The sequence below is a fragment of the Apodemus sylvaticus genome, chromosome 1 (assembly GCF_947179515.1).
Source record: "Apodemus sylvaticus chromosome 1, mApoSyl1.1, whole genome shotgun sequence".
Classification (NCBI taxonomy): Eukaryota; Metazoa; Chordata; class Mammalia; order Rodentia; family Muridae; genus Apodemus; species Apodemus sylvaticus.
The window spans coordinates 64,794,599-64,866,687 of NC_067472.1; the positions used below are offsets into that span (position 1 = coordinate 64,794,599).

General features: G+C 41.2%; 4 protein-coding genes across 4 annotated transcripts; 2 read left to right on the forward strand and 2 right to left on the reverse strand.

The window, feature by feature from the left end:
* The first annotated feature begins 15,286 nt into the window (after positions 1–15,286).
* On the forward strand, positions 15,287–16,210 carry LOC127678783 (olfactory receptor 13A1-like). Its single transcript, XM_052173958.1, has one exon. The coding sequence runs from the start codon at positions 15,287–15,289 to the stop codon at positions 16,208–16,210; it is 924 nt and encodes a 307-aa protein (XP_052029918.1).
* Positions 16,211–23,969: 7,759 nt separating this feature from the next.
* Positions 23,970–24,920, reverse strand: LOC127678789 (olfactory receptor 13A1-like). Its single transcript, XM_052173972.1, has one exon. It carries the CDS (start codon positions 24,906–24,908, stop codon positions 23,970–23,972), a length of 939 nt encoding a protein of 312 aa, XP_052029932.1. The 5' UTR covers positions 24,909–24,920.
* A 25,637-nt stretch (positions 24,921–50,557) lies between these two features.
* On the reverse strand, positions 50,558–51,520 carry LOC127678790 (olfactory receptor 13G1-like). Its single transcript, XM_052173988.1, has one exon. The coding sequence runs from the start codon at positions 51,518–51,520 to the stop codon at positions 50,558–50,560; it is 963 nt and encodes a 320-aa protein (XP_052029948.1).
* Positions 51,521–70,301: 18,781 nt separating this feature from the next.
* On the forward strand, positions 70,302–71,231 carry LOC127678791 (olfactory receptor 13A1-like). Its single transcript, XM_052174004.1, has one exon. It carries the CDS (start codon positions 70,302–70,304, stop codon positions 71,229–71,231), a length of 930 nt encoding a protein of 309 aa, XP_052029964.1.
* The last annotated feature ends 858 nt before the right edge of the window (positions 71,232–72,089 follow it).

Here is a 72,089-nt window from a genome sequence, read left to right on the forward strand (position 1 = left end):
GAGGGTGTGGAGAAAGAGGAACACTCCTCCACTGCTGGTGGGGTTGCAAATTGGTACAACCACTCTGGAAAGCAGTCTGGCGGTTCCTCCGAAAACTGGGCACCTCACTTCCAGAAGATCCTGCTATACCACTCCTGGGCATATACACAGAGGATTCCCCATCATGTAATAAGGATACATGCTCTACTATGTTCATAGCAGCCCTATTTATAATTGCCAGATGCTGGAAAGAACCCAGGTATCCCTCAACAGAAGAGTGGATGCAAAAAATGTGGTATATCTACACAATGGAGTACTATTCAGCCATTAGAAACAATGAATTCATGAAATTCTTAGGCAAATGGATGGAGCTAGAGAACATCATACTAAGTGAGGTAACCCAGACTCCAAAGGTGAATCATGGTATGCACTCACTAATAAGTGGTTATTAACCTAGAAAACTGGAATACCCAAAACATAATCCACACATCAAATGAGGTAGAAGAAGAAAAGGAGGAGTGGCCCCTGGTTCTGGAAAGACTCAGTGAAACAGTATTCGGCAAAACCAGAATGGGGAAGTGGGAAGGGGTGGGTGGGAGGACAGGGGAAGAGAAGGGGGCTTACGGGACTTTCGGGGAGTGGGGGGGCTAGAAAAGGGGAAATCATTTGAAATGTAAATAAATTATATCCATGAAAAAAATTTAAAAAAAATAAAAGAAATAAAGCAACACACACAAAAAAAAAAGTTTAACAAGAAAACAGACAACTCATTTTACCTGAGGAAAAGATCTATTCAGAATTTTCAAAAGATGAAACCCAAATTGATGAAAACAAATTTAAAATGTACAATATCTATAGATGAGGAATGCAAATTAAAATCCTTTTGAGATTAAGTTTTACTCCAGTTAGACTGCCCCCCCCCCACAAATCCAAAACCCCTTCATGTTAAAAGTCTTAGAGAAATCAGGGATACAAGGCACATCCTTAAGCAGAATAAAAGCAACATGAAGCAAGCTAATAGCCACCATCAAATTAGATGGAGAGAAACTTAAAGCAATTCCACTAAAATCAGGGGCAAGGCAAGGCTGTCCACTCTCTCTGTAGCCCTTCAATGTTGCACTTGAAGTTCTAGCTAGAGCAATAAGACAACTAAAGGAGATCAAGGCAATACAAATTGGGAAGGAAGACGTCAAAGTATCACTCTTCGTGGATGATATGATAGTATATACAAGGGACAATCAAAGTTCTACCAGAGAACTGCTACAGCTGATTAACTTTCAGAAAAGTGGCTGGCTACAAAATTAACTCAAAGAGATCAGTGCGTCTCTTTTGTTAACTACAAATGTTAGATGAGCTGAGAAAGAAGTTAGGGAAATAACAAGTGTTATAATAGCAACAAATAATATAAAATACCTTGGTGTAACTCTAACCAAGCAAGTGAAAGAACTGTATGACAAGAACTTCAAGTATCTGAAGAAAAATTGAAGAAGAGATCAGAAGTCTGGTATCTATAGATTCAATGCAATTCCCATCAAAATTCCAACACAATTCTGTTTTTTATTAGACATTTGTTTTACTTACATTTTGAATGTTAACCCCTTTCCAGGTTGCCCCACTGAAAACCCACTATCCCATCCCCCCTCCCTGTGCTTATCCCCACCCACCCCTTGCATTCCCCTATTCTGGGGAATCAAGCCTTCACAAGACCAATGGCCTATCCTCTCATTGATGTCTGAAATGATCATATTCTGCTACATATGTAACTGGAGCTGTGGGACCCTCCATGTGTACTCTTTGGTTGGTGGTTTAGTCCCTGGGAGCTCCGGGTCTACTGGTTGGTACATATTATTGTTTCTCTAGTGGAGCTGCTAACCTCTTCAGCTCCTTGGATCCCCTCTCTAGCTGCTCCATTAGGGACCCTTTACTCATTCTATTGGTTGGCTGTAAGCCATGGGTGTTTTGATCCACTTTCCAATAAGGATCAAAGTATCCACTTTGGTCTTCCTTCATCTTGAGCTTCATGTGGTCTGTGAGTTGTATCTTGGGTATTCCAAGCTTTTGGGCTAATATCCACTAATCAGCAATTGCATACTGTGTGTATTCTTTTGTGATTGGGTTACCTTACTCAGGATGATATTTCCTAGCTCCATTCATTTGCCTAATAAATTCATGAATTCATTGTTTTTAATAGCTGAGTAGTAGTCCATTGTGTAACTGTACCACATTTTCTGTATCCATTCCTCTGCTGAGGGATATCTGGGTTCTTTCCAGCTTCTGGCTATTATAAATAAATAAGGCTGCTACGAACATAGTGGAGCATGTGTCCTTCTTACATGTTGGAGCATCTTCTGGGTATATGCTCAGGATTGTTGTAGCTGGGTCTTCAGGTAGTGCTATGTCCAATTTTCTGAGGAACCGCCAAACTGATTTCTGAGTGGTTTGACCAGCTTGCAATCACACCAGAAATGGAGGAGTGTTCCTCTTTCTCCACATCCTCTCCAGCATTTGCTGTCCCCTCAGCTTTTGATCTTTCCCATTCTGACTGGTATGAGGTGGAATCTCATGGTTGTTTTGATTTGCATTTTCCTAATGATTAAGGATGTTGAACATTTCTTTATGTGTTTCTCAGCCATCTGGTATTCCTCAGTTGAGAATTCTTTGTTTAGCTCTGTACTCCATTTTTAATAGGGTTGTTTGGTTTTCTGGATTCTAACTTCTTGAGTTCTTTGTATATATTGGATATTAGTTCTCGATCAGATATAGGGTTGGTAAAGATCTTTTTCTAATTTGTTGGTTGCCGTTTTGTTCTATTGACAGTGTCCTTTGCCTTACAGAAGCATTGCAATTTTATGAGGTTCCATTTGTCAATTCTTGATCTTAGCACATAAGCTATTGGTGTTCTATTCAGGAAAATTTCCCCTGTGCCCGTGCGCTGCAGGTTTTTCCCCAATTTCTCTTCTATTAGATTAAGTGTATCTGGTTTTATGTGAAGGTCCTTGATCCACTTAGACTTGAGCTTTGCACAGGGAGATAAGAATGGATCAATTTGTATCCTTCTACATGTTGACTGCCAGTTGATCCAGCACCACTTATTAAAAATGTTCCTTTTTCCGCTGGATGGCTTTTAGCCCCTTTGGTAAAGATCAAATGACCATAGGTGTGAGGGTTCATTTTTGGGTCTTCAATTCTATTCCATTGATCTACATGCTTGTACCTGTATCAATACCATGCAGTTTTTATCATTGTTGCTCTGTAGTATAGCATGAGGTCAGGGATAGTAATTCTGCCAGAAGTTCTTTTATTGTAGAAAATATTTTTTGCTATCCTGTGTTTTTCTTTATTCCAGATAAATTTGTAAATTTCTCTTTCTAACTCTATGAAGAATTGAGTTGGAAATTTGATGAATATTGCATTGAATCTGTAGATTGCTTTAGGCAAGATGGCCATTTTCACTATATTAGCCCTGCCAGTCCATGAACATGAGACATTTTTCCATCTTCTGAGATCTTCAGTTTCTTTCATCAGAGATTGAAGTTCTTGCCACACAGACTTTTCACTTGCTTGGTTAAAGTAACACCAAGGTATTTTATATTATTTGTGGCTATTGTGAAGGGTGCCATTTGCCTAATTTCTTTCTCAGCCTCTTTATCCTTTGAGTATAGGAAGGTTACTGATGAGTTCCAGGACAGCCAAGGCTACACAGAGAAACCCTGTCTTCAAAAACCAAACCAAAAAATAAATAAATAAAAATAGAAGGCTACTGATTTGTTTGAGTTCATTTTATATCCAGTCACTTTGATGAAGTTGTTTATCAGGTTCAGCAGTTCTCTGGTGGAATTTTTGGGGTTACTTATGTATACTATCATATCATCTCCAAATAGTGATACTTTGACTTCTTCCTTTACAATTTGAATCCCTTTGACCTCCTTTTGTTATCTAATTGCTCTGGCTAGGACTGAGTACTATATTAAACAGGTAGGGAGAAAGTGGACAGCCTTGTCTAAGCCCTGGTTTCAGTGGGATTGCTTCACGTTTCTCTCCATTTAGTTTGATGTTGGCTACTGGTATGCTGTTTATTGCTTTTACTATATTTGGGTATGGGCCTTGAATTCCTGATCTTTCCAACTCTTTCATCCTGAAGAGATGTTGGATTTTGTCAAATGCTTTCTCACTTTCACATAATGAAGTGATTATGTGCTTTTTTTCTTTGTTTGTGTAGTGGATTAAATTGATGCATATTCTGTATATTGAACCATCCCTGTATCCCTGGGATGAAGCCTACTTGGTCATGGTGGATGATCATTTTGATATGTTCTTGGATTCGTTTGGCAAGAATTTTATTGGGTATTTTTGCTTCTATATTCATAAGGAAAGTTGGTCTAAAGTTCTCTTTCTTTGTTGGGTCTTTGTGTGGTTTAGGTATCAGTGTAATTGGCTTCATAAAACTAATTTGGTAGTGTTCCATCTGTTTCTATTTTGTGGAATAATTTGAAGAGTATTGGTATTAGGTCTTCTTTGAAGGTCTGATAGAACTCTGCATTGAACCCATCTGGTCCTGGGCTTTTTTTTTTTTTTTTTTTTTTTTTGGTTGGTAGATTATTAATTACTGTTATTTCTTTAGGGGTTATGGGATTGCTTAGATCATTTATCTGATCCTGATTTAACTTTGGTACCTGGTATCTATCTAGAAAATTGCCCATTTCCTCTAGATTTTCCAATTTGCTGAGTATAGGCTTTTGTAGTAGGATCTGATAATTTTTTGGATTTCCTCAATATCTGTTGTTATGCCTCTCTTTTCATTTCTGATTTTGCTGATTTGGATACTGTGTCTGTATCCTCTGGTTAGTGTGGCTAAGGGTTTATCTATCTTGTTGGTTTTTTCAAAGAACCAGCCCCTGGTTTGGTTGATTCTTTGTATAGTTCTTTTTGTTTCTATTTGGTTGATTTAAGCCCTGAGTTTGACTATTTCCTGCTATCTACTCCTCTTGGGTGTATTTGCTTCCTTTTATTCTAGAGCCTTTAGCTGTGTTGTTAAGCTGTTAGTGTATGGTCTTTCCAGTTTCTTTTGGGAGGCACTCAGAGCTCAGAGTTTTCCTCTTAGCACTGCTTTTATTGCGTCCCATAAGTTTGAGTATGTTGTGCCTTCATTTTCATTAAAGTCTAAAACTTCTTTAATTTCTGTCTTTATTTCTTCCTTGAAGAAGTTATCCTTGAGTAGAGTGTTTGTTGTTCAGTTTCCATGTGTATGTGGGCTTTCTATTGTTTTGGTTGTTATTGAAGACCACCCTTAGTCTGTGGTGTTCTGATAGGGTTCATAGAATTATTTCAATCTTCTTATATCTGCTGAGGTCTGTTTTGTGACCGAGTATACGCTCAATTTTTCCTCAAAAAGGAACCGTGAGGTGCTGAGAAGAATGTATATTCTCTTGTTTTAGGATAAAAATGTTCTATAGATACCTGTTAAATCCATTTGGTTCATAATTTCTGTTAGTTTCACTGTTTCTCTATTTAATTTGTGTTTCCCTGATCTGTGTATTGATGAGAGTGGGGTGTTGAAGGCTTCTAGTGTTATTGTGTGGGGTGCAATATGTGCTTTGAGCTTTATTAAAGTTTCTTATATGAATATTGGTGTCCTTGCATTTGGAGAATATATGTTCAGAATTCAGAGTTCATTTTGGTAGGCTTTTCCTTTGCTGAGTCTGAAGTGTCTTTCTTTATCTTTTTTGATTACTTTAAATTGAAAGTCAATTTTATACAATATTAGGATGGCTACACCAACTTGTTTCTTGGGACCATTTGCTTGGAAAATTGCTTTCCAGCCTTTTATTCTGAGGTAGCGTCTGTCTTTGTACCTGAGGTGGGTTTCCTGTATGCAGCAAAATGTTGGGTCCTGCTTATGTATCCAGTCTATTAGTCTATATCTTTTTAATGGAGAATTGAGTCCATTGATATTAAGAGATATTAAGGAGAAGTGATTGCTGCTTTCTGTTATTTTTGTTATTAGAGGTGGAGTCATGTTTGTGTGGCTCTCTTCTTTTTCTTTGCTAAAAGAATATTTTCTTGCTTTTTCTACTGTGTACTTTCTCTCCTTTTGTTGGTGTTTTCTATTCATTATCCTTTGAAGGGCTCGATTTGTAGAAAGATATTGTGTAAATTTGTTTTTGTCATGGAATACCTTGGTTTCTCCATCTATGGTTATTGAGAAATTTGCTGGGTATAGCAGTCTGTGTTGGCATTTGTGTTACCTTAGGGTCTGTATGACATTTGCCCAGGCTCTTTTGGCTTTCATAGTCTCTGGTGAGAAGTCTAGTATAATTCTCATAGCTCTACCTTTATATGTTACTTGACCTTTTTCCCTTACTGCTTTTAATATTCTTTCTATGTTTAGTACATTTGGTGTTTTAATTATTATGTGACGGGAGGAATTTCTTTTCTGGTCAAATCTATTTGGAGTTCTGTAGGCTTCTTGTATGTTTATGGGAATTTCTTTCTTTATGTTAGGGATGTTTTCTTCTATAATTTTGTTGAAGACATTTACTGGCTCTTTAAGTTGGAAATCTTCATTCTCTTCTCTACCTATAATCCTTTGGTTTGGTCTTCTCATTTTGTCCTGGATTTCCTGGATGTTTTGGGTCAGGAGCTTTTTGTCTTTTGCATTTTCTTTGACTGTTGTATCCATGCTTTCTATGGTATCTTTTGCATCTGAGATTCTCTCTTCTATCTCTTGTATTCTGTTGTTGATGGTTGTATCCATGACTCCTGACTTCTTTCCTAGGTTTTCTATGTCCAGAGTTGTTTCCCTTTGTGATTTATTCATTGTTTCTACCTCTATTTTTAGATCCTGGATGTTTTTTTCTATTCTTTCACCTGCTTGCTTGTGCTTTCCTGCAGTTCTTTAAGAGCTTCTACCTGTGTTCTCCTGTATTTCTTTAAGGGAGTATTTGTGTCCTATCAGCATCACGAACTGTGATTTTAAATCCATATCTTGCTTTTCTGGTGTGTTGGAGTATCCAGGACTTGCTGATGTGGGAGAATTGGTTTCAGATGGTGCCATGTTGCCTTGATTTCTGTTGGTAATGCTCCTATGTTTGCCTTTTGCCATCTGGTTATCTCTGGTATTAGTTGGTCCTGCTGTCTCTGGCTGGTGCATGTCCTTCCTGTGGGCTTTCAAGCCTATCTCAGCACCCTTGGGTGATTGGCTCTCTCCTGGCACAGAGTGCTATGGCACTGCCCAACTCCTGGGTGCAGGTGGGGCCCTGGCATGCAGTGTCCCAGCTGTTCTGACACTTGGGTGTTCCCTGAGTTCCTGGCTGTACCTGCCTGTTCAGTCACAGGAGCAAAGATCGATTTCCTCACCTCTAAACTCAGGACTCCCTCAACACAATTCTTTACAGGGCTTGAGAGAACAATTCTCAACTTTATATGCAAAAGCAAAAAACCCAGGATAGCTAAAGCAATCCTGAACAATAAAAGAACTGGAGGAAGCATCACTAACCCTGCAGAAAAATACTATCTAGAATATATGAAAAATGTTATATTCAGAAGCTAGACACCAACAACACAAGTAACCCAATTTAAAAAATGGGGCACAGGGCTAAACAGAGAATTCTTAACAGAAGAATATCAAAGGGCCTAGAAGCACTTAAAATAATGTTCAATATCATTAATAATCAAGGAAATACAAATCAAAACAACTATGAGCTTCCATCTTACACTCTTCAGAATGGCTGTGATCAAAAACTGAAGGGACAGCAAATGCTGGCAAGGATGTATTACAAGAACCCTCCTCCATTGCTGGTGGGATTGCAGACATATATAACCACTCTGGAAAACAATTTGACAGTTTCTCAGAAAAAAATGGGAATAGTTCTATCTCAAGTTCTATGTCCAGCTATACCACTCCTGGGCATATAAGCAAAAGGATACCACAAGGATACCTGCGGTAACCCAGACCCCAAAGGACATGCATCATATGTACTCACTGATAAGTGGATATTAGCCACAAAAGTATAGAATGCTCATGATACACCCCACAGACCCAAAGAAGTTAAATGAGAAGGAAGAAGGCTCAGTTGAAGATGCTTGAATCCTACTTAGAAGGGAGAATACAATAATCATGGGAGGCAGATGGAAGGGGGGATCTGTGTGGGAGGGGAGGACTAGGGGGCAGGATCTGTTATGGGGAGCAGCAGCAGAGAGGCACTGAAGGTCACGAGAATGATTGGAAATATGCAGCTGCTGAGGATAATGGGTTCAAGGGTGGGAGAATTTCTGTAGTAAGTCCCAGAGACCTGAGATAGGAGAGTCTCCCAGGAGTCAATATGGGTGACCTTTGTTGAAAAGCCCAAAAATGTGGTTATGGAACCTAAAGATATCATATCTAGAAGCCAGATAGTACCCCCAGTGGAGGAGTTGGTACACTAACCCACCCACAAAACTTTCCACCCCTAATTGATCTTGTCTAAAAGAATTGCAGGGACAAAGATGGAGCATAGACTGAAGGAATAGCTAACCAATGACTGGCCCAACTTAAGATCCATCCCATAGGAAGACACCAATCCCTGACACTATTAGTGATGCTATGTGGTGCTTGCAGACAGGAGCCTAGCATACCTGTCCTTTGAGAGGCTCTGAACAAGTCAGAGCAGGTGACTGAGACAGATGCAGGTACCCACAGCCAAACATTGAATGGAGGTTAGGGACCCCTATGGAATAGTTAGGGGAAGGATTGAAGGCCCTGAAGATCATGGCAACCTCACAGGAAGATCAACAGAGTCAACAAATCTGGACTCCTGAGAACCACCAGAGACTGAGCTACCAACCAAACAGTACACACGGCATGAACCGTGCCCCACCCCCGTACATATGTAGCAGAGGACTTGTCTGGCCTCAGTGGGAGAATATGTTCCTAATCCTGTAGAAACTTGATGCATTGGGGCTGGGGTGGGGGACCCTCTCAGTGGTGAAGGGGTAGGAGGATTGAGTGAGGAACCCTATGAGGGGGAACCAAAAGGGAGGTGAAGCATTGGGATCCAAATAAATATGTAAAGCAAAAAAATTGCGAGGGAAAAGGGCAAATAAATTTAAAGGCAGACCTGTCAGAATTACACCTGACTTCTCAACAGAGACTCTAAAAGCAGAAGAGCTGGGTAAATGTCTTGAAGTCCCTAAGAGACAACAGAAATCAGCCTAGGCTACTGTTCCCTTGCAATTTTCAACCTTCTTTTATTTTTCCTGTATGTTTAGTGTTTTATTATCATGTGTCATGGAGAATTTCTTTTTTTATTATTTTTAAATACCATGCATTTTTAAAAATTAATTATTTATTTTTTATAGTCCATATTATATTCCTCCCCGCCCCACTCCATTCTGTTCCTGCCTATTTAGTGTTTGCTTTTGTTGAAAATACTTTTATCACTTTGCCCCTGGGTTTTTTACCTTCCTTTGTCCCTAGTATTCAAAGGCTTAGTCTTTTTATAGCATCCCAGAATTCCTGAATGTTTTGTTCCTTAATTTCTTTAATATTAGCATTTTTTTTTTGCCTGGGGTATTCATTCTTGTATCTTATCTTCAGTGTTTGATAATTTCCCTTCCAAGCCTTGTGGTCAATTGACCGGGCTCACTTCTGAGGGGTTTGTTTGTTTATTTGCTTGCTTGATTGGTTGTTTCACTTCCTTAACTTTTTAGTTCCATTTTCATCTTGGTTTAGGATTCCTTTAGTAACTCTGTTTTTATTGTTGTTAAATACTTTTTTCATGAATCATCATTTTGTTCTTTCTATTGTTTGTGTTTTTATATTTCATTAAGGAATTTATTCATATTTTATGTAAGGTCTTTGAATATACTCATAATTGCTGTTTTTCAGTCCTGTTTTGTGCTTCAGCTATATTACATGACTTAGGGCTTGTGGTAGTTAAGTTACTTGGTTCTGGTAAAGGCATGCTGTCTTGATGTTTAGTATCTATGTTTTTTGTGCTGGTGTCTAGCCATCAGGAGTGAAATGACTGAGCTGATTCTAGTTCTTGATAACTGGCCTTGTCTTTGTTGGGTGAGTATTCCATTCCATGGTTTCTGTACACTCTGGATATTAGGAAAGTATTGTAGCAGAGTGCTTGTTGTGCAGGTCAGTGGATACAGGGCTGGGGGAGGGGGAGAGAAAAAGAGGGGTGGGTCAGGGGATCCTGTTGACACCCAAGATTGGGGTGAACAGGCAGCTGTAGGTGTGGTGGAAGGAGGAATCCTGGAAGTAGGTTACTATAAAACAAAGAATTATCTGGACAGGGATGAAAATTATAGGGGACTCTGTGTATGAACCAAGACTTAGAGTCTCTAGTTCTGAGACTAGATGTAGTTGAAGGGAGAGTCATGAGGCTTATAAACAGGTTCTAACAGAGTGTGGTTGAGAAGGGAGAGATCAAAGGAGAGCAGGAAGTATAGTGCAATTCACTTACCAGAGTCCTTAGCAAGCATGACACTGAGGGGGAAAGCATTTCTGGGTACTAGGACTTGTCAGGAAGGAATGAGGATTAATTAGTTGGGAAGGGAGGAAACTGAGGTCCTACAGGAAGAACATAGGGGTGCACTGTAAGCTTTGTTAGCGGTCCCCAGGATTGGATTGTAATTAGAGGACAGGTCCCTTCACCCAGGCTGCTACAGGGCTGGGGTTGAGAATGGAGAGTCTGTAGTGGGGAACACAAGTAGGAGTAAGAATCACCTATCTCAGTCCCAGTCTGGTGTGGCCCCTGGGGATTCCAGATAGAGGGTGTTTATAGGTGACTGTGGCTGACACACAGGGCTGGGAAGAGGCTGGATGAAGGGTGGGAGAACCCTGTAGTATTTTTCAACTCCTCTATAAGTCTAGAATTCTTTCAAAATGTTCCTGACAACAAAAATTTTAGGCTATGATGATGGGTAATGCCTAACAGTGGGAAGAACAAATAGAATAAAAGGAGAAATTACTTTCCTAAAAGCTCTGTGTGTGTGTGTGTGTGTGTGTGTGTGTGTGTGTGTGTGTGTGAATATGCACAAGTCTGTCTGTCTGTCTCTGGACTATAAATATTAGCAAGTAAAGATCTTAAAAGTTAAAGTACAAATGCTTACGTTGCTTCTGAATTTTAAATTTTTTTGTGCTCAATATTTTTTATTCATATATTTTTTATTTACATTTCAAATGATTTCCCCTCTTCTAGTCCCCACTCCCTGAAAGTCACATAAGCCTCCTTCCCTCCCCCTGTTCTCCCACCCACCCCTTTCCACTTCCCTGTTCTGGTTTTGCCTTATATTGCTACACTGAGTCTTTCCAGAATCAGGGGCCACTCCTCCGTTCTTCTTGTACCTCATTTGATGTGTGGATTATGTTTTGGATATTCCAGTTTTCCAGGCTAATATCCACTAATATTAGTGAGTGCATACCATGATTGATCTTTTTTTTTATTATTCGATATAATTTATTTACATTTCATGATTGATCTTTTGAGACTGGGTTACCTCACCTAGTATGATGTTCTCCAGCTCCATCCATTTGCCTAAGAATTTCATGAATTCATTGTTTCTAATGGCTGAATAGTACTCCATTGTGTATATATACCACATTTTTTTGCATCCATTCTTCTGTTGAGGGATACCTGGGTTCTTTCCAGCTTCTGGCTATTATAAATAGGGCTGCTATGAACATAGTGGAGCATATATCCTTATTACATGCTGGGGAATCCTCTGGGTATATGTCCAGGAGTGGTATAGCAGGATCTTCTGGAAGTGAGGTGCCCAGTTTTCTGAGGAACCGCCAGACTGATTTCCAGAGTGGTTGTACCAATTTGCAACCCCACCAGCAGTGGAGGAGTGTTCCTCTTTCTCCACATCCTTGCCAACACCTGCTGTCTCCTGAGTTTTTAGAAAATAAAGTACTTCCTAAACTAAGGATGTCATTTTGAACTATATTCTGTTTGTGTATCCATTAAAACTGAAGGCACTTAACATCCCAAAACTTTTGTCTTGGGAAAGAAGTGCAAGAATGTAGACTGAAGCACTTGAGGGCCCATGGCAGACACGATTTTGAGGAGCAAGTCTTTCATAACAACAGTTGGACAAGTGTGCAACATCCTAGAGCACCTGAGGCGCTGAGACATGCAACAAAACAGCCTAGGATCCTGGTCTCCTGCCTTGTCCAGCTCACAGTATGACTCAACGCTGTGTGCTAAGGTCAGGGGGTCTCTTGCTCACACAAACTTTGTCATCACAGCCTCAAATGCAGGCAGTGATCACCCCCTGATGGTGGAGAAATCTGAGATCCTTTTCTGGAGAAGTTAGCCAGCGAACACCTGCCCCTGCATGCTCCTTGTTGTGTTTTCAACAGTGACTTGAATGAGAAGTGAGCTGCAGCTGAGGAAGCACCAGAGTTCCTGCCACAGCCAGCAGGAGCAGTGCACTTCCCACCTGCCCCTGGGGCCAGGCCCCTCTCCGCCTTCACTTTCCACTTGACAAATAGTTACAAGGCCACCTTGGCCAAAGTTCTGAGACAGGCCTCCCATGGGGCCATTGGGTTGCATCATACAGCCAGAGCTATCTAGACTTAAGCCAGGATTACCTGAAGCAAACAGACACCTCTGTATTCCTCAGGACCAAGGCATCCCTGCAGCCCAAATGGTGTGGTGAGGACATGACCTAGCTGCCCCTCCTTTGTAGGGTGCAGATGCATCTCTCTAGGCAGGAGTCGCCAACTCTATGTCAAAGTCCTGGGGACTCTCATCTGGCAAAGATCCTTAATTTCAAAAACCCTTAATGTGTATTGCTGCTTAAGTTGTCTGTTGCTTCTTTCCTTTCAGCTGTTCATGTTTATAAACTTATCTTCTGATTGACATTACTGGGGTGTTTTATGACCCACAACATCTCTGATGGCAGAAGAGCATATGCGTGTTTCTGTCGATGTTTCTGATAACCAGAGAGGAAAATCAACAGGTCTAAGAATTATCGTAGAGAAGTGAGATAAGGCCTAAAGAAATGGGTACTAGGACATTTAAAGTCTCTCTCTTCCCTCCTTCTCTCTCTCTCTCCTCTCATCTCAGGTTTTCACATACTTTGTTGGACACCCAGCCACACGTCCATGGACATACAGGTAGGTTTCACACTCATGTATCTTGTCCAGACTTTAGGAAGTGGAGACACTTTCTTCTTAGGTAGATTTCACGTGGCTTGCTCACAGCTACACAAAGACATGGTAGAAATGTGCTAGCTGTGACTTTAGGGAAAGTAGGGGTCAATCCCTCTGACAGGAAGTAAGCACTGATAGGTGGTTTGTTTGGGGTAAAGCCCAGCAAGAGCTCCTTCACTCAGCTCCTTTACCTCTCTGGAGCATCTGTTACCATGAACATTTCACCTTCATCCCAATGGGGACAGACTACTGAGGTTGAATCACTTTCTCTAGGATACAGAATGGTCCTCCTGGACTTCACTCTTTTCTTATCTTGTCAGGCTGTCTAGATAGCACAGACAGCAACTTGTTCTCTGCAAGGCCACTGTAGGGCATCTATTAGAGGTAAGTGTGAGAGGCAGGGAGCATATTCTCATGTTGTTTGACATGGTGATTCACCTCTCAGATACATGAATATGAGTGTAGGGTCATCCTTAATTGCTGCTGGACTCTTAGACACATAAGGAGAGGGATGTATGAACTTGGGTGAACTGCAGTGGCCGGAAAAAATATGAAAGTTAAGATCAATCTTCATTTTAGATCAGCAACAAATACTATTTAGAGTCAGAATTTCCAAGGCAGGATTTGAGACAAGTTTTTTTTAAAAGCGTGCTTCTGTTTATCTCAGCTTCCTGTATTTTGTCTGCTAAATTAGGCAATGGGATCTGTTATTATTGGTGTTCAAGGATACCATGGGCATACCCTAGCCACTTCCCAGTGACTAGTGGAACTCTTTGTCAAATGGAAGGACTACTGGTTGTGTGCAGTCTGTTCTGAGGCCCTTTGGAAACAATGAAGTTTGACCTCAGGAGAAGTTTCCCAGGACTGCCAGCCCAGGCTATGCCATCATTACTTTGAGCTTGGTTTGCTGGAAGAAAGGTAGGAACAGAGCCAGCACAGCATAGTCACCCACACGCCTCTCTCTGCAAACTTTTCTAGAGCACATCTGGTGCACAGTGTGTTGGGAGCTTCAGTAAATGAAGGTCCTGGACTATTTTCAGTTTTAGAATATTTTGTTCTGGAAATATGTGAAATCCTTTAGTGTGAAACCAAAGATGCCATTTCATGCTAGATTTGATAGCTAGATATGAGAAGCCTGATCATAACCTACTCTCCATGTGACAGGCCACAATGGAAAGTTCTGTCACCTATCACTGTCAGCCTGTCACCTTTACACTGGTACTCTAAACTCAGCACTCAAGAATTTATCCTTCTATATACTCTGATTGACAAGATTCTGGAGTGGGAAGTGACAAGAGCCCAGTACACACATAATCCATGACCTCAATCCTGGTGACCTCAGCTCTCCTATCAACAGGAGGCTGCTTCCTTAGTATTTGGGGCCTGTGTATTTCAGATACATAATGGACAGTGTCAGGCAATGTGAAATCCTACAGGGATTATTTGATTTGTTTAGTTGGCTTTCAGGGCAATCTTACAGGAGCTGGGTTTGGGACCAGCTGAGTTCCTTTAGCTCAAGGGGTTGAGAGACACCCTAGGATTCATAGCATACCTACATATTATCCACATATTCGGTATGATTGCTGAATGTTATCCTCTAACTTCATGTGCTAGTAGAATAGAGTTCCAAGATAAGAAGTTCTGGGTTCATTGCTCTCATCTTGAGGAGAAGCCAAATTGTCATAATGACCACACTTGGTTCTGTCTCCAGAGAGACATTCTATTAATATTCTATTATTCCCCCATACTCTGGGACAAGCAGCCAGCATTAGGGTAAACACTTCTCACTGCCCCTTCACCCTTACTCAGCTTTTTCATAATTACTCTTGTCTTCTCTACAGCCACACAGCACTCTTCAGGAACTATGTCCTGGTTGGCTCACACAAGCACGACAATCTCTCCCATCTTGATAGATTAGCTGCAGAATGTATGAAGGGATTTGCTCAGAAACCTTCCTTCAGGGTCCACTCACGTTCACAGACTGAGTCTGTGTAGTGTATGTCTTTGACCTGCTATTTTCATTAGCCTGTGAGCCATGAGAATAAAACTAAACCATTTTTTTCTTACCAGAACAGGTTCCTCATTACACAGAATTGGTTGTTTCCAGAGCTTTAAAAGGCATTTTGAGCAATTCCCGTCCTGAGACTAGAGTTGCTTCCCATGGCTCCTGGGAACCAGTCAGCTATAACCATGTTCATCCTGCAAAGGTTTGTTGATGACCCCTGGATCCAGGATATCCTCTTCTGCCTCTTCTTTGCCTTGTTCATGGCAGCCATAGCTGGCAATGGCCTGATTATCATGACCATCCACAGCAGTCCAAACCTCCACACTCCCATGTACTTCTTCCTAGTCAATCTTGCCCTGATGGATGTGATCTGCACTGTGACTGTCTTGCCCAAAGTCCTGCAGAGCCTGGCGGCAGAGAACAGCATATCTTATGGGGGATGTCTTACACAGATGTTCATCTTCTCCTGGGTCCTGGGCTCTGAACTTCTGCTTTTCTCTGCCATGGCCTATGACCGCTACCTTGCAATCTGCCGGCCATTGCACTATGGTACCCTCATGAGTGGCAGGGTCTGCATTGCCCTTGCATCCTTTGTGTGGTTTATTGGAGCTCTCAATTCCTTGGTGCTCACTTGCCTTGTGTTGCCACTGTCCTTCTGTGGTTCCAATCTCATCACACACTTCTTCTGTGAAATCCCTTCTGTGTTGATGCTGTCTTGCAGCCCCACTTTTATCAACAACGTCATGACTGTCATTGCAGACATGTTCCTGACAGGCCTGAACTTCCTATTGACCATGACATCCTATGGCTTCATCATCACCAGCATCCTGCGCATCCGCTCTGCTGAGGGCAAGAAGCGTGCCTTCTCCACCTGCTCTGCCCACCTCGTTGTGGTCACCCTTTATTACTCTACTGCTCTATATACTTATGTCCGGCCAGCCCTAGGAACTGCTGGGCTCCTGGACAAGTTGATTGCTGTTCCATATACCACTGTGACTCCATCTCTGAACCCTCTCATCTATACCCTAAGAAACAAGGAATTCAAAACATCCTTTAAAAAACTTTTATTTCCCCGTTGATGACTTTGAGCTTGGAGAAGAACTCTAAGAACTCTTGGAGAAGAGCTGGCAAGGAGCTAAAATGATAAGTCAAAACTTCTTGTCTGTATCATCTGACTCAGGAAGGCACAGGCTAAGTTATAGCCTGGGACATCTGCTCAAAGTTTGTATACAGAAAATCATGCTGTCTATAACATAATACTGATTACCACTCTTCTAATGTTTTAGTAAGTTTTAGCCATTTCTGCTTCATATATAAAAGTGTGTGCTTGTAAGTTCAATGCTCTTAAATGTTAAGATATTTCTATAACTGAATCAGATGTAGTCAAATATTGAACTTTTAATGTCCTATTGAAATTTTCCTGATCATCTGTGGAAATGGCTACAAGTGAAAGCTTAAAGAGATAAGGAAACATAGCCCCCCACCTTTCCCTCCGACCACACACACCTGCTCTTGGCATTCGCTGGCCCGATTTAACCATTTTTGTCTTTCTTATTCTTATCTCACAGTTGAGACTGGTGCTTGGATCATTTAACATTTGAAGGAAGAAAACTCTCATAAACAACTTGAGTTAGAACTGGGTGTGGGAGCCTAGGATCCCTATGGAAATGTGTCTGATCTCAGGATACAAAGATGTCAGATTGGAGTCAGACACTGGCATGGTGGCCTGTTCTCAGATCTAATGTCATTGCAATGATTTGCTAAGTCATAACTAATTTGTACCTCAGCATTTCTCCTGCTGGATGAGTTTTGTGTGACATGACCATTCTTCACAGGTTATTATTATTCAGCACTGCATGTTGTATGTAATGTTCACCTGACAGTAACTCTGTTTTACTGAAAGAGGAGCTTAGAAATAAATAGTTCTCAGATGGGTTCAAGTTGGTGTGAGCATTTTGAGCATTTAACCCATGTGGTGTTTGTCTATATGTTATAGAGAGTTGTGCAACTAACAAAGAAGAGATGGCAACAAACACCAAACAACAACAACAACAACCACATACATGATTAAGAGATGTGGAAAGCAGGATGGGGGAAATAACAGGAAAAACAAAACCATGTCAGTGAACTATGGCTCTGATGATTAATATATTCATAGTTATTTGACCAGACTAATCTCTAAATATATTGATGGGAGACCCTCTATGAATATCTGTAAATGTTTTCTGAAAAGGATTCACTGAGCAGCTGTACCCCATCTCCAGTGCGGTTAGTACCTTGACATGCACAGTGGACAGGCAAGAATGAGAAGAGGTGGAAAAGAGAAACTAGCTTAAATTCCTCCTTTCCATGTCTTCTCAATGACTGCAGAGTCAAGGCAAAAATAAGGAAATAACTTAAAGACTTCAAAATTATGAGACACAACGAAAGCAATGCTAAGAGGAACATACATGGCACTACATAGCTAAGTAAAAAGTTGGAGAAATCTCCTACAAGTTAACAACAGAACTGAAAGCCCTAGGAAACTACAGGACTAGGTGTATCCATTCCCACTGAGGCCAGACAAGGCAGCCTAATTAGGGGAACAATATTCAAATGCAGGTAACAGATTTAGGGACAGCTCCTGCTCTAGTTGTTGGGACTAGACACCTCCCCCTCCCCCTCCCAACCCCCAGATGAAAACTGAACTGAACATCTGCTACATATGTGTTGGGGGTGAGGTTTGGGGAGAGGAGACATCCCATGGTGGTTCAATATCTGGGAGACACTAAAGGTTCAGGCCAGTTGATTCTGTTGGTTTTCCTGTGGGGTTCCTGTCCCATTTGAGTCCCTCAATCCTTACTCCAATTCTTTCACAAGACTCCTTGAGCTTGGGTCTCTGCATCTCTTTCAGTGAGCTTCTAGCTGTAGCCTCTTAGAGGACAGATATACCAAGCTCTCATCTGTAAGCATAATAGAGTATCAGTAGTAGTGTCAGGGACTGGTTCTTGCCCATGGGATGTTATTGTTGGGCCGGTCATTGGTTGGCCATTCCCTCAGTCCCTGCTCCATCTTTAACCCTGCATTTCTTATAGGTAGGAGAAATTTTGGGTCAAAGATTTTATGGGTTCATTGATGTCTTTATCCCTCCACTGGGGTTCTGCCTGGCTACAGGATGTGGCCACTTCAGGTTCCATATCCCCCATTGCTATGAGTCTTAGCTAGAGTCACTCCCATAGACTCCTGACAACGTTGCCCATCCCAGGTCTCTGGCATGTTCTAGAGATGCCCCCCATCCCTGCCAGCTGTAGATTTCCATTCATTCCCCTGGCCTGCTCTCCTAGTCTCTCCCCACATCCGATTTTGATTCCCCTTTCCCCATTCCCATGTCATACAGTTCCCTCTCTCCATCTGTCTCCAATGACTATTTTATTTTCCATTCTGAGTGAGACTTAAGCATCCTGGCTTGGGTCATCCTTTTTATTTAGCTTGTTTAGGCTGTGGATTTAAGCATGGGTATCCTATCCTTTATGGATAATAACCACTTATAAATGAGTATGTACAATGCATGACGTTTTGGGTCCGGGTTACCTCACTCAGGATATTTTCTCTACCTGCAAATTGTTTTTAATAGCTGAGTAGTATTCCATTGTGTAAATGAACCACATTTTCTGTATCCATTCTTTGGTTGAAGGTCACCTAGATCGTTTGGTTTCTGGCTATTATGAATAAAGTGGCTATGAAAATACTGGAGCCTGTGGAATATATTTTGGGTGTATGCCCAGGAGTGGTAAAGCTGGGTTCTGAGGTAGAGTTATTCCTATTTTTCTGAAAAACTGACAGATTGATTTCCAGAGTGGTTGTACGAGCTTGCAATTCCACCAACAATGGAGGAATGTTCTTTCTCCACATCCTTGCCAGCATGTGCTGTCTGAGTTTTTGATCTTAGCCCATTCTGATTGGTGTCAGGTGGAATCTCAGGGTTGTTTTGATTTGCATTTCCCTAATGACTAAGGACATTGAACACACATCTATTCAAGATTTTTGTTGATAATTCTCTGTTTAGCCCTGTACCCCATTTTTTGATTGGGTTATTTGGTTTGTTGGTGTCTGCTTCCTTGAGTTCCTTATATATTTTGCATATTAGCCTTCTTTTGTATGTAAGGTTGGTGAAGATCTTTTCCCTTTCTGCAGGATTCTAATTTGTCCAATTGATGGTGTCCTTTAACTTACAGAAGCTTTTCAATTTCATGAGGCCCCATTTTTTTTTTTATTTTATTCGATATATTTTTTATTTACATTTCAAATGATTTCCCCTTTTCTGGTCCCCCACTCCCCGAAAGTCACATAAACCCCCTTCCCTCCCCCTGTTCTCCCACCCACCCCTTCCCACTTCCCTGTTCTAGTTTTGCCTTATACTGCTACACTGAGTCTTTCCAGAACCAGGAGGCCCCATTTATTAATTGTTGAGCTTGGCGCCTGAGTCATTGACGTTCTTTTCAGGAAGTTGTCTCTTGGTTTCTTTTCCAGTCTGTCTATAGGTTAAAGTCATGAAACTAAGAAGAAATGGCACAAAACATGACTTAACAATGAAATAAATAGTGTCAAAGAAACCAACAGGTGAAAGGACCCAGGTAAATGACTCAAAAATATTATTCTTTATTGTCACCATAGCTGAATTAAAAATCACCTAAGAGATCAGAGAGACATGCAATGTAAGAGGGTTTTTAGAAAGGATTCACTGAAACAGGTGATCCACTGTATGAAGGCAGTACCACCCCAAGGACTAGGAACTAGAAAGCAGGTAATCAAGGATTGACTAAAGGGAAAAGGAGAAAGTCAGTTGAGCACAGATGTCTTCCTCTTCTATATGTCCTGGGCTGCTGCAGTGGGAGGAAGCTTTTTTAACACATACCCCTACTGTCATAAAGCCTTGCTTCATTATAGGCCAAAACAAATAGTTACATGGCTATGAAATGGTGCATCTAAAACCAAGATACCGAGAAAATGTTTTGAAAAGATATTTTGGTCCTAAGGATGAAAAGCATACATTATTTGATTAACAAGACCTGGTGTGGCACAACATTTAAGAATAATAAGGAAGTAAGGTGATGAAGAATGGGTTTAGTATGAAAAAGATACAGAATCTTTTTGGCAGCACTTGCTAGAAATTCTGCCTTTTCACTGTGTGCTTCTCTTTCTACCAATATCTTAGCAGAGGCTGCATGTTGGATTCCATAGCTGCCTGCAGCTATTACAAAGTAGGTTGCTGGAACAGAAGCTGAGGGATGGATAGGGGAGGGGCAAAAAGAAAAAGGGCTAAGACAATATTCACTGATCAAAGCTGGAAACTTTAATGGCGCCAGACCTTTTAACAGTTTGGGCAAACCCTTCCCCCCAGACTCCAGGCTGAGTTCCAGTGGAAGTTGTCTAGCTTCTCTTGGAGGTCCTCGTCTTGACTGCTCCGGCAGCTGGGTGGGTCACCTGCTTAATTCAGGAATTCCTAGACCTGGAGGAACAATGAACTTAACCTTTACTTTGAGCACTCCACCCTAGGTGGAGCAGGATCCTGGATATCTGGGAGAAGTTAACATTGACCATAGGCAAGTACACTCTTAGCACTCCACCCAAGGATAAAAATTCCTGCTTTAACCTACTTCCCTATTATGTCCTAAAGGCAGATTCCTGCCTGAAGCCAGTGATTGTCCTTGACCAAAGTCAAACTAAAACCATGTGCATGACTGCCCCAATATGGCTCTGTACAGCTGCAGATACACTTCCCCTTCCTCTTTATGTCTTCTCTATTTTATTTCTGTTCTCAGAGACTTTTAAGAGTCTACCCAAAAGTAATTTGCCAATACAAAATGGACGCCATTGTATGTGTATGTGTGATTTTTTTTATTTGTTTTTGGTTTATTCTTTTGGTCTTTATTGGCTTGGGTTTCTTGTACTTTTTGTACTTTGTTTGAGAGAAAGAAAGAGAGAGAGAGTGGGAAAGAGAGAGAGAGAGAAAGAGAGAGAGAGAGAAAGAGAGAGAGAGAGAGAGAGAGAGAGAGAGGCACAAAGAGACATAGAGACAGAGGCACAAAGAGACATAGAGACAGAGGCACAAAGAGAGAGACTCAGATTGGGTGGGTAGGTAAATAAATAGGTAAGCTCTGGGAAGAGTTGTGTGGAAGAAGAAAGAATGTGATGTATGAATATAATGTACCCCAGCATTTTTTGTCTATTTTCTCTTTTTTGATGTTTTTTATTTATAATGTGAGGTAAGACTTCCATTTTGCCCTTGACAAGTCAACATTTCCCAGGAGCCATCTAGGAGTGAGGTTGTGTGTTTTTGCCTCACTACCTGAGTGTCAGGACACTGGTTGGGAGGTAAAGCCCCGCTGAAGATAGGGGCCCCAGCCCATGTTTCTCTGGGTGAGAAACAGCATGAGCTATGGCAGAGATTGAGGCTGTGGTTCTTGAACTCCTGGGCATCCAGGTACTACTGGGAACCTTGAAGAACTGAGAAGGGTGACAGGTCTGAGATGAGCCCAGTTAGGCGGGGTTACAAAGTTTGGTTTAGTCAGGGTGAGTGCCAGGGTGCAGAGGGGCCTTCTGTGGGAGACTTAGGTATGGCTTTATATGATGAAGGCTGCCCCCACCAGCAGTCCTTGATAAAGGAAATAGTCCTGGCTTGCCAATCTGGTTTTTTCCCTTTGGTTTTTGAGACAGGGTTTCTCTGTGTAGCTCTGGCTGTCCTGGAATTCACTCTGTAGACCAGGCTGGCCTCAAACTCAGAAATCTGCCTACCTCTGCCTCCCAAGTGCTGGGATTAAGGGTGTGCGCCACCCTTTTTGCAGGAAGGAATTTCTGGGAAGGGAAGCTTATTGGATGAACCCACAGGGCCAATCTATATACCTTGTTTGCATGGAGAACTCTGGGTTTCTATGCTACTTGACCAGTTATTATGGTCCTTTTAGTGGGGTGTCATGGTCACATACCCCAAGACAGGAACCTAGTTGGGAGTAGATTCAAATTCCTACTGTTCTCAGTTAGAGAATTGCTGGTGCTCCTTAATCTGCTCCACCTTACCAGTTTTTCTGTCTGGTGACATGGTTCCACTTGGCCCATATAGGAGAAGCTAAAAACTAGTAGGTGATCTCCCTGAAATGGTTCTACCATGGGTTCTAAAGTTATGAATTCGCTTCTTTAGGCAGGCTGAGAAGATTACATTTGAGGAAAGATTCTTGCTATTAATATGTTTTTCCTGTTATTATTAAATGTATATAATAATCACTAGGTATTAGCCGACCCTTTTGAGCAGGTTTCTGCAGAACAACAAAGATGTACTGTCTTGTAGTGATGCTATATAAACAAATAGATGATTTCTTAATTCTTAATGATGATCCTATAAATTCCTAAAATTATGTTAGTAATTATTAAGATCTTTTATAATAAGACTGCTCTGAAGTCTTTTTGATGTCAAACATTCAATGAGAACTCTCAGTCTTCAAGGGTCATGAGTTATTTGCTTCTGAGATAGAAAGCAGGCATTTACAACTTAGAGCACATTCCAAGAGGTTGTAAAACCATCAACCAAAGGTCATAAAAAGGGAACTAACAATTTACTCTAGGTACAAGGAGAGAAGATAAGAAATTAATTAGGTTTATCTATACAAAACTTCAATAATAACTTAGTCACAAAATTATGGTTTTTAACTTTCAATGAACCTGTTGAGCTTGTGACAGATAATAAATGTTTAGTCAGACACTTACTCTTAATGGGTATGCATGTAAACAGTCTTTGTGTGTAAACACTCACTTGTGGTGAACTTTTTACCATGTCATCTTGTATTCTGAAAGATGTACAAGTGCTGAGGAAAAAGAGAGGGAGAACATTTTTTGGAGATCCTCTCTTAGAGAAGAGTTGTGAGAGACTTTTTAGATACAGAACTCAGAAATAAAGTGTCCCTCTTTCTTCCTGGGACTTCATCTAGCAGGCTGGGAGTTAAGCCCAAGCAGCTCCTGTGGAGATAGGACAAAGGCTACTTTACTTAATCCTCCTATTCCCCTATCCCCACTGCCATTAAGCTACAGACATCAATCACCTAAGCAGGCACTTTCAACCCTCAAAATGAGCAAGAAAATTTTTATGACTTTTTAGAAGTTATCATCAAGCATTCAGTATAGTTAGAGAATTAGAACAGCCGGATCTTGGGTCCAACTCTATCCCACTTCAACTGATTCCAAGCTAAACATTCATTTAGTTTTCTCAAAGCTATTTGTTGGAAATAATTAATCTTTCCCATATTTGATAATCATCATTTTCTTAGGTAAGTTGGATTCAAATATGTGAGTTCATCTTTGTAACATAAACTCTATCTCTGATACATGACTTTGACTTCCACAGTTTAGTAGGAGGCTATGGAATGAAGAACCCGAGTCTCTCAGCTTTAGACTTCTCTGGATTCTGTGTCCATTCTACATCAACAATTTCTTTATAAAGTATGTATTCATTAACATAGTCCTAGAATAAAGTCCTGTGCTGATTACATGGTGGCACTGGTTAAAAATGTTTTATTTTATATGAATCAATATTGTTACCCACTTAAAAAAAAATCTAATTTCCATTTAGAAAAAACTTTACTTTTGAAATGGTTTCTACTGGTCAGAAAAGAAATCCTTGTAGGTTTTTATATATTTTACATCTGAAGAATTTTTTTGTTTTGGTGGTTGCAGTAAGTGAAATTGTCCAGTCCTTGAATCAGAAAATGGTTTTCTAAAGCAGCAATAGGTACACTGCCTTCCATATGGCTGCTTTCAGGAAAGCATTTTTAGGAACAGCCCAGGCCAGAACACCATATACATCTCCACTTAATGGGAAAAAGATGGCAAGCATCTGCCCAGGGCTAGCTTGACATCCTTGTTCCTCAGTGTGTAGATGAGGGGGTTCAGGGTTGGGCTGAGGACTGAGTACAGCACTGAGGAAACTTTGCTTCTCTCTGGGCTGTAGCTGGAAGCAGGACTGACATAGGCACAGAACACAGATGAATAGTACACAGAGACCACAATGAGGTGGGATGAGCATGTAGAAAAGGCCTTCTTCTTGCCCTCAGCAGAACGCATGCGCAGGATACTGACAATGATGTAGCCATAAGATAACAGGGTTAGCATGAAGTTGATGCCTCCATAAAAGGCGTCTGCCACAAGAGTCATAATGCTGTTAATGTATGTGGGGCTACAGGAAAGCAGGAGGAGTGGGGGAATCTCACAGAAGAAGTGGGTGATGACCTTGGGTCCACAGAATGATAGCCGTGTCATCAGACCAGTGTTGATAGATGCATTTAGTGCACAGATGGACCATACACTCATGGCCAGTACCCCACATAGCTGTGGACTCATCCTAGAGCTGTAGTGCAGGGGACAGCAGATGGCCACATAGCGGTCATAGGCCATGACCGTGAGCAGCAGCAGCTCAGAAGATGCAGACCACACAAGAAAGAAGAGCTGGGCCATGCATCCTTTGAAGGAGATGATATTTTCCTCAGACACTAGGCCAATCAGGGCCTTGGGAATCACAGAGGAGGTGCACACAATGTCCATGGTGGCCAGATTGCACAGGAAAAAGTACATGGGACTGTGGAGCCCAGTGCTGGAGGTGACCAAAGCAATGATCAAAATGTTGCCCATTAGAGCCACTGTGTAGAGGGACAGGAAGCAGCCTGCCAGAAACATTCTTAGACTAGGGTGCTCTGAGAACCCTTGCAACACAAACTCTGTCACAACTGTCTGGTTAGGACTCACCATCATCATGGAAAGTATTGGGTCCACTGGTGTATCTGTCAGCTTCTGAGAAAATATCACAGTTTACCACTTCAAAGTCTGGTTTCCAAATGTTATCATCTCAAACTTCTCTGTTGCTGGAAAGAGAAGAAATGGATGTATTTCCTTCATGGAATCCCATTTTTTATTATGTATATTACGTATCTGAAAACACATATTTTATTTAATTTTGGTTGCCCACCTAGCAACTTTCACCCTGTAGATTTGAGTCAAGAGCGACATCTGCTCCTTCTCATCTTCTTGAACTTGTAGAATACGTGCAGCATCCCTTCCTTGGGACCTACTTCTTTATAACCTGAAAACATTGTGCTCTGTTGGCAGTGCTGGAATCCGAGTTGTATCTCTACACAATAACAGCAGGTATTTTCCATTTGGTGGCAGTTTTGAGTGGACAGACACTCTTGTGCTTTCCTTCCCACCTGGCCTACTGGCTTCTCAATGACTTTTTTCCTCTCCTATTTAGAGCAGGGACTCTTCCATCCATTTCTACCTGGTAATTGCCATCTCTATGACCAAGCAGGCATGCATTTTCTGCATTTTACTCACTCTATAATCCTGTGAATTCTCCTGTGAAACTGTCCAGACTCTAATGCACTTCAAGTATATCAACCCAGAGAGCATTTCTCAAAACCTCAGTGTATACACAGAATGTACCTCTGTGCCTTTTTATCTCAACAAACCATAACAACATCAAAGTCTACACACCCTCAACTGAAATCATTGCCATTGTCTACAGATGTTCCTGTGTGCAGAAGAATGCGAATTGATCCATCCTTGTCTCCTTGTACTAAGCTCAAATCCAAATGGATCAAGGACCTCCACAAAGAGCCAGACACTCTGAAGCTAATAGAAAAGAAACAGGGAAAGACCCTTGAGGACATCGGTACAGGGAGAAAGTTTCTGAACAGAACACCAATAGCATATACTCTAAGATCAAGAATTGACAAATGGGACCTCATAAAATTACAAAGTTTCTGTACGGTAAAGGACAGCATCAAAAGGACAAATTGGCAACCAACAAATTGGGAAAAGATCTTCACCAATCCTACATCAGATAGAGGGTTAATATCCAATATATATAAAGAACTCAAGAAGTTATACTCCAGAAAACCAAACAACCCTATTAAAAATGGGGTACAGAGTTAAACAAAGAATTCTCACCTGAAGAACTTCGGATGGCGGAGAAACACCTTAAAAAATGCTCAACTTCATTAGTCATTAGGGAAATGCAAATCAAAACAACCCTGAGATTTCACCTTACACCAGTCAGAATGGCTAAGATTAAAAATTCAGGAGACAGCAGGTGTTGGAGAGGGTGTGGAGAAAGAGGAACATTCCTCCACTGCTGGTGGGGTTGCAAATTGGTACAATCACTCTGGAAATCAGTCTGGCAGTTCCTCTGAAAACTGGGCACCTCACTTCCAGAAGATCCTGCTATACTGCTCCTGGGCATATACCCAGAAGATTCCCCACCATGTAATAAGGATATATGTTCCACTATGTTCATAGCAGCCCTATATATAATTGCCAGAAGCTGGAAAGAACCCAGGTATCCCTCAACAGAAGAGTGGATGCAAAAATGTGGTATATATACACAATGGAGTACTATTCAGCCATTAGAAACAATGAATTCACGAAATTCTTAGGCAAATGGATGGAGCTGGAGAACATCATACTAATAAGTGGATATTAACCTAGAAAACTGGAATACCCAAAACATAATCCACACAGCAAATGAGGTACAAGAAGAACGGAGAAGTGGCCCCTTGTTCTGGAAAGACTCAGTGAAGCAGTATAGAGCAAAATCAGAACTGGGAATTGGGAAGGGTTAGGTGGGAAAACAGGGGGAGGGAAGGGGACTGATGGGACTTTCAGGGAGTGGGGGTCCAGAAAAGGGGAAATCATTTGAAATGTAAATAAATATATCAATAAATTAAAAAAAAAGAAAGGAAATGGAAGACCTCAGAAAATGAAAAAACCTTCCATGCTCATGGATTGGCAGGATTAATATAGTAAAAATGCCCATCTTGCCAAAAGCAATATACAGATTCAGTGCAATCCCCATCAAAATCCCAACTCAGTTCTTCATAGAGTTAGAAAGAGCAATTCTCAAGTTCATCTGGATTAACAAAAAAACAGGATAGCTAAAACTATTCTCAACAGTAAGAGAACTCCTGGGGGAATCAGTATCCCAGACCTCAAGCAGTACTACAGAGCAATAGTGTTAAAAACTGCATCGTATTGGTACAGTGAGCATGTAGATTAATGGGATAAAATCGAAGACCCAGAAATGAACCCACACACCTATGGTCACTTGATCTTCAACAAAGGAGCTACAACCATCCAGTGGAAAAAAGATAGACTTTTCAACAAATGGTGCTGGTCCAACTGGAGGTCAGCATGCAGAAGAATGCAAATTGATCCATTCTTATCTCCTTGTACTAAGTTCAACTCCAGGTGGATCAAGGACCTCCAAATAAAACCTGACACACTGAAACTAGTAGAAAAGAAACTGGGGAAGACCCTTGAGGACATGGGCACGGGGGAAAGTTCCTGAATAGAACACCAATAGCTTACATTCTAAGATCAAGAATTGACAAATGGGACCTCATAAAATTACAGTTTCTGTAAGGCAAAGGACACTGTCAAAAGGACAAAATGTCAACAAACAGATTGGGAAAGGATCTTCACCAACTCTAAATATGACAGAGGGTTTATATCTAATATATACAAAGAACTCCAGATGGTAGACCCCAGAGAACGTAATAACCCTATTAAAAAGTGGGGTACAGAGCTAAACAAAGAATTTTCACATGAAGAACTTTGGATGGCTGAGAAGCACCTTAAGAAGTGTTGAACATCATTAGTCATTAGGGAAATGCAAATCAAAACAACCCTGAGATTTCACCTCACACCAGTCAGAATGGCTAAGGTTAAAAACTCAGGAGACAGTAGATGTTGGGGAGGATGTGTAGAAAGAGGAACATTCCTCCATGGCTGGTGGTATTGTAAGCTGGTACAACCACTCTGGAAATCAGTCTGGCAGTTCCTCAGAAAACTGGGCATGACACTTCCAGAGGACCCTGCTATACCACTCCTGGGCATATACCCAGAGGATTCCCCTGCATGCAATAAGGACACATGCTCCACTCTGTTCACAGCAGCCTTATTTATAATAGCCAGAAGCTGGAAAGAACCCAGATATCCCTCAATGTAGGAATGGATACAGAAAATATGGTATATTTACACAATGGAATACCACTCAGCAATTAAAAACAATGAATTCATGAAATTCTTAGGCAAATGGTTGGAACTGGAAAATATCATCCTAAGTGAGGTAACTCATTCACAAAAGAACACACATGGAATGCAGTCACTGATAAGTGAATATTAGCCCAGAGGCTCTGAATACCCAAGACATAACTCACATATCAAATCATTCCTAAGAAGAAGGAAGGAGAGGGCCCTGGTCCTGGAAAGGCTTGATGCAGCATTGTAGGGGACTGCCAGGACAGAGAAGTGGGAGGGGTTGATTGGGGAATGGGCTGAGGGAAGAGGGCTTGTGGGACTTATGGGGAGTCGGGAACTGGGAAATGGAAAATCATTTCAAATGCAAACAAAGAATATAGGCAATAATTAAAAAAAGAAAAAAAGAAAAAAAACAAATGACAGAAGGTTAATATCTAGAATATAGAAATAATTTTAAAATTAAACTTGAGAAGAAAAATTCCATCACTCTCACCGTGCTCAGAATAATATGAGCTACAACTACAACCTGCTTGACAAGCTATGGCCATTGATGTAGTAGTAGCTCAAATGCTTTGGGGCAACCAACCATTTTCTGACATAATATAATAAAAGTCTCACATCCCTATCTGGATCCCATACCTGGAACTCTTTACAAGGCCAAGAATATGTGTCTAGATAGATCATAACTCATGATGAGAACCTACTACTTTTTCTACTAAATAGACATAACAATAACATGACACCTAATCATTTATTGCTACACCCATAGATCAGTGCATCATTCAAATTTCATCCGAGAAGCTTCTTACTGTCATATATGACAGTTATCCCAAGGCTCTACATGTGGTCAATGTGAACAGAATAAAAAACTTTGTAGTGTGTAGATCTAAATGTGAAACCGCACACCTTTCCTCAAGAACAAGGGTTCTTTATGGAGGAGAGAGAGAAATAAAGATTGTAGGAGCCAGAGGTGTCATATGACTTCCAAAAGAGAATGTTCGGAGCAGATACACATATGAACTCACAACTATTTGTTGTGTTCAATAGAGCAGATACACATGAGAACTCACAACTATTTGTTGTGTTCAATAGAGCAGATACACATATGAACTCACAACTATTTGTTGTGTTCAATAGAGCAGATACACATATGAACTCACAACTATTTTACAGGATACACAAAATCTGTGCAAGCCAAACAAAATCCCAGCATTGAGGAGGAGGTGGGCACATAGTCCTGCTCTTGGCTGAGGAGCTGTTTGTATTTGACAGCTTCTGGGGAAAGGCAGAGTCAGTTTTATTTAATGATATGATCTCTCTGTAGAGACCACACTCCAAAGTTAGACCACATACTTAAGAGTAGGTCACCAATAAAATTGTATACAGTGAGTTTTAAAAGAGATAGAGAGTAAAATAAATTGGAGAGAGGAGGGACATGGGGTGTTTCTAAGAGAAGAAAAATGAACCCGACCAAAATATAGTGTATGGAATTTTTAAAGAATTAGTAAAAATATTGTTTAAAATTACATTATTTAAAATGTTGGTTATGCTGGCAATATACCTTTAATTCTAACTGTTCGGAAGATGAGGCAACTCAAAGCCAGGCTGGTATAAAAATGAGTTCCAAATTGTCCAAAGCTACATAGTAAGACACTGTTTCAAAATGCAGAAAATATTTCCCAAGGAAATAATAACAGCATATCAGGGAGATTCAAACACTCCCTTGTGGAGAAGTGATCACACTGGCAAATAAATGGAACAAGCCTAGGCGTCGGTCTTTGGAAGAGGAGATGAAGAACAGATATCATATATGCTCCAAATAATGTTATTCACCCATTGAAAAAGCTTTGATGTACAGTACGATGGATAGAAATGGAGAATAATATGTGAAGAAAAAGAAGCTAGGCACAGAAAGATAGTTACCACATTTGTCTCTCACATGTAGAAGTTAGAAGACTCAATCGTAGTAGCTAATGAGCAATAGACAGGATAAATGACAAAGATGGGAAAGTGTTAAGCAAGATAGGAAAATGAGAAGCAAGTACATTTAGACAGAAAAATAAGTTCTCAGGTTCTCCATGTGAAGTGACAACAGTCTGCAATCATCTCTTAAATAAATAAGAAGAAGAGAGGAGCTCAACGCTTGAAAAATCAGAAATGACAGTCATAAAATCATTTACTTAGAATATATAAACATTGAAATATCAACCTATGTTCCATCAACATATGCAATGACTTTCCATTACAACTAATAGCAATGACTGACACCATTCATTGCTGCTATTGGTGCTCATAGTATGAATTCAGAAAAATATAGAACAGAAAAGACAGACATAGACAGCAGAGGAACAGAGCCTAAAGTTTAAGATGTGCAAAATAACTGTTAACTATGAAGTTATATGTGTTCATGCAGAGGGAAATGCTCTTAAACGCTGTTTTGTAGAAGAAGATGAACATCTGTGCTAACTTTTAATTACTGTGACCTGAACAGGAGGGTGTATGGTACTTTTAGGATTATGAAGATGTGCTACATCTCCATGGAGTTGGGCTACATGAAAGAAAGCATTCCATAAAACACAAAATGGTTTTTAAAATGCAAACCTATGGGGAAAAAAGATTACTTTCACTTTTAAAGTTTCCTTTAACCAAAGCCTTGCCATGTATCTTGAAAATGTTTTAAGTGTGTTAGAACAAAACCAATATATATTCAGAGTAATGGGAGCTCATGGAATATATATTCAAGTAATGGGAGCACACACTTTTAGGTGGAGAAAGGAGACCCCAGTGAGAAAGCAGAGAGAGTGAATGTGACCTCTGTGAAGTAGAATTACTACTGGAGAGGTTAGATGGAGTCATGTCTTTTGAACAGTGGAACACAATGCCTTTGCCACATAAGTGATCCAGTGGCAGCATGCACACTCCTGAATTCACTTTACAATAGTGAGGGAAGGGATGTGAGTGTGTGCACAGCACCAGACAGAACTGAACACAAGAAAACATCAATGATGCCATAGCAGGTATACCACTATTTCTGATCATATTTATGGCAATCACTTTGAAAAATACCATGTTCCACGTGAATCCACTGAGAACACTCAGAAGCAAGAACAGATCAGTTACAACACATCTGTAGCCTGATAAGCATGATCAGTAAAGAGACTGAGAGTGTGTTCAGAGCCTCAGAATTGACAATATAAGAGACAACCTGTAAGATCCTGTAGTACCAATATCACTAATGGGCACCTGCCCTAGGAGACAGAGACACCATTAGAATTCTTGTCTATGAATTCTGAAGCTCTTGGAACTGGAAAAGATAATGAAATCAGACAGGAGTCAAATTCTGGGATTTCTAAGCAAAGCTGACACTGGCTAGGAAACTGGAGAGGAGCTATGTTCTTGAAGAACAAACAATATGTGGGGAGATTAGAAAACCATAACCATGAATCTGTAGTGGGCAAAATCTGGATTAGACAAATAGTCTTAGATCCCTCCAGAGTATTTGTTGGCTTCACAGGAAAAGTATTAACTTTAATTTGTGCACCTCAAGAAGTGGCATCCATTCCTACTTTTTGTCTGGATCAAACTAGGCATCCACTGAAGACTATCATGGAGGACTATTGGTACTTATACTGTCATAGAAGATAAACTCCAGAGAGATGTTGGTGGGGGATCACTTGGTGGTCAGTTACTGGTCCCATTTTGCCCAGCTTGGCCATCTGTGGCATGCCATATACTGTTATGCACAGCTTTCTTTGTGTGTGTGTGTGGGGGGGTATTTTGCATGTAAAATAGAGGGAAGACTATAACTTTTGATAAACCATAATTCAATACTTACTCTGTTAATGCACACTGTGCTTAGCGAGCTATATTTTGATGCCTGACATTCCTGTTGGCCCAGCAGACAGTATTATCTTAGATGTGATGGTGCTATACAGATAGAAAAATTAATGTTTCCCAAATGCTCAGCTATAAACATTGAAGCAGAGATATGAACTGTGCCTACCCAAAATCTCTTTCCATAATTCCTGGTCTTTTGTGAATTTAGCTTTGTTTGTTTGTGTGACCATTTGTGCCTAAGTAGACATGGGAGACTCTAATATCCAAGCGGGGAGTTTGTGGGAGCAAATTCACAGCAGCCTCTCATGGCAACGTGTAAGCCAGAGCTCAGCAAGGCTGACTTGAAATCCTTCAGAAGCTGAGCCTCAACCGGGAGCAGAGCAGCTGCGGATCCTTACCAGGGTCATGAACTGTAATGTCTGCAGATAACATGGTCTGTTCAGAAAAAAAAATGGTAGAAGAAGAAAAATATGCATGTCCAGCCATGTTAGCAGAGTCCTCCCTGCCTTTATTTGGCTACTTCCCTGATACTTCAGGTCAGACAACAGAAGTTGTTTTCTTAGGTAAGTCCTAGTCATGAGTCCTGCCAGCCCTGATCTATGGCAGACAGGGCATGGCTAACAACAGTAGGCCTGGGCTGGTGTTTTTAACTCCATGGACAGTGCAGGTAATTTTTCCATATTTCAACAGTGGACTCTGGACAACAGGATATGAAAGTCTCTCTGTGGCATTTTCTCACTCTCCTCTGTGGGTTCCATGTTGAATCATGACAACATGTAATTTCTAGCTAGTCATCAATATAGATAAAAGATTAATCTAAATCTGTTGGTTTCATTTTAAAATTATGAGTACTGTGTGATGATATTTTGATATAAGGAAAATCATACATAATAAACTGTGTGATTAGAAGCTAGACATTTTGCTGTTTATACAATGGAACTCAACCTTTCCATCATAATCTGGTCTCTGACCCATCGCTCTTCCTCAAACTCAGATCTCCTCTCATTGAGAAAAGAATTGTGCTATTTCTATCTCTTTGGTGACATTCAAATACTTGCACAAATGCCACTTTTATAGTGACACTTTTGCTTTGGATCTCCAGTGTTAGCCAGAAAAGTTACATAATGGAAGATTAGCATTCACTCACCTTTCCATATCACAGAGAAGATAGGTGACAGGTGGCTTCCACAAAAGTGTGAACTGTGCTGCCCAGTTCCTGCAAGCAGCTAGTCTTTAGTGTTCCTCTGAAGCTCTGTCTTTCTTTGTATAGAGGTCACTGACCTTAAGAAACACTTGTCATTTCTGAGACCAGGAGCAGGCGCTTGTCCTGGTGCCTCCTGGGATAGAAACTCAAGGAGAAAGCTCTTAGGATCAATTAAAGGGGACTCCTGGCTGAATGACCTGAGCTCCCTATTGGCTGGTAAGGAGGACTATGGTCAGGGTAGTCACATATTGTGGGCAGGAGCATTTACTTCTCAATGTCCTCCCTCTGCAAATCCTGTGCATATATATCCCAGAATGACTTTGGGATGTGTGGATGATCTCACTATGGTATAAATTGATTCCTCCGTATTCTGCTGAGATAATTCATCTGAATTGGACCTGCACACAATAGATTTATTCTAAGAATCTTGTACTGTTCACCTCTCCCTACACTCCAGCTTTTCTGTGTATTGTTAAAAAGTAATGTTCCTTCAGCACTTCTATTTTGTTTACTACTTTTTAAGCATTTAAAATATTTATTCAGCCCTGTATCATTATACAGACTTAAAGGGTTATATTTAAGAACACACACACACACACACACACACACACACACACACACACACGAATTTGGAATAGACTAGATTGGAGGGGGGGGATATGAGAAAGGAAGGGATGAAATGCAATCAAATTATAACCTCAAAAATTTAAAGATAAAATGTCACTCAAAATTTTATGTAACACCAAGTCCATCATAAATGAAAACATAAATAAAAACATTATTTTAAAATTTTTTAATTGTAAAAATATTTACACAATATATTCTGATCACTATTTCTCCTCTCCCAACTACTTCCAGTTCCTCCTCTCCTCAAGTGACCCAATTCCAATGGCCTTTCTTTCTCTAAAAGTTAACAGGTAAACAAATAAATTAACCCAAACAAGGCATAAGAAGAAGAAGAAGGAGGAGGAGGAGAAGGAGGAGGAGGAAGGAGGAGGAGGAGGAGAACCACAAGAACACACACACACACACACACACACATACACACACACACACACACACACAATTAAAGAACAAGAAACCATAGCATACAAGCAAAATGTCATTAAGAAAAAAGTCTCGAGTCAGGAGAGGAGCATCCATCTTGGTTCCGTACTCCAGGAATCGGACAGACTGAGACACAATCTGGGGCAAGGCCTCAGGCAGAAGCCCTTAGCTCTACTCTCTCCGCTTCCGGATCCAGATCAGTCTGGGCGGCAGCATTACATCTCCAAGTCCTGCAAGTGGCTAGCTGGGCTTCCGGGCGGCCAGCTGGGAGAAGTCAGTGTGCTCCAGTGAATCCAGCGGGCCCCAGCGGGAGCCTTCGGGTGCCTGCTTTGGGATCTGAACAGCCTGGGCAGCAGCACACTGTCTACAAGCAGTGCAGGAGGTAAGCTGTGCACCAGAGGCCAACTGGGAAGGGGCAGCTTGCACTGGTGAGTCCAGCACTGACAAGATAAACTAACACCAGTGAGATCTAGATGGCAAAAGGCAAACGCAGGAACGTCACTAACAGAAATCAAGGCAATATGGCAACATCTGAACCCAATTCTCCTCTACCAACATGTCCTGGATACCCCAGCACACCAGTAAAACAAGATTTGGATTTAAAATCACTGGTCATGATGCTGGTACAGGAACACATGAAGGTCATACATAAAGAAATTCAGGAGACAATGGATCAAAAGTTAGAAGCCCTTGCAAGGGAAACACAAAAATCATTGAAAGAAATCCAGGAGAATACAAAAGCCAACAAGGAGGAAATGCAAAAAACACTTAAAGAAATACAGGAGAACTTTGCTCAACAGGCTGAGGTCATGAAAGACGAAACACAAAAATCTCTTAAAGAAATACAGGAGAACTTTGGTCAACAGGCTGAGCTCATGAAAGAGAAAACACAAAAATCTCTTAAAGAATTACAGGAAAACACAAACATGCAAGTGAAGGAGCTAAGCAAAACCATCCAGGATCTAAAATCAGAAGTAGAAACAACTAAGAAAACTCAAAGGGAGACAACTTTGGAGATAGAAAGCCTTGGGAAGAAATCAGGGGACAGAGATACAAATATCAACAACAGAATACAAGAGATAGAAGAAAGAATCTCAGATGCTGAAGATTCCATAGAAACCATGGACTCAACAGTTAAAGAAAATGCAAAATGCAAAAAGCTTGTAACCCAAAATATCCAGGAAATCCAGGACACAATGAGAAGACCAAACCTAAGGATTATAGGCATAGAGGAGAGTGAAGATTTACAACTTAAAGGGCCAGCAAATATCTTCAATAAAATTATGGAAGAAAACTTCCCTAACCTAAAGAGAGAGATGCCCATGAATATACAAGAAGCCTACAGAACTCCAAACAGACTGGACCAGAACAGAAATACGTCCCGTCACATAATAATCAAAACACCAAATGTTCTAAACAAAGAAAGAATACTAAAGGCAGTAAGAGAAAAAGGCCAAGTAACATATAAAGGAAGACCTATCAGAATCACAGCAGACTTTTCACCTGAGACTATGAAGGCTAGAAGGTCCTGGGCAGATCTCATGCAGACTCTAAGAGAACACAAATGCCAACCAAAACTACTATATCCAGCAAAACTCTCAATCACCATAGATGGAGAAACTAAGATATTTCATGACAAAACCAAGTTTACCCAATATCTATCCACAAACCCGGCCCTAAAAAGGATAATAGGAGGACAACACCAATACAAGGAGGGAAACTTCACCCTGGAAAAAGCAAGATAGTAACCTTTCATCAAACCCAAAAGAAGTTAAGCATTCAAATTTAAAAAATAACGTCAAAAATGATAGGAAGTAACAATCACTATTCCTTAATATCTCTTAACATCAATGGACTTAATGCCCCAATAAAAAGACACAGACTAACTGAATGGATACGTAAACAGGACCCTACATTTTGCTGCTTACAGGAAACACACCTCAGGGTCAAAGACAAACACTACCTTAGAGTAAAAGGCTGGAAGACAATTTTACAAGCAAATGGTCTCAGGAAACAAGCTGGAGTAGCCATTTTAATATCAGATAAAATTGACTTTCAACCCAAAGTCATCAAAAGAGACCCTGAGGGACACTTCTTGCTGGTCAAAGGAAAAATACAAAAAGAAGAACTGTCAATCCTGAACATCTATGCCCCAAATGCAAGGGCACCCTCTTTTGTAAAAGAAACTTTATTAAAACTAAAAGCACACATTGCACCTAACACAATAATTGTGGGTGACTTCAACACTGCACTTTCCTCAATGGACCGATCAGGAAAACAGAAACTAAACAGGGACACAATGAAACTAATTGAAGCTTTGGACCAATTAGATTTAACAGATATATATAGAACATTCTATCCTAAAACAAAAGAATATACCTTTTTCTCAGCACCTCATGGTACCTTCTCCAAAATCGACCATATAATTGGTCACAAGACAGACCTCAACAAATATAAGAAGATCGAACTAATCCCATGCCTCCTATCTGATCACTATGGAGTAAAAGTGGTCTTCAATAGCAACAGAAACAACAGAAAGCCCACATACACGTGGAAACTGAACAATACTCTACTCAATGATACCTTGGTCAAGGAAGAAATAAAGAAAGAAATTAAAGACTTTTTAGAACACAATGAAAATGAAAACACAACATACCCAAATCTATGGGACACAATGAAAGCAGTGCTAAGAGGAAAACTCATAGCCCTGAGTGCCTCCAAAGAGAAAATGGAGAGAGCATACATTACCAGCTTAATGACACACCTGAAAGCCCTGGAACAAAAAGAAGCTATTTCGCCCAGGAGGAGTAGAAGGCAGGAAATCATCAAACTCAGGGCCGAAATCAATCAAGTAGAAACAAAGAGAACCATACAAAAAATCAACAATACGAGGAGCTGGTTCTTTGAGAAAATCAACAAGATAGATAAACCCTTAGCCAGAATGACCAAAGGGCACAGAGAAAGCATCCAAATTAACAAACTTAGAAATGAAAAGGGAGATATAACAACGGATACTGAGGAAATCCAAAAAATCATCAGATCCTACTACAAGAGCCTGTACTCAACACAACTGGAGAATCTGGAGGAAATGGACAATTTCCTTGACAGATACCAAATACCAAAATTAAATCAGGACCAACTAGACCATCTAAACAGTCCCATAATGCCTAAAGAAATAGAAGGAGTCATAGAAAGTCTTCCAACCAAAAAAAGCACAGGACCAGATGGCTTCAGTGCAGAATTCTACCAGACCTTCAAAGAAGAGTTAACACCAATACTCTTCAAACTATTCCACAAAATAGAAACAGAAGGAACACTACCCAATTCCTTCTACGAAGCCACAATTACGCTGATACCAAAGCCACACAAAGATCCAACAAAGAAAGAGAACTTCAGACCAATTTCCCTTATGAACATCGATGCAAAAATACTCAATAAAATTCTTGCCAACCGAATCCAAGAACACATCAAAACGATCATCCACCATGATCAAGTAGGCTTTATCCCGGGAATGCAGGGTTGGTTCAATATACGGAAATCCATCAATACAATCCACTACATAAACAAACTCAAAGAACAAAACCACATGGTCATTTCATTGGATGCTGAAAAAGCATTTGACAAAATTCAGCATCCCTTCATGCTTAAAGTCTTGGAGAGAACAGGAATTCAAGGCCCATACCTAAACATAGTAAAAGCAATATACAGCAAACCGGTAGCCAGCATCAAACTAAATGGAGAGAAACTTGAAGCAATCCCACTGAAATCAGGGACCAGACAAGGCTGCCCCCTTTCTCCTTATCTTTTCAATATTGTACTTGAGGTACTAGCTCGGGCAATTCGACAACATAAGGAGGTCAAAGGGATACAAATTGGAAAAGAAGAAGTCAAACTATCATTATTTGCAGATGACATGATCGTCTACCTAAGTGACCCAAAGAACTCCACTAGAGAGCTCCTACAGCTGATAAACAACTTCAGCAAAGTGGCAGGTTATAAAGTCAACTCAAGCAAATCAGTGGCCTTCCTATACTCAAAGGATAAGCAGGCTGAGAAAGAAATTAGGGAAATGACCCCGTTCACAATAGCCACAAACAGTATAAAGTATCTTGGGGTGACTCTTACCAAACATGTGAAAGATCTGTATGACAAGAACTTCAAGACTCTGAAGAAGGAAATGGAAGAAGACCTCAAAAAATGGGAAAACCTCCCATGCTCATGGATCGGCAGAATCAATATAGTTAAAATGGCCATTTTGCCTAAAGCACTATACAGATTCAATGCAATACCCATCAAAATCCCAACTCAATTCTTCACAGAGTTAGAAAGAGCAATTATCAAATTCATCTGGAACAACAAAAAACCCAGGATAGCTAAAACTATTCTCAGCAACAAAAGGAAATCTGGGGGAATCAGTATCCCTGACCTCAAGCAATACTACAGAGCAATAGTGTTAAAAACTGCATGGTATTGGTACAGTGACAGGCAGGAGGATCAATGGAACAGGATTGAAGATCCAGAAATGAACCCACACACCTATGGCCACTTGATCCTCGACAAAGAGGCTGAAAACATCCAATGGAAAAAAGATAGCCTTTTCAACAAATGGTGCTGGTTCAACTGGAGGTCAGCATGCAGAAGAATGCGAATTGATCCATACTTGTCTCCTTGTACTAAGCTCAAATCCAAATGGATCAAGGACCTCCACATAAAGCCAGACACTCTGAAGCTAATAGAAAAAAAACTGGGGAAGACCATTGAGGACATCGGTACAGGGAGAAAGTTTCTGAACAGAACACCAATAGCGTATGCTCTAAGAGCAAGAATTGACAAATGGGACCTCATAAAATTACAAAGTTTCTGTAAGGCAAAGGACACCATCAAGAGGACAAATCGGCAACCAACAAATTGGGAAAAGATCTTCACCAATCCTACATCAGATAGAGGGCTAATATCCAATATATATAAAGAACTCAAGAAGTTAGACTCCAGAAAACCAAACAACCCTATTAAAAAATGGGGTACAGAGTTAAACAAAGAATTCTCACCTGAAGAACTTCGGATGGCGGAGAAGCATCTTAAAAAATGCTCAACTTCATTAGTCATTAGGGAAATGCAAATCAAAACAACCCTAAGATTTCATCTTACACCAGTCAGAATGGCTAAGATTAAAAATTCAGGAGACAGCAGGTGTTGGAGAGGGTGTGGAGAAAGAGGAACACTCCTCCACTGCTGGTGGGGTTGCAAATTGGTACAACCACTCTGGAAATCAGTCTGGCGGTTCCTCCGAAAACTGGGCACCTTACTTCCAGAAGATCCTGCTATACCACTCCTGGGCATATACCCAGAAGACTCCCCACCATGTAATAAGGATACATGTTCTACTATGTTCATAGCAGCCCTATTTGTAATTGCCAGATGCTGGAAAGAACCCAGGTATCCCTCAACAGAAGAGTGGATGCAAAAAATGTGGTATATCTACACAATGGAGTACTATTCAGCCATTAGAAACAATGAATTCATGAAATTCTTAGGCAAATGGATGGAGCTAGAGAATATCATACTAAGTGAGGTAACCCAGTCTCAAAAGGTGAATCATGGTATGCACTCACTAATAAGTGGATATTAACCTAGAAAACTGGAATACCCAAAACATAATCCACACATCAAATGAGGTACAAGAAGAAAGGAGGAGTGGCCCCTGGTTCTGGAAAGACTCAGTGAAACAGTATTCAGCAAAACCAGAACGGGGAAGTGGGAAGGGGTGGGTGGGAGGACAGGGGAAGAGAAGGGGGCTTGCGGGACTTTCGGGGAGTGGGGGGGCTAGAAAAGGGGAAATCATTTGAAATGTAAATAAATTATATCGAATAATAAAAAAAACAATTAAACTAAAAAAAAAAAAAAAAAAAAAAAAGAAAAAAGTCTCCCATAATTAAATATGAGACACAAAGTTCTCACAAATGCCATTGTGTTCATTTTGTGTTGATGGTCATGAGGCCTGCCCTTAACTGTGTTTGCTATGCCCTGTGAGACTCCAGTGGATAGAACTAAGCTTTCTTTGTAAACACTTGTAATTTGGAGATAGCTTCTTGGTTATGAATATTTTGAGTCCATTTCCTCCAGTCAGTGCAGGGACCTTGTCTAGCTTGTGCCTCTGCAATACCAGTGCACGCTGACAGATTTTCGTGAGTTCGTATGTGCATCAGTTCTGTTCTGCCTGAGAGACACTGTTTCCTTGGAACCATCTATCTCCTCTGGTTCATATAATCTTTCTGTCTCCTCTTCCTTATAGGTCCTTGAATCCTGAGGGAGGAGTTTGATGAGGAAATACCATTTAGGACTGAATATTCTAAAAGTCTCTCAATCTGTGCATATTGCTCAGTATAAATGTGCCAGTGGTGATTCTGCCTTGCCGCAATTGAACTACAAGTCCTTATTTTATGGAGGGTTGCTCAGTCCTGTCAGTTTACCAGTCCCTGGTTTCCTTTTCCCGTTGAGAATGTCCCCTGAAATGCACCTTCAAAGGCCAGTATATACATTACATGTAAGTTTTGTACTGCCACATTTGCACAAGGTGAAATGTAGAGTCATAATAAAAGTCAAAGAGACAGAAATCTTAAGGGGTGCTGTTCCTTCCTTAGAGTATGATTTCTACCTGCTTAAATCCTCCTTGGAGCCTTTGAATAGCTGTTTGATTTTTTTCAAATGCTAATTGCTGTTATCTTCAGTGTTGTGAAGCCGTCACCTTCAGCAGAATTTTTTCTTTTGCTTGTACATGTAGTGATTAACTCTGATCTTTTTTGGGGTGTGTGTGTTTCGAAACAGGTTTCTCTGTGTAGCCCTGGGTGTCTTGGAACTCACTCTGTAGACCAGGGTGGCCTCGAACTCAGAAATCCGCCTGCCTCTGCCTCCCACAGTAATCTCTGGGATTACAGGCATGCGCCACCACTGCCGGCAATTTACCGTGTTTTAATATAATATATTAAAATGTATTTTCATTTTAAAAAAGTAAGACATGTTTAGAACATAACTAAATCTATTGATATAACATTTAAAGTATTGCCTCAAATGTAGTACTGTAGTTTTTGTTGTTACAGAAAGGTTTATTTTCATCGGCACTCTTGTAACTTGGTCTCTGAAAGATGATCTCTGAGTTTCTTTTATTTTTTAAATTAGGTGTATTCTTTATTTACATTTCAAATGTTTTCCCCTTTCCTAGTTCCCCCTCCCCTGAAAATCCCAAAAGCCATCTCCCCTTCCCCAATCAAACCTCCCCCACTTACTTGTCCTGGTATTCCTCTACACTACAGCATCAAGTCTTTCCAGGACCAAGGGCCTCTCTTCCCTTTGATGTCTACAAGACCATCCTCTGTTGCTTATGTGTCTGACGCCATGGGTAACTCCATGTGTACTCTCTGGTTGATGGTTTTGTTCCTGGGAGCTATGGGAATACTGGGTGACTCATAATTGTTGTTCCTCCTGTGGCACTGCAAACCCCTTCAGCTCCTTGGTCCTTTCTCTAGCTCCCCCACTGGGGACCCTGTGCTCAGTTCAATGGCTGGCTGAGACTGTCCCCCTCTGTACTTGTCATGCACCAGGAGAGCCTCCCAGGCGATAGCTATATCCAGCTCCGGTCATCCATCACTTGTGGGCATCCACAATAGTGTCTGGGTTTTGTAACTGTATATAGGATGCATCCTGGTTGAGGTAGTCTCTGGATGTCTTTCCCTCAGACTCTGCTCAACCTTTTGTCTTTGTATCTCCCTCTGTGGTTATTTTTTCCCCTTTCTACAAAGGACCCAAGGATCCATACTTTGTTCTTCCTCCTTCTTGGGCATCATTTGATATGTTAACTGTGTCTTGGGTATTCCAAGCTTCTAGGCTAATAGCCACTTATCAGTGAGTGCATACCATGAGTGTTCTTTTGTGACTGGGTTACCTCACTTAGGATGATATTCTCCATTTCCATCCATTTGTCTAAGAATTTAATGAATTCATGGTTTTTAACAATGTATGCATATGCATATAGATATAGATACATATAAATATCTGTATATGTCAATCATACATCCACTTCAGCACCTATGGAAGCTTTCTGTACATTCTTTATCACCATAGGTGAAAATTTTACAAAGCTGATGCTGTTATTACCTAAGTGGCATTCCCTTTGCTAGATGTCATTTGACCAAGACAAGTTGGCTTACCAGCTTAATTTCCACTTCTGACATTTCTGCCCAGTTTTTAGTCTTTAATTGTATCCTTCTTGATCTTCCTGTTTGCTGGGTGAAAGTTCTCATTATTAAAGATACCAATAGCTGTCTCCAAGGAGAGCTCAGATTGTTTCAGCTAATTTATAGTCTTATTTATAGTCCTTATAATTTTCCTTATGTACTGAGAATACAGAAGCCTGGAAAATATGTATAAATAACATCAACCTTTCAATCTGCCTGAAGGTTAGGATTGAAGCTACCATACATACATTTAATGGTTTTTTAGAATCACTGAATGACTTCTAAGATTCAAAAATACCTTTCAAAATGTGTAAAATTTTGCTGATTAGAGTTGGTGGTCTCAAGGTAGATCCTCTATCTTATCTAAATCGGGGCAACGATGAAAAAAGTTGAAGGCAGATTTCCAGTTATTCCACATGCCTTAATGCTCTTGATTGTTTTACCAACTTGACAGCCACTGCTTTTACAAAATAATTTAAATTTATTTGGGAAGTCATAAAGTGAAGGAACAACAGTACCTGAATTACTTATTGAGATGTTCACAATGGAGACTCATCCATGTGTATATTTTTTGGATATCCCTTGTATTAGAAACTTTTTTGGAAGGGGATAATTCAATGCTTTTATCAGAAGACTCCTTAGGACAGTTTTTAATGTCATGAATATGTGAATCTAGCATCTTCCTAATATCATGTTTTTGTAAAATTGTTAACATCCTTCATTTACTTGGAACCAGTAAAATCATTTAAATTTAAAAAAGAAAATGTTTCAGAAACAAAAGTTTTAAAATGGACATATATTGAAGAATGATGATGTATATACTGGAAGCCCTCACTATAGAGCTATTGTACATCAAATTGGGAACATTTTCAGCTTTAAAGTATGTTATAAGGAATTAGGAAGATTTTAAGAATAAGCAATGGTTGGGCTAGATATTGAAGGCTATTGATTTTTGTTTTGAGAAGTGACAAATAAGTAGACAATAAAGGACATTTCCAGAGAATAGCAGTCCAAATAATTGGTACCTACAGTATCATAGAGATAGTGTGACAATAGCTGGACTCAGGAACCATTCTGCAGAAAGGATCATAGGGCCGTCTCAGATGGGCTTCCACTGACAGCTACATAATATATCATTTTCTTCAGGACTCAAGAGAGTTACAGTCTTATTGGATTGCATGGTAGTTGTCAAGTACCAAATCTGATTTTAAGGTTACTCAATCTGGTCTGCATGAAGAAAAATACCAAACAGCACTAAAGGAAAAACATAGCCATGTAAGAAATGACAAAAAACTTGGATTATCTAAGTTTACAAGAGAGAGCTTGTGTGAGTGATGTTCAGAAATGTTTTACTATAGGCTCCCTATAGGGATTATTTGGATGACAGAGGTAAGATGATAAAAGACACATCCTTGATTCATGGAACAGGGATTTCCCAGATATCTACTACAGAACTGTTACTCAAGTGTATTAAAATGTAGTGAACTAGAAAGATGGAGCTCTGCTCCACAGAACACCCAACCCCTGACAACCTGAGTGGCTGAGGCTAGGTTGTCCTGTGAGGCCATTTTTTTTATTAAATATGTTCTTTACTTACATTTCAAATGTCCTCTTTCCTGGTTCCCCCACCCCCCAAAAATTTCATAAGCTATATCCCCTCCCCCTGTTCCCCAATCAACCCTCTCCCACTTACCTGTCCTGGTATTCTCCTACACTCCATCATAGAGCCTTTCCAGGTCCAAGGGCCTCTCCTCACTTTGATGTCCAACAAGGCCATCCTCTGCTGCCTATGTGTCTGGAGCCATGGGTAGCTCCATGTGTCCTATTTGGTTGATGGTTTTGTCCCTGGGAGCTCTGGGAGTACTGGGTGACTCATATTGTTGTTGGCGCTGCAAACCCCTTCAGTTCCATGGGTCCATTCTCTAGATCCTCCATTGGGGACCCTGTGCTCAGTTCAATGGCTGGCTGGTTGTGTCCCCCTCTGTATTTGTCATGCACTAGAAAAGCCTCCCAGGTGGCAGCTATATCAGGCTTTGGTCAGCAAACCCTTGTGGGCATCAATAATAATGTCAGGGTTTTGTACCTGTATATAGAATGGATTTCTAGGTGGGGTTAAAACCCCATAGGAACAACTCAAGAGACCGACAGTGACAATAACTATGTGAGTGTTGAGCTGGAAGTACCTGTGGCTTGCAGAAACATAAAAACCACAGAAGTGCTTTGAGATCACAGGTTTAGAATTTGAAGAGAGGTTCTCTGGGTTGATTGATTTAGGATGGATCAGAGTAAGGATAGTGTCTTAGTTATGGTTTCTATTGCTGTGAATAGACACCATGACCATAGCAACTCTTATGAAGGAAAACATTTCATTGTAGCTAGCTTACAGTTCACAGGTTTAATTCATTATCATCATGGGAGAAGCATGGCAGCACACATCCAGATATGGTACTGGAAAGGTAGCTGAGGGTTCTAGATTTGGATTGTCAGGGCACAGGAAGAGACAGTGAATGCTAGGCCTAACTTGAGCTTCTGAAATCTCACAGCCTACCCCCAGTGACACACTTCCTCCAACAATGTCACAACTATTCCAAAAGGGCCACATCTCTAAACAATACCATCCCTTATGGGTCAGTGGGAACAATTTTGATTCAAACCACCAAAGACAGACGTAACCACAGATTAAGTGATAAATCATATTAGGATAGGCTTAGAAAAGACAAAAAGTAATAGGGAGTCTTTTGACTAGAAGGGATATCAGATAAGACAGTTCCCACTCAAAGTATCAGAGATGGGACAGTGGCTCATGAACTAGGTGACCAGGTTGTGTGGAAATCACAAAAGCCATCAATGTGGTAGTCTGAAAAGGTATGGCAACCATATGCTCAGGTATTTGAATGTTTGACCCATAGGACATGCGCTATTAGGAGGTGTGGCCTTGTTGGAAGACATGGGTTACTGTGAAGGTGTTTTGAGGATACTCAAGCTACCCCTAGTGTAGCATACAGTGTAGCACTCAGTCAGTCCCCTTTTCTGCCTGTAGATGAAGATATAGAACTCTCACCCTTTTATAGCACCATGTCTGCCTAGAAGCTTCCATGCTTTCTGCCATGATGATAATGGTCTAAACCTCTGAAACTATAAACCAGCCTCAACTAAATGTTTTCTTTAATAAGAATTGCTATGGTCACAATATCTCTTCACAGCAATGGAAGCACTAAGACACCATCTTCAGCATTTCCTTCTCTGAGTGGTACCACTGGTGTGGAGAACACCTGCTGTTTAAGTTATTGGCACAGAGATGTCTCCATTATATCTTTGGCAAAGCACAGCATTTGGAGGCAATTAATCAGTAAAGAGAAGACAGATATGAATCAAGACATCTACTCTATAGAAATGTACTTTATACATTTATGAAGTTGAAAAAAGGATAGATGTACCTCAGAACATAAAGCTATAGGATGGAAGGTTGAAGGGTAGAAAGTAAAAATATATAAGGATCTATAGTTTTCAAAATGGAGTGTGACAGCAAGTAAGGATTAGAAAAAAGCCCCCATTGCAGAAACACATGCACTCCTCATATTTCTGAGAACAGGGAAGATTTCAAACTAATTAAATATAAAAATCAAACTTTGAAATCATAAGCTGTGAACTTTTATCAGATTCCTGAAGACACAGCAGTATTTTGGGTACAGTTCATACTGATATTGAACTCCAACCAGACACTGGTGGTTTAGTTCATGCTACAGAGGTTCTATTAGCAGTTTATGACTGCTCCCCCAAAATGTCTTTATCTCCTGTAAACCATAAGGTTCACGGGAAATGTTTTAATAATTCCCTTGGGTTGTCCATACTTCCACACACATGGGGGACCTGACTATAAGCATGTGGTCCATCTGTGCTCTAAATTCTTCTATCAGTACTAGTCTGAGGAGATGATCATTCTGTGATGCCAAGGACACCCACTTCTAATGAGATTTGCCAGTTCTTACTGCTCTCCTGCAGAACTTCAATTGTAAACAGTATCATGACTCCCATGGCTGATGACCTTTTCAGAGGCATCACTTTCTGCCTCCCCGTTGTCTTATGGCTGTATCAGCAGCAGCATCTAGCACATATGCTCAGCTGAGGGAAAGCAGAAGGCCTTCTCCTGCTCATCCTACCTCATTTGATCTCTCTCTATTACTCATCCAAGTTCTGTGCCTGCTTCCAATTACAGTCCAAAAAAAAAGTTATTTGCCTGAAGTGATATAGTAGGCCCTACATCCCATTCTCGACAATCTACACTGATGGACAAGAATGACAAACATGCTTTGAAGAGTTTCTTATACCTTAGATGGAAATATGCAGGCCATTCTGACAGTGTAAGGCCATTTCCTACCTGCATTGCTAAAAACATCTTCATGGCCAGGTGGTTTGGCTATAGCCATTATAGAAACGAGCCTTGAAACTCAGAAGCTGCACATATGCTTTTTGTTCTGTGTTCATTGTTTTTATCAATCCATGATTATCTATGTGCACCAAATAAAAGTTTAATCCAGGTCATCACCACCCCAAGTCCTAACAGATGCTCTTCTTTCACAAAGAAAATCATTTTGCCTTCCCAAAGGACAAAAGAGAGTCTTGCTTCTCTGAGTTAAGTTATTGCTTATTAGTGACTACTATTTCCCTTAAACAATTCTTCAGAGAAAGGGCCACTATCTGAATGTGTACAACACAATCTCAATATGAATATTGGTAAATAAATGTTCCGTTTTCAGTGTCTTCTTCCTACTGTATATGTGGTCAAGTGCTGTACTTCAGCTGTCCACATGTTACCCCTAACTCTCCCTTTACTAGACAAACATGGCATGTCATTGATTGCAGAGTCTCAAAGCTATAGAATGCGTGGTGCGGATGCTTTTTTATCTTGAAGCAGTTGAGAAACCGAGAATTTTTTTTATTTGTCTCTCATACATTACATCCCACCTTCAGTTTCCCTTTCCTCTACTCCTCCAGGTTCAGCCCCACCTCCTTTCTCTGCGAGATCCATTCCTTATCCATTTTCTTCCATAAAGGAAGCCTTGCCTGGTTACAGAAGATGACTAGTTCAGGATCTGAACTCCCATTACTAGGAGTTTTTGCTAGGATCAACTTTATAGATTCCACAGAGGAACTATTGCACTGTATTTCCACATTGATCCTTAGCACTCCTCATTCCCAGTCATCCCTCCCTCCCCATACTCTCTTCCTCCATGCCCCCTACACAATCTCTTCTGTTTCCATCCTTCCCTACCCCCATTCTACTTACAAAATCTACTTATTTTCACTTCCCAGGAAGATTCATGTGTTCCCTCTTAAGAACTCTTTGTTACTTAACCTCTCTGAGTCTGTGGATTGTAGCATGGTTATCCTTAGAAGCTAATATCTGCATATAAGTGTGTACATCACATGTTTGTCTTTTTGGGTTAACAGAAACAAGCACTTGCCAATGCCATGATGTCATTACTCAATGGAGTAGTGCTCCATTGTATAAATGTAGCACTATATATCTATTGTATATCTATTTGTTAGTTGAGGGACATCTAGGTTGTTTCTAGTTTCTGACTACTATGGATAAAGTTACTATGAACATAGTGCCCTTATGTTATGATGGGGTATATGCTCAAGAGTGGTATAGCTGGGTCTTTAAATTCCCAATTTTCTCAGTGAAATATTGAAAGCTGTACAAGTTTACCAGCATAATCTGTCAGTTGTAGTTTGATCTAAGTTTGAGGAGTACAGACATTTGAAGCATGACTTAATGACCTTTTGAATTTCCTCAGTGTCAGTTGCTATATCACCCATTTTCATTTCTGATTTTGTCAATTTGGATGTTCTCTCTCTGTCTTTGTCTTTTAGTTAGGTTGAATAAGAGTTTATCTATCTTGTTGATTTTCTCCAAGAACTCTTCCATTTAAGTGATACTTTGATTCTTAGTATTATTTTCTGTGTTCCTATTTTGTTGATTTCAGTCCTGAGTTTATTTCCTGCCCTCTACTCCTCATGGGTGCTTGCTTCTCTTTGTTCTAGAGCTTTTAGGTGTGCTGTTAAGTGTGAAAGTAATTTCTGGCCAGAGGGTGGGGAGTAGGGGGTAGGGGAAGGAGGTCCTATGCCCCCAAATAACTTCAGGGCATTTCTACTCTCAATCTGACTCATTTTAGTTTCCAAATAAAGAAACAGAAACAAGCACTAATAGCTGGGCAGACTGTGATCAATTATAATCCATCTAGGATGCTACTACCTAGTCAAATTGTCCTTTATCTCCATCTGAGTCTACCATGGCTCATATATTACATTCCAATTGCAGTTTCCTTTCCTGCCACTCCTTCAAGTTTGTGCCCCAACTCTTTACTCCAGCAGATGAATTCCTTGTTCATTCTCCTTTTAGAAAAGAGCATGTGTATCCTCATGGCTGCTCTCTTATCATGATCTCATCTTGAATCCTCCTGGTCTTACCACATGGTTTCTTCACATCTTCTTCTCCTCATGGTACTTCTTTATCCTCTCATCAACTCTGGGGCCCCTGGACTGGGATCTGAAGTCCCACCCTCTTCTCTTCTGCCCAGATAATTGGTTGACCAGCTCTTTATTAACCAATCAGAGGCAATTAAAACAATTTGCATAACATAGAGATAAGAGATGCTTGACCATGCCATTATTTGGACTGCAGCCAGATATCTGGGCCTAGAAATCAGCATCTGAATACATAATGCACAAAACCATATCTCAACAGTTAAGTTGCTAGTATAAGATCTCTTTATGAAGGCATTTAGTGCTATGAAATTTTCTACAGCACTACTTTCATCATCGTGTCCTATAATTTTGGGTATACTGTGCATTCATTTTCATTGAATTCTTGGAAGTCTTTCATTTCTTTATTTCTGCCTCTGCTTCAGTAGTCATTCAGTTGAAAGGGAACAGAGGTATTTAAACTTTTCTCTCCATTTGCTCTGTTCCATGCTTGCCTGTCCCCAGTGCATGTGGGCACAGCTACTGTTTGGAAACAGTTTACAAATGATCGTGGAAGTGTATGTCAGCATTATTCTTGGAGATCAATCTAGTCCATGGGTATATAAATCATCTCACTGTGATTCATTGACATGGTCTTGTTTTACCTTCTAATTTTCTCCATTCTATTTACCTCATTTGGTAATCATATTTTTTGACATGGCATCTGTATTAGTCATATGACTCTATGTAACATACAAAAAAAAAACACCACAGTGTATGAATGGCCAAAGTATACATAATCACCCCAACATGAATCCTTTGATAAGCTTTTTATTTCTGAGTTCTTGTCACAGAAGAATAGAGCTCATGTCAGGTTAACATTACATATAATGTGTTAAATAATAGTAAACCCTGAAGGATGGTCATGCCACATGAAACACATCCAGGCAGAATGGTGAGGTAAAAGTTAGAGTCATGAATTAGCAAACCTTTGCAATGACATGGGGTCTGAGAAAAAGCCACTAGACCAATGTCTGATTCTGCTCTGACATCTATGAAGGTTGGGATAAAAGACATTTTGATAGGGATCAGATGCTCCCAGATACAGCTCCTAACACAGGTCATCTATGGAAATCTCCTTCCCTCAAATTGTTTGATAAACTAAGCAACACAATAAGCAGTAAGATAATAATATGAAATATGAAAACAATCAAATCAGGCCAGAAAATGTTCAGAACATGTGTGTGTGTAGGGGGGGTATGGGTAGTCATATTTCTTTGTCTCTTTAACCATTTTCTTGTAGTTAATGCCACAGAAGATCAGGAAATTTGAAATAATATCCCCAAAAGGATTACACTCAATATTTAACAAGATTTGATTTTTTTTTAGTTATAGGAATATCTTAACATTTAATAGTACTGAACTTATAAGCATATATTTCTAAGTATGAAGTATAAATAGATAAAGCTACCCAAAACATCAAAAAGAGTAGAACTCTGTTGTTATCTTGTATATAGTATGATATAGACAGTACAAACTTTGGAGAATTAACTTTGCAGGACTTGGGTAACTGTTTTAGCTCCTCACCCGCTGCTTCTAGAGTTCATCTCCAAATTCAGTGTTCTCAATAGGGAAATGAGTTTTTTAAAGGATGTTTTGAATTCCTTGTTTCTCAGGGTATAGATAAGGGGGTTCAGGGATGGCGTCACAGTGGTATACAGAACAGCAATGACTTTTTCCAGGAGCCCAGCAGTTCCTAGGGCTGGCCGGACATAAGTATATAGAACAGAGGAATAATAAACAATGACCACAACCAGGTGGGCAGAGCAGGTGGAGAAGGCACGCTTCTTGCCCTCAGCAGAGCTGATGCGCAGGATGCTGGCGATGATGAAGCCATAGGATGTCATGGTCAATAAGAAGTTCAGGCCTGTCAGGAACATGTCTGCAATGACGGTCATGATGTCATTGATAAAGGTGGGGCTGCAGGACAGCATCAACACAGAAGGGATCTCACAGAAGAAGTGTGTGATGAGATTGGGACCACAGAAGGACAGTGGCAACATCAGACAAGTGAGCACCAAGGAATTGAGAGCTCCAGTGAACCACACAAAGGTTGCAAGGGCCACACAGACCCTGCCACTCATGAGGGTACCATAGTGCAATGGCCGGCAGATTGCAAGGTAGCGGTCATAGGCCATGGCAGAGAAAAGCAGAAGTTCAGAGCCCAGGACCCAGGAGAAGACAAACATCTGTGTGAGGCATCCCCCATAAGATATGCTGTTCTCTGCCGCCAGGCTCTGCAGGACTTTGGGCAAGACAGTCACAGTGCAGATCACATCCATCAGGGAAAGATTGACTAGGAAGAAGTACATGGGAGTGTGGAGGTTGGGACTGCTGTGGATGGTCATGATAATCAGGCCGTTGCCAGCTATGGCTGCCATGAACAAGGCAAAGAAGAAGCAGAAGAGGATATCCTGGATCCAGGGGTCATCAATAAACCTTTGCAGGATGAACATGGTCACAAATGATTGATTTACTGGAGCCATGAGAAGGACTGTCTAGGCTAAGGATGAGAATTGCACCTTGGGCCTCTGGTACAAGTAGTGATCTTTATTCTGATGAACTCAAAATCATTTTAAAGCACTGGTAATAGTCAATTCTATGTAATGAAGAACCTGTTTTGGTAAGAAAAATTGGTTTAAATTTACTTTCATGGCTCACAGGCTAAAGAAAATATCAGGTCACAGGTACACCCCATACAGACTCAGTCTGTGAACATGAGTGGACCCTGAAGGAAAGATTCTGAGCAAATTGCTTCATACATGCTGCAGCCCATCCATCAAGGTGGGAGAGATTGCCATGCTTGTGCGAGGCAACCAGGACATAGTTACTGGAGACTGTCTCGTGGATGATGGGGAGACATGAATAATCATGAAAGGCTGACAAGTGACAAGGGTTTACCCTGGTGCTGGCTGATGTCCTCTAGTGGGGGAATAACATACAGAGCATTAATAGAATGTTTCTCTGGAGACAGAACCAAGTGTGGTCTTTATGACAATGTGGCTTCTCATCCAGATGACAGCAATGAACCCAGAACTTCCTATCTTAGAACTCTATTCCACTAGCACATGAAGCTAGAGGAAAACAATCAAGACTCACATACAACCTGTGAAGCAAATTTGGTTCTCTAGAGGGTCCCTAGGGTGTCTCTCAACACTCTAAGCCATAGGAACTCAGCTGGTCCCCACCTCAGCTCCTGCAGGTTACTCAGAAATCCACCTAAACAAATCAAACAATCCCTGTAAGACTTCACATTGCCTGTCCCTGTCCAGCATGTATCTGAAATATACAAGCCCACAAATGTTGGGAAAGTAGCCTTCTGTTGCTAGGAGAGGGAGCTGTGGTCACCAAGATGGAGCTCATCTAGACTATGCACACACTGGTCACTTGTCACTTTCCACTACCAGACTCTGACAATTTGGGTACAGTAAAGGATGAGTCCATGAGTGTGATATATGAATCAGAAGCTAAGGCTAAGCTAATGGTGACAGGGGACAGGACCTTCCAATGGGGAGTACCACACAAAGGGCACACAGTATGATCAGGCCTCTCTCATAGCTTTAAATGCAGCATGAAAAGACATTTCAGGTTCTTGAGCAAAGCATTTACATATTTCTAGAAAAGGATGTTCTAAAGCAAAAAATAGTCCTGGACACATACTTACTGGACCTCCAACCATACTATGCAGCACTTCCATTACTCCATCCCACAGTGCTCCAGAGGGGTTTCAGCGAGAGGGGTGTGGTGACTGTGCTGTGCTGCCTCTGTTCCCAGTTCCATCCATCAAACCAAGTTTAACACAATTAACAATGGTATAGCTTGGGCTAGCAAGCCTTGGAACATTTTCTGGGGTGGACCTTCATTCTTTGCTTCTGAATGGCCTCAGATCAGGCTTCACATAACCAGTATCCCCTCCATTCCATGAAGAGTTTTACTAGTCACTGAATAGTGAGTGAGATGTGCACATGGTGTCCCTGAACACCAAGAATTATAGACCCAGTGCTGGGTTCCACAGACAAAATACAGTAAGCTGGGATAAACAAAAGCAACCTTACAAAAACATGGCTAAAATACTCCCTAGAAAATTATGATCCTAAGTAATACTTGTTAATTAATCAAATGCAGTTTGATTGGAACTTGTCTATTTTTTCTGTCCACTGAAGTCCCCTCAACTTCATACATTCCTGTATTTATGAGGCCAGCAGCAATTGAGGATGCTCCTGAGTCTGGATTCACATACCTGAGAGATGAACCACTGTGTCAAACAGAATGAGAATGTGCTCTCTGCCCCAAACTTACTTCCAATAATTGCCCTACTGTTGCCTATGCAGAGGGATCAGGAGCAGTTTGCTACCTGTTCTGTCTAGGCAGCCTGACAAGAAAAGAAGAGAATGAAGCTGAGGACAATTCTACATCCTGGGGAAAGGGACATGACCTCATTAGGCTGTCCCCATTAGAATGAATGTGAAATGGTAATAGATGTATCACAGAGGCGAAGGACCTTGATGTAGGAACTACCACTAATTATACCCACACAACCCCAACATCGGTTCTCTACTTCCTGTTTGAAAGATTGAAACTTAATCCCAAATTACAACCAGCACATTTCTGCCATGCCTTTGTATAGTTGTGAGTGAGAAAGATGAAATTCACATGGGAAGAAACTCATTTGCAAAAGTCTGGAAGAGTCACATGAGTATAAAACCTACCTGTATGTCCCAAAACGTGTGTCTGGGTGTCCAGCAAAGTATGTAGAAAGGAACCTGAGAAGAGAAGAGGTGAGATGAGAAGAGAGGTGAGGTGAGGCGAGGCAAGGCAAGGCGAGGAGAGGAGAGAGGAGAGGAGAGGAGAGGAGAAGAAAGGGAGGGGAGGGGAGAGGAGAGGAGAGGGAGGGGAAGGGAGGGGGGAGAGGAGAGGAGAGGGAGGGGAAGGGAGGGGAGGAGAGGAGAGGAGAGGAGAGGAGAGGAAAGGGGAGGAGAGGAGAGGGGAGGAGAGGAGAGGAGAGGAGAAGAGAGAAGCAACTGTGATTGCACTATTACCCATTACTCCTTCCCTCCAGCCCTTTACCTCACTTCTCTCTGATAGCTCTTGGACCTATTGATCCTCATTTGTGAATATCAGAAACATACACAGAAACACATTTTTGTTCTTTTGAAATCAGAGAGCCTGTAGTCCTAACCCACCCCCAGACTCTATAAATAAATCTCCTTTTTGAATGGTTGACAGGAAAGAAGAGACATAGCCAACTTAAGCAGCAATACACATTAAGGGTTTTTGAAACTAAGGATCTTTGCCAGATGAGTCCCCAGGCTTTGACATAGGGTTGGTGACTTCTGCCTAGAGAGATGCATCTGGACCCTACAAAGGAGGGGCAGCTAGGTCATGTCCTCACCACACCATTTGGACTGCAGGGATGCCTTGGTCCTGAGGAGTACAGAGGTATCTGTTTGCTTCAGGTAATCCTGGCTTAAGTCTAGATAGCTCTGGCTGTATGATGCAATCCAAGGCAGCCATGGTCCTATGGGAGCTTGCCTCAGGGCTTTGGCCAAGGTGGCCTTGCAATTATTTGTCAGGTGGAAAGTGAAGGTGGAGAGGGGCCTGGCCCCAGGGGCAGGTGGGAAGTGCACTGCTCCTGCTGGCTATGGCAGGAACTCTGGTGCTTCCCCAGATGCAGTTCATTTCTCATTCAAGTCACTGTTGAAAACACAGCAGGGAGCGCGCAGGGGCAGGTGTTCACTGGCTAACTTCTCCAGAAAAGGATCCCAGATTTCTCCACCCTCAGGGGCCATCACTGCCTGCATTTGAGGCTGTGATGTCAAAGTTTGTGTGGGCAAGGGACCCCCTGACCTTGGCATGCAGGATTGAGTCACACTGTGAGCTGGAGCAGGCAGGAGTCCAGGATCCCAGGCTGTTCTGTGGCACATCTCAGTGTCTCAGGTGCTCTGGCATGTTGCATACTTGTCCAACTGTTGCTATGAAAAAAACTTGCATAACTGTTGTTATGAAAAAAAGTGCCAGCCATGTACCCACAAATGGATTCACTTCTCCAGAGCATTGTTCTCACACTTGCTTCTCAAGACAAAGATTTTGAAATGTTTCATGTTTTCAGTTTCACTGGATACACAAACAGAATATAGTTGGAAATGATACTCTAGGTTTAGGAAAAGGAATGTCTTTTTCTAAAGACAGTATGCCTTTATCAGAACCCCATAACCCAACTCCAGGAGCCAGCTATGTAATATAGCTGAAGCATAAACACTTCAAACAGCAATTATGAATATGTCGAAGGACCTTAAATAGGATATGAAAAATTCCTTAATGAAATATGAAAGCACAATATTCCTAAATTCCTATTCGTTCCTAAATTTTTATATTCATTCATATTTGTAGCACACACACACAAACACACACACACACACACAAACAGCTTTTAGGACTGTTATTTCATATGTTGTTCCTCCTGTTGGGTGCCACAAAATCATTATCATTGTCTTAAATCCTTGTTGTTGGGGACAATGTTCTGAGAGAATTCTAGATGTACAGAGGAGCTGAAAAAAATGCTCTCCATTCTCAGCCTTAGCCCTGTAGCAGCCAGGGTGAAGGGGCCTGTCCTCTAATTACACAACCAATTTGGGGATCTCTGCCAAACCTCAGAGTGGACCCAGCTGGTCCTTCTACATAGACCCTCTCCTCACCGCCCCTTTATCTAACACAGCCTCATTTGTTTCTGTCATCTCCTAGTACCCAGAAATGCTTTCTACTCAGACTTTCAGTGAGCATGCCTAGCAGGGACTCCAGTGGGTAAATCACACCATTCCTTCTGTCCACCATTTGATCTTTCCATTTTCACCCAAACCCAGAAACAACCTGCTTACGGCCCCACTCCTCCCACTTTAGCTACACTGGAGACACCAAATCTTGGTTCAGACCCAGGGTTCCTAATATTTTCAGGTCTGTCTTTCTAGATAATTCTTTGGATTTAGTACTTGCAGAAACCCCCTCTTTCTACCATACCTCCAATTCCCTGTAATCCTAGGTGTGAACAGGATCCACTTAGCTCGGAAGTTTCTCCCACTCAGCCTTTTCTTTCTAGCCCACCTCTAACCCTCTCTGCCATCCACTGACCTGCACAAACACTCTGCCACCACACTTTCCTAATATCCAGAGTGCACAGAAATCAAGGAATGGAAGACTCACCCAATCAGACAAGACAGCAACAACTGGAATCACTTCAGTCATCCTATTCCAGATACCTAGACACCAGCACAAAACCACAAATACTAAATGTCAAGACAGTATGCCTTTATCAGAACCCAGTAATCCAACTCCAGGACCCGAAGAGAGGCAATATAGCTGTAGCATAAACAGGGACTTCAAACAGCAATTATGAATATGTCAAAGGACCTTAAATAGGATAAGATAAATTACTTAATGAAATATGAAAATACAAACAGTGGAGTGAATATAATGACAATCCATGACATAAAAAATGAATTTGTCAACAAACAAAACAAAACAAAACAAAACACTAAGATAAAGAAAACCCAAACTGAAATAAATCAGGAAATAAAAATTTTAGACAGTGAAGCAAAAAATTCTCAGAAGTAAGGTTCACCAATAGAATACAAGACATGGAAGGCAGAGTTTCAGAAGTTGAAGATAAAGATACAAGAATGAAGAGCCCAGACAAAGAAAATGTTTTTATGTTTTTTTTATTCGATATATTTTTTATTTACATTTCAAATGATTTCCCCTTTTCTAGCCCCCAACTCCCCGAAAGTCCCGCAAGCCCACTTCTCTCCCCCTGTCCTCCCACCCACCCCTTCCCACTTCCTCATTCTGGTTTTGCCGAATACTGCTTCACTGAGTCTTTCCAGAACAGGGGGCCACTCTTCTTCTTCTTGTCCCTCATTTGATGTGTGGATTATGTTTTGGGTATTCCAGTTTTCTAGGTTAATATCCACTTATTAGTGAGTGCATACCATGATTCACCTTTTGAGTCTGGGTTACCTCACTTAGTATGATGTTCTCTAGCTCCATCCATTTGCCTAAGAATTTCATGAATTCATTGTTTCTAATGACTGAATAGTACTCCATTGTGTAGATATACCACATTTTTTGCATCCACTCTTCTGTTGAGGGATACCTGGGTTCTTTCCAGCATCTGGCAATTATAAATAGGGCTGCTATGAACATAGTAGAGCATGTATCCTTATTACATGGTGGGGAATCCTCTGGGTATATGCCCAGGAGTGGTATAGCAGGGTCTTCTGGAAGTGAGGTGCCCAGTTTTCAGAGGAACCGCCAGACTGATTTCTAGAGTGGTTGTACCAATTTGCAACCCCACCAGCAGTGGAGGAGTGTTCCTCTTTCTCCACACCCTCTCCAACACCTGCTGTCTCCTGAATTTTTAATCTTAGCCATTCTGACTGGTGTAAGGTGAAATCTCAGGGTTGTTTTGATTTGCATTTCCCTAATAACTAATGAAGTTGAGCATTTTTTAAGATGCTTCTCCGCCATCCGAAGTTCTTCAGTTGAGAATTCTTTGTTTAACTCTGTACCCCATTTTTTAATAGGGTTGTTTGGTTTTCTGGAGTCTAACTTCTTGAGTTCTTTATATATATTGGATATTAGCCCTTTATTTGATGTAGGATTGGTGAAGATCCTTTCCCAATTTGTTGGTTGCCGATTTGTCCTCTTGATGGTGTCCTTTGCCTTACAGAAACTTTGTAATTTTATGAGGTCCCATTTGTCAATTCTTGATCTTAGAGCATATGCTATTGGTGTTCTGTTCAGAAACTTTCTCCCTGTACCGATGTCCTCAAGGGTCTTCCCCAGTTTCTTTTCTATTAGCTTCAGAGTGTCTGGCTTTATGTGGAGGTCCTTGATCCATTTGGATTTGAGCTTAGTACAAGGAGACAAGGATAGATCAATTCGCATTCTTCTGCATGCTGACCTCCAGTTGAACCAGCACCATTTGTTGAAAAGGCTATCTTTTTTCCATTGGATGTTTTCAGCCTCTTTGTCCAGAATCAAGTGGCCATAGATGTGTGGGTTCATTTCTGGATCTTCAATCCTGTTCCATTGATCCTCCTGCCTGTCACTGTACCAATACCATGCAGTTTTTAACACTATTCCTCTGTAGTATTGCTTGAGGTCAGGGATACTGATTCCCCCAGAATTTCTTTTGTTGCTGAGAATAGTTCTAGCTATCCTGGGTTTTTTGTTATTCCAGATGAATTTGATAATTGCTTTTTCTAACTCTGTGAAGAATTGAGTTGGGATTTTGATGGGTATTGCATGTTTTATATTTTAAATTATTGTTTTATTTTAAGGAAACACTATCATTTTTATTGATTATTTTATTTATTTACATTTCGAATATTACCCCCCCTTTCCCAGTCTCCCCTTTGCAAACTCCCTTCTATTCCCCTGCTTTTGCTTCTAAAAGGGTGCTCCCCCACCCACCTATCCACCCACCCACCGACTCCCATATTAGCCCTCTAGCATCCCCCTACACTAGGGCAACAAGTGTTTGCCCTCCCATCTATGCCAGATTATGCAATCCTCTGCTACATATGTAGTAGGAGCTATGGACCCATCCATGTGCATTTGGTGGTTTAGTTCCCAGGAGCTCTGCCAGTATAGGGAGTTGGTATTGTTGTTCTTCCTATGGGCTTACAATCTCCTTCAGTTCCTTCAGTCCTTCCCTTTCTCTTTTATTTGCTCAGTCCAAGGGTTGGCTGTGAGTGTCTGCATCTGTCTTAGGTTCTGGTGGAGCCTCTCAGAGGTCAGACTTATTGGGCTCCTGTCTAAAAGCGGTTCTTGGCATCAGTAGTAGTGTCAGGGTTTGGTGTCTGCAGATGGGATGGATTGCTGGTGGGGTGGTCTCTGGATGGCCTTTCCTTCAGTTTCTGCTCCTCTTTTTTTTTTTTTTTTTTTTTTTTTTTTTTGGTATGGGCCACCCTGGCTGACTATTATTTTATTTTATTCGATATATTTTTTATTTACACCCTCTTCCCTCCTCCTGTTCCCCCATTCACCCCTTCCCACTTCCCTGCTTTTGTCCCTTGTCACAGACAGTCCCAGCCAGGAGCTTTCAGATCCAAGGGGGAACTTTTGGATCTCAGGAAAAAGCACTGGTTTGGGCAAGAATACAGACAGAAACAACCACAGAGGCGATTTGAATCTGAGTGTATTTAGGAGCTCTGAAGCAAGGATTTTTAAACAAGAAGAGTTGGTATTACCATTTCTTTCTTTCTTTCTTTTTTTTTGGTGTGTTTCTCTCTCTCTCTCTCTTTTTATTTGCTATATTCTTTGTTTACATTCCAAATGCTTTCCCCTTTTCCAGTGCTCCCCTCCCCATCGGTCTCATAAAAGATGTATCCAGTAAAGCAGGCACAATTATAACGATTTGGTACAAGGAAATGCAAAATCAATCAGGTACAATATTTCTCATGTAACAGATACAGAGGATCAATTCAAACACTTTGAAGTTTCTTATACCCCCTGGGTCTTAACAAGTTTTTGTGAGAAATCCTTATCTAACATTAGCTTCTACTGTGTAAAAAAATCTTCCTGACTTAATCGATGCTTTCTGTACCAGAGTGCCAGAGCCACCCTCATCCACATATAAACCTGCATGTGGTTGGAAGGTTGTAATTATGTAAATGACTATGAAGCAAAGCATTGAAATTCTTTTTTTTATTTGATATATTCTTTATTTACATTTCAAATGATTTCCCCTTTTCTGGCTCCCACTCCCCGAAAGTCCCATAAGCCCTCTTCCCTCCCCCTGTTCCCTCATCTACCCCTTCCCACTTCCCTGTTCTGGTATTACCCTATACTGCTGTACTGAGTCTTTCCAGAACCAGAGGCCACTCCTCCGTTCTTCTTGGACATCATTTGATATGTGGATTATGTCTTGGGTATTCAAAGTTTCTAGGCTAATATCCACTTATCAGTGAGTGCATACCATGATTGATCTTTTGAGACTGGGTTACCTCACAGTGAGTCAACTTCAAAGAGAAAAGGAGGAAGTCCAGAGCAAACTGCTTCTTGAGAACTACTGGCTCAGAATTATCCTCCAGTCTGGAGAGTTCCACAGCCTTCCCAGGAGACTTCTCCCTTTGGGTCAATTGCCTCAGCCTGTGGAACGTTTTTGTCATACAGGAACTACTGGGTAGTGTGGCAGTGCCTGCATTTCCTTTAGGAAGGAACAATTCTGCCGTAAAAGTTTTGAGATGGGTGAGTGGCCCCTTCCCTCATCTGGGGCCCATGCTTATCTACTAGGTGTAGTCTCTTCAGGTTCTCTTCTCTGTTGAGTATTTCAGCTAATGTCATGTCCATTGAGTCCTGGGAGCCTCTCTTATCCTTGGTGTCTGGGACTTTCTAGTATTTCCTGTCCCTGTTCCCTTGTCCCCATTCTCCTGGTCCTCTGGACTTCTCTCCTATCTCTTCCCATACCTGAACCTAATCCCCCCTTTCCCTCCTGCTCCCCTCTCCCACCCAGTTCCTCCTCCCTGTGCCTCATATAATAATTTTGTTCTTCCTTCTAAGTAGGGTTGAAGCACTGACAGTTTGGCCTTCCTTCCTGTTAAGCTTCATATAATCTGTGAGTTGGATCATGGATATAATGAGATTTTGGGCTAATATCCATTTATCAGTGAGTACATATCATGCATGTCCTTTTAGATGGATATTTTCTAGTTCCATCCATTTACCTGCAAAATTCATGAAGTTGTCCTTTTTATTTTATTTTTTTTATTTATTCGATATATTTTTTTATTTACATTTCAATTGATTTCCCCTTTTCTAGCCCCCTACTCCCCGAAAGTCCCCCAAGCCCCCTTTTCTCCCCCTGTCCTCCCACCCACCCCTTCCCACTTCCCCGGTCTGGTTTTGCCGAATACTGCTTCACTGAGTCTTTCCAGAACAAGGGGCCACTCTTCCTTTCTTCTTGTATCTCATTTGATGTGTGGATTATGTTTTGGGTATTCCAGTTTTCTAGGTTAATATCCACTTATTAGTGAGTGCATACCATGATTCACCTTTTGAGTCAGGGTTACCTCACTTAGTATGATGTTCTCTAGCTCCATCCATTTGCCTAAGAATTTCATGAATTCATTGTTTCTAATGGCTGAATAGTATTCTATTGTGTAGATATGCCGCATTTTTTGCATCCACACTTCTGTTGAGGGATACCTGGGTTCTTTCCAGCATATGGCAATTATAAATAGGGCTGCTATGAACATAGTAGAGCATGTATCCTTATTACATGGTGGGGAATCTTCTGGGTATATGCCCAGGAGTGGTATAGCAGGATCTTCTGGAAGAGAGGTGCCCAGTTTTCGGAGGAAGCGCCAGACTGATTTCCAGAGTGGTTGTACCAATTTGCAACCCCACCAGCAGTGGAGGAGTGTTCCTCTTTCTCCACACCCTCTCCAACACCTGCTGTCTCCTGAATTTTTAATCTTAGCCATTCTGACTGGTGTAAGGTGAAATCTCAGGGTTGTTTTGATTTGCATTTCCCTAATGACTAATGAAGTTGAGCATTTTTTAAGATGCTTCTTCACCATCCGAAGTTCTTCAGGTGAGAATTCTTTGTTTAACTCTGTACCCCATTTTTTAATAGGGTTATTTGGTTTTCTAGAGTCTAACTTCTTGAGTTCTTTATATATATTGGATATTAGCCCTCTATCTGATGTAGGATTGGTGAAGATCTTTTCCCAATTTGTTGGTTGCAGATTTGTCCTCTTGATGGTGTCCTTTGCCTTACAGAAACTTTGTAATTTTATGAGGTCCCATTTGTCAATTCTTGCTCTTAGAGCATACGCTATTGGTGTTCTGTTCAGAAACTTTCTCCCTGTACCGATGTCCTCAAGGGTCTTCCCCAGTTTCTTTTCTATTAGCTTCAGAGTGTCTGGCTTTATGTGGAGGTCCTTGATCCATTTGGATTTGAGCTTAGTACAAGGAGACAAGGATGGATCAATTCACATTCTTCTGCATGCTGACCTCCAGTTGAACCAGCACCATATGTTGAAAAGGCTATCTTTTTTCCATTGGATGTTATCAGCCCCTTTGTGGAGGATCAACTGGCCATAGGTGTATGGGTTCATTTCTGGATCTTCAATCCTGTTTCATTGATCCTCCTGCCTGTCACTGTACCAATACCATGCAGTTTTAAACACTATTGCTCTGTAGTATTGCTTGAGGTCAGGGATACTGATTCCCCCAGAATTTCTTTTGTTGCTGAGAATAGTTTTAGCTACCTTGGGTTTTTTGTTATTCCAGATGAATTTGATAATTTTTCTTTCTAACTCTGTGAAGAATTGAGTTGGGATTTTGATGGGTATTGCATTGTATCTGTATATTGCTTTTGGCAAAATGGCCATTTTAACTATATTGATTCTACCGATCCATGAGAATGGGAGGTTTTCCCATTTTTTGAGGTCTTCTTCCATTTCCTTCTTCAGAGTCTTGAAGTTCTTTTCATACAGATCTTTCACATGTTTGGTAAGAGTCACCCCAAGATACTTTATACTGTTTGTGGCTATTGTGAAGGGGGTCATTTCCCTAATTTCTTTCTCAGCCTGCTTATCCTTTGAGTATAAGAAGGCCACTGATTTGCTTGAGTTGATTTTATAACCTGCCACTTTGCTGAAGTTGTTTATCAGCTGTAGGAGTTCTCTAGTGGAGTTTTTTGGGTCACTTAGGTAGACTATCATGTCATCTGCAAATAATGATAGTTTGACTTCTTCCTTTCCAATTTGTATCCCTTTGACCTCCTTATGTTGTCGAATTGTCCAAGCTAGTACCTCAAGTACTATATTGAAAAGATAAGGAGAAAGGGGACAGCCCTGTCTAGTCCCTGATTTTAGTGGGATTGCTTCAAATTTCTCTCCATTTAGTTTGATGCTGGCTACCGGTTTGCTGTATATTGCTTTTACTATGTTTAGGTATGGGCCTTGAATTCCTGCTCTTTCCAAAACTTTAAGCATGAAAGGATGCTGAATTTTGTCAAATGCTTTTTCAGCATCCAATGAAATGACCATGTGGTTTTTTTTTGAGTTTGTTTATGTAGTGGATTGCATTGATGGATTTCCGTATATTGAACCAACTCTGCATTCCCGGGATAAAGCCTACTTGATCAAGGTGGATGATCGTTTTGATGTGTTCTTGGATTCAGTTGGCAAGAATTTTATTGAGTATTTTTTGCATCGATGTTCATAAGGGAAATTGGTCTGAAGTTCTCTTTCTTTGTTGGATCTTTGTGTGGTTTTGGTATCAGCGTAATTGTGGCTTCATTGAAGGAATTGGGTAGTGTTCCTTCTGTTTCTATTTTGTGGAATAGTTTGAAGAGTATTGGTGTTAACTCTTCTTTGAAGGTCTGATAAAATTCTGCACTGAAACCATCTGGTCCTGTGCTTTTTTTGGTTGGAAGACTTTCTATGACTCCTTCTATTTCTTTAGGCGTTATGGGACTGTTTAGATGATCTATTTGGTCCTGATTTAATTTTGGCATTTGGTATCTGTCAAGGAAATTGTCCATTTCCTCCAGATTCTCCAGTTGTGTTGATTACAGGCTCTTGTAGTAGGATCTGATGATTTTTTGGATTTCCTCAGTTTCCGTTGTTATATCTCCCTTTTCATTTCTAAGTTTGTTAATTTGGATACTTTCTCTGTGCCCTTTGGTCAGTCTGGCTAAGGGTTTATCTATCTTGTTGATTTTCTCAAAGAACCAGCTCCTGGTTTTGTTGATTTTTTGTATGGTTCTCTTTGTTTCTACTTGATTGATTTCAGCCCTGAGTTTGATGATTTTCTGCCTTCTACTCCTCCTGGGTGAAATAGCTTCTTTTTGTTCCAGGGCTTTCAGGTGTGTCATTAAGCTGGTAATGTATGCTCTCTCCATTTTCTTTTTGGAGGCACTCAGGGCTATGAGTTTTCCTCTTAGCACTGCTTTCATTGTGTACCATAGATTTGGGTATGTTGTGTCTTCATTTTCATTGTGTTCTAAAAAGTCTTTAATTTCTTTATTTCTTCCTTGACCAAGGTATCATTGAGTAGAATATTGTTCAGTTTCCACATTTCTGTGGGTTTTCTGTTGTTTTTGTTGCTATTGAAGACCACTTTTACTCCATAGTGATCTGATAGGAGGCATGGGATTAGTTTGATCTTCTTATATTTGTTGAGGTCTGTCTTGTGACCAATTATATGGTCGATTTTGGAGAAGGTACCATGAGGTGCTGAGAAAAAGGTATATTCTTTTGCTTTAGGATAGAATGTTCTATATATATCTGTTAAATCTAATTGGTCCAAAGGTTCAATTAGTTTCATTGTGTCCCTGTTTAGTTTCTGTTTTCCTGATCGGTCCATTGAGGAAAGTGCAGTGTTGAAGTCACCCACAATTATTGTGTTAGGTGCAATGTGTGCTTTGAGCTTTAATAAAGTTTCTTTTACTAAAGAGGGTACCCTTGCATTTGGAGCATAGATGTTCAGGATTGAGAGTTCTTCTTGTTGTATTTTTCCTTTGACCAGCAAGAAGTGTCCCTCAGAGTATCTTTTGATGACTTTGGGATGAAAGTCAATTTTATCTGATATTAAAATGACTACTCCAGCTTGTTTCCTGAGACCATTTGCTTGTAAAATTGTCTTCCAGCCTTTTACTCTAAGGTAGTGTTTGTCTTTGACCCTGAGGTGTGTTTCCTGTAAGCAGCAAAATGTAGGGTCCTGTTTACATATCCAGTTGGTTAGTCTATGGCTCTTTATTGGGGCATTGAGTCCATTGCTGTTAAGAGATATTAAGGAATAGTGATTGTTATTTCCTGTCATTTTTGATGTTATTTTTTAAATTTGATTGGTTAACTTGTTTTGGGTTTGATGAAAGGTTACTATCTTGCTTTTTCCAGGGTGAAGTTTCCCTCCTTGTATTGGTGTTTTCCTCCTATTATCCTTTGTAGGGCTGGGTTTGTGGATAGATATTGGGTAAACTTGGTTTTGTCATGGAATATCTTAGTTTCTCCTTCTACGGTGATTGAGAGTTTTGCTGGATATAGTAGTTTTGGCTGGCATTTTTGTTCTCTTAGAGTCTGTATGAGATCTGCCCAGGATCTTCTAGCCTTCATAGTCTCAGGTAAAATGTCTGCTGTGATTCTGATAGGTCTTCCTTTATATGTTACTTGGCCTTTTTCTCTTACTGCCTTTAATATTCTTTCTTTGTTTAGTACATTTGGTGTTTTGATTATTATGTGACGGGAAGTATTTCTGTTCTGGTCCAGTCTGTTTGGAGTTCTGTAGGCTTCTTGTATATTCATGGGCATCTCTCTCTTTAGGTTAGGGAAGTTTTCTTCCATAATTTTATTGAAGATATTTGCTGGGCCTTTAAGTTGTAAATCTTCACTCTCATCTATGCCTATAATCCTTAGGTTTGGTCTTCTCATTGTGTCCTGGATTTCCTGGATATTTTGGGTTACAAGCTTTTTGCATTTTGCATTTTCTTTAACTGTTGAGTCCATGGTTTCTATGGTATCTTCAGCATCTGAGATTCTTTCTTCTATCTCTTGTATTCTGTTGTTGATATTTGCATCTCTGTCCCCTGATTTCTTCCCAAGGCTTACTATCTCCAAAGTTGTCTCCCTTTGAGTTTTCTTAGTTGTTTCTACTTCTGATTTTAGATCCTGGATGGTTTTGCTTAGCTCCTTCACTTGCTTGTTTGTGCTTTCCTGTAATTCTTTAAGAGATTTTTGTGTTTCCTCTTTCATGACCTCAGCCTGTTGACCAAAGTTCTCCTGTATTTCTTTAAGTGTTTTTTTGCATTTCCTCATTATTGGCTTTTGTATTCTCCTGGATTTCTTTCAATGATTTTTGTGTTTCTCTTGCAAGGGCTTCTAACTTTTGATACATTTTCTCCTGAATTTCTTTAAGTATGTCCTTCATGTGTTCCTGTACCAGCATCATGACCAGTGATTTTAAATCCAAATCTTGTTTTACTGGTTTGATGGGGTATCCAGGACATGCTGGTAAAGGAGAATTGCGTTCAGATGTTGTCATATTGCCTTGATTTCTGTTAGTGACGTTCCTGCGTTTGCCTTTTGCCATCTAGTTCTCACTGGTGTTAGTTGGTCTTGTCAATGCTGGAGTCACCAGTGCAAGCTGCCCCTTCCCAGTTGGCCTCTGGTGCACAGCTTACCTCCTCCACTGCCTGGAGACAGGGTGCTGTTGCCCAGGCTGTTCAGATCCCAAAGCAGACACCTGAAGGCTCCTGCTGGGGCCCGCTGGATTCACAGGACCACACCGACTTCTCCCTGCTGGCCACCCGGAAGCCCCTCTTGCCTCTTGCAGGATCTGGAGATGTGGTGTTGCTGCCCAGGCTGATCTGGATCCAGAAGCGGAGAGGTCTGAGGGCTACCGCCAGAGGCCTCAGGACTGGAGCCTAAGCTCCGTGCCACAGGAGCAAGCTGTGCTGTGAGCTCCCAGACTGCCTCTGAAAGTTGTCCTTTTTAATAGCTAAGTAGTATTACATTGTATAAATGTACCACATTCTTTGTATCCTTTCTTCTGTTGAGGGAAACCTGGGTTGTTCCCTGTTGGGTCCTGGGAACCTCTTGGGTCTCTGGCATCTGGGACTTTCTAGTGGCTACCTCCAGCTCCCCCTCAGCTGAACCCCTCTACTTCTCTATCTCCCCCTATATCTGAACTGGTTCCCTTTTCCCCCTCCCCCTCCTCTCTTTCTCCCAGATCCCTCTCCTCCTCTACTTCCTGGAGATTATTTTCTTCCCCCTTCTTAGTAGGACTGTAGCATCCACATTTTAGTGTGATCTTCATTCTTGAGTTTCATATGGTCTGTGAGTTGTTTTGTAGACATTCTGAGCTTCTTTTTGGCTAATATTCACTTATCAGTGAGAACATACCATGTGTATTCTTTTGTGACTTGGTTATCTCACTCGGGATAATATTTTCTATTTCCATGCATTTTTATGCAATTTTCATGAAGTCATTGTTTTTAATAGCTGAGTAGTACTCTATTGTGTAAATGTACCAAATTTTCTGTATCCTAAATAAAAATGAAAACTGTAGCTCACCGTACCTCCTTGAGTCATCAAAGCCTCCTGTACTCTGTGCTGTCATACTTGGCATGGAGTTGGAGAGCTTGCTTCAAGGTGACAGAGGACAGGCCAGTTGCAGGTCTGTCCACCTCAGTCAAGTTCTTGACCCTACAGCCTTCCCTGCTGATTAGCTTTTAGCTGTTAATGACCTTCAATGCATGTGGTCATTACAGCAGTCAAACAACCACATGCTTTTTCACAGGCAGAATACAGACTCCTCCCAGGCCCATGGGCAGTTGTTGGGTCCATGGCCTTTCTACCACATCTCATTGCTGGGCTCTCTAGGTACCCTGCTGTGTGGATGGCTGCTGCTCCAGGTCAGTGAGGGGCAGACAACCATCAATTTTCCATGAACTAATTAGCCCCAGTTTTGAGGCTTATATGCTATAAACATGGTGACTTTTTTTGGACTATGCATTATCCTTAAACCAGTGTTGCAGTCTTTAATTACTTATTAATTTTGTAAATCAGATTAGTCTCTTTATGGAAAATTGACTAGAAAGATCAAATGTAGTTGAAGCTCTTATCTTAATGTGCTCTAGAAATTGTTCAGTTCTTGAGTGGTGCTTCCAGTGTTGCGCTTGTTCTGTTAACTGGGTGACATTTTGGAAGAGATTGAGAATGTGTCTATTGACAGAGTTCAAAGACATTGGAGGATGTGGAAATTAAGGTGGCCAGTGGTCATTTGGTTTGTGAAGTCTGGATCATTTTTGCTGCTTTCAGTTTTTGTAATGATTTGGCTCTGAATGGGCAACTCTTCTGTGACTGCAAGAGACGGTTCACCCCTGAAGTGCATCTTCTGGCTATGCAGGGAAGCCAATCTAGTGCTAAGGGTTCATGCTACAGAAAAAAAGTGAGTTCAAGTCCTGTAAACTCTTGCTGAATCTCACCTCTACAGTCTTCACACAATCTCTCCTCATAGGAAGATGTGAAAACTGGTGAAAAGTTTCATCAATTTGGGGACAAGCTCAACTGTGATCTACCACAGTGACTATGCTCTCCCCAGGAATGCGTGAGAGTGGCCCACTCTTTCCGTCTCCACACAGTGATGAACTAAGCTGTCAGTGTTGGCTTAATCGATAAGACTAAGCTACACCAAGATGATGTAATGATCTAATGATGTAATGATAAAATGAGGTGAAGGAAACACATAGACTCCACTGAGGGGCAGTTTGTTAACAAGAAATATATCTTCCTACAGGGATCAAGGGTACATAACTTTCAGCCAAGCTATCTTGAGGGCATCCCTATGGAGGAAATTACATAGAGGCCACTGTCCTAGAGCTGTGCACAATACGTCAGGCATCTACTTTCTCCATGCCTTAGAGTCCTTGTGTCTCAGCTTGGCAACTGTAGCTCTTAGAGACTCCTGTTTACTTCACTGTGGGTAATTGCTCTCTGAGGGCCACTCCCAAGCAATATCAGAGTCCATCCCAGGGTGTAGACCCTACATTAAGGTCAAAAGCAAACAAATGAGACACAGACCTCTTTGTGACCACAATGTATGTTCTTCCTGACATGGAGACATCTTGGGGTTAGATGGGCAATCGTGGACAGTTTCTCCTTCCACGTGAGTTCTTCCTTCCTCTACTCTGTTCTTCCTTTTGGGATCTCTCTCTCTCTCTCTCACACACACACACTCTCTCTCTCTCTCTCCTTTTTTGCCTTCTGTGAGGGAAGGATGATTCTCAAAAGAGATTTGGTTTTCGTCTTATCTATTTTAGTGTGTAAAAATGAAAGAGCAACTCTTACCAGAATCACGTTGCTTTGTATTTTCAGTTGGAAACTTTGAATGCATGCATCTATAGGTCTGTTCTGTGACCTATCTGAGCTGTTGATCAGTGTGAACAGAAATCTTGCCCTGTGGATTGGCTCTGAGGCAGAGCTAGATCTCTAGAGAAGCATGATGGTTTTCTGTGAATCTGGTACAGAGTTCAGTGCTCAGAGCCACCCAGGCAGACAGGTACTGGGACTGAGATGTAATTAGAAAGGATTTGGGGGCTCAGTTGAGAAGCCTACCTTTCTTATGAGGCCATTGGCTATCTGTAGGGAATACTGACAGATCATCCTTTGTGGGGACAAGTATGGGTCCTGACGGTTCTATGGACAGCTTAACTCTTCAGATGGGATTATCAAAAGCTCAGGCCCTGCTCTCAAGTTCACCCTGTAGGAGAAAGGCCTTGATCTGTGCACTCACAGGGAAGAATGTCTTCATATTCTGTGTGAGTTCTTTGTTTTCATATAGCTAACATCCCACTCATGGAGTCTCCAGGATGGATCTGGGCCTGCTCACTCCCATCAGATACTTGAAAGAGGCAGAACTCTCGGTCTATATGCTAATCAGTGTGCATCTTTCTCTGCCTGAGAGGCCATATGCTTGGAGAGTCCTGGATGACTAGAGGTAGATATGTATATGAGGTGAAGGGAAGACAGACTGGAAACTGGGTAAGAATGATAGCCTAGAAATTTGGGGCTGGCTTGAAGCCAGGTCCATGCCTTTCATGCTGTGTTTCCAGCCCTGGCATAGCCAGGTACCTTCTCTGGCACAAACCTTCATCAGGGGGTGATATCTGTTGGCATCACTGAATTTATCATCTACAAGGGAGTGTCTTAGGGTGGCAATGGAGAAATAGACAGTGTGGTGTTCACAAAAGTGGTGTTATGCTATAACTGCTTTATGATCTAAACTACTCCAGACTCCCAGTCATGCTCACCCAAACTCTTTTCCTGCCTGCCCCTGAGAAGCTTAATCCACCACTTGATAAGGCAGGTTCTCTCTAGGTCTAAGAAGTCTATGCTACAGAATGGACTGTTTCTTGGTATACCTTAGCTGGCTAGCATACATGCTTAGAAGAGCTCCAGTTCTCAGGGTATCATAGAACATGATCTATGTTAAAACAAACACAGGCTGTAGAAGGATACTGCTCATCACAAGCAGGGGTTCCTTCTGTTCTGGGTCTACTGTGTACAGAGTGGTGAGTTCATGCTCACACTGTTGTACTGTGTTGATAGATGATGTCATTGTTTCTACAGCAACAGCACCCATGAGAAGCACTCCTACTCCCAGTTGGCTGGACCCTGCCTGAAATGATGGCTGCCTCCACACCCTGTGTTTTCTTGACCATCCCAGCTGCATCAGAGTAACTCCCAGGACTCCTCTCAAATGGCAATAAACAACTACACAACTGTGGTAGAGTTTGTCCTGCAGGGACTCTCTGGGGATGCTAGGCTCCAGGCTCTCTTCTTGGTCTTTTTCTTGCTTCTTTATATCTTGGCTCTTGCAGGAAACACTCTCATCATCATAGCCATCAGCCTCAACCCAAGCCTTCACACCCCCATGTATTTCTTCCTTGTAAACCTGGCCTTGTTAGACATTGTCTGTACGTCCACTGTTCTTCCCAAGCTGCTGGAGGGTCTGGTGGGTAAGAGCAGCCACATCTCTTACAAGGGATGCATGACCCAACTTTTCTTCCTAACCTGGTTTCTAGGGTCTGAGCTGCTGCTGCTCACTGCCATGGCCTATGACCGCTATGTGGCCATCTGCCGCCCACTGCATTACAGCATGCTGATGAGCAGGCCCATCTGTGTCCTGCTCGCAGGCTGTGTGTGGATGATTGGTATAGTCAACACATCTGTGCACACTGGCCTGATGGCCCAAATCAATTTCTGTGGTCCCAACCAAATTCGTCATTTTTTATGTGAAGTCCCAACACTGCTCCTTCTGTCTTGCAGCCCAACCACCCTCAACAACATCATGATTGTCATGGCGGATGTTTATTTTGGTGTGGTCAACTTTCTGTTAACTATGACATCCTACAGCTTCATCATCGCCAGCATCCTGCGCATCCGCTCAGCTGAGGGCAAGAAGCGTGCCTTCTCCACCTGCTCTGCCCACCTGGCCGTGGTCATCCTGTACTACTCCACTGTCATCTACACCTATTTGCAGCCTGGCTCCGGATCCTCCTATGAGAATGGCAAAGTGGTTGCCTTACTATACACAGCAGTCAGCCCTACCCTGAACCCCCTCATTTATTCTCTGAGGAACAAGGATGTCAAAGTAGCTCTCAGGAAGTTACTTCCCTGTTTCCACTGAGGAGGCAGAAGGCACTAAATGTGACTTGATAGAGCTGCTGATGACTGAGAATCTGATGTCACGGCAGGGGACAGGAAGGTAATTTATATGGCAGATGTATATGTACTGTGTTCTCCATGGAGGAGCCACTGGCCATTTCCTTTTGGAAGTGTAGACATCCAGGTTTGGAGCAGGCTCGGTATTTATATCCTGGTGTAACTATTTCTGATGTAGGGTTTTTTGAATCCTGTCTGCATTAGAGAAAATCATCTAGACCCCAGTATTGGACTAACTCTTCTTAGTTTGGACTTGAGAACTGTCTGGTGGCACCAGGGTCCCTACACCATTGAGAGGAGAGAGAACAAGCAGTCTGCTTCTCGTACCAGCAATGCCCAGGAAGGTGTGGGTGGACTCATCCATTCCTCTTCATCTGGGATGCTTCGCCATCATAGTAGAGGATGTCAGCCTTTCTTGGTTTGGACAGAAGCTTTTGCAGCCTGAGTAGGAGTTCACTCTCCCTCTGGCCTCTGAATGCCACTGTCTACAGCATCCTCCTAGTCTCTATTCCCTCCTCCAGACAGTTTCCTCTAGGTTATGATAAACCCTGTGTTGTTTGATGCTGTTGGTCACAATATCCAAATATACAGCTGCTTCTGTGGTTTTTCACCATTTAATCTATTGGTGTAGCTGCTTTTTGAAGACCTTGATTTCTTTGCTAATCACTTGTTCTAAGACACTTGTTAGAGTCTATTGTTTGACCCACTCCCTGCCATGTCATGATTGTTTTCTCTCTTCAAGGGCACAGCTATGTAATGCAATTCTCCATGGAGTGGAGATGGTAGCCTTTAATGTAGGACATTTTAGTCAGGGCTGCTCTAC

What these genes read in the sequence shown, in the direction of transcription:
- LOC127678783 (XM_052173958.1), top strand. Translation starts at nt 15,287, where the DNA reads ATGGCTCCTGGGAACCAGTCAGCTATAACCATGTTCATCCTGCAAAGG.
- LOC127678789 (XM_052173972.1), bottom strand. Translation starts at nt 24,908, where the DNA reads ATGATGATGGTGAGTCCTAACCAGACAGTTGTGACAGAGTTTGTGTTG.
- LOC127678790 (XM_052173988.1), bottom strand. Translation starts at nt 51,520, where the DNA reads ATGGCTCCAGTAAATCAATCATTTGTGACCATGTTCATCCTGCAAAGG.
- LOC127678791 (XM_052174004.1), top strand. Translation starts at nt 70,302, where the DNA reads ATGGCAATAAACAACTACACAACTGTGGTAGAGTTTGTCCTGCAGGGA.